Source organism: Dioscorea cayenensis, chromosome 18, assembly GCF_009730915.1.
Source record: "Dioscorea cayenensis subsp. rotundata cultivar TDr96_F1 chromosome 18, TDr96_F1_v2_PseudoChromosome.rev07_lg8_w22 25.fasta, whole genome shotgun sequence".
Taxonomy (NCBI): Eukaryota; Viridiplantae; Streptophyta; class Magnoliopsida; order Dioscoreales; family Dioscoreaceae; genus Dioscorea; species Dioscorea cayenensis.
Window position 1 is genome coordinate 8,205,025 of NC_052488.1, and position 72,089 is coordinate 8,277,113.

A 72,089-nucleotide genomic window follows, 5' to 3' on the forward strand; every position below is an offset into this window, starting at 1 on the left:
AGCAAGGAGACGTCATAAGAAGTGCCCCAATGCTAGTGGGGATGTGCATGCACGGAGTAATGGTGATGAACCCTTGTGTGGTAACAAACTTGATAACTCTTCCTCTACCTTGAAAAGATTATGTTCATCATGCTTTCAAGTTGTAGGTAAGAGGGCAACCTTCATCTATGAACCCCTGTGAGATAAGGTTAGGTACGTCAAGCATAGTGAAGTTAAACAAGCGCTTCTTGGGAGGCAACCCAATTCTTTACTATTTTTCTGGGTTTTAGTTTAGTACTTGCATGAATAAGAGCTTTAGTGTCGGTGTCTTAATTTTTACATGCTATTACTGTGTTTTTCTCGTGGATTGTTAATGTTTTAGTGTGCTTATTGTGATTGGCGAAGTTTCTTGGCTATTTAAGCGTGTTTTCATGATTCTCTGCTTAGGTTTTTATTGTTTTGCAATCTCTGTATTTGCCCAAGTTTTGCAGAAATTTTTCTACAAAGTCTGTATTTTCTTCTAAGTCATCCAGAGAAGACACATGACAATGTGGAATTTCCACACGGGCGTTTATTTCCATTTAGAGCTGATCATGAGAGGACACAGGGGCGTGTGAATGTCCCTATGAACGGCCTTGTGACGGTCACATGCGCGTAGGTAATTTTCACACGGGCATGTGAACCTCTACAGAGTTCTCAGACTCCATCCCGAAAAGACACATGGGTGTGTGAATGCCCCTGTGGATAACCCTGTGAACAACACACGGGTGTGGGTAATTTCCATACGCTCGTGTGAAACTCTACAGAGACTTCTCCTCCATCTCGAGAGCACACAAGGGCATGTGAGTGACCCTATGAGTACCCCTATGAAAATCCACATGCATGTGTGGAATTTCCACAAGGGCTTGTGGAACACTTAGCCATTTTCTCAGGAGGACAAAGAAGCCACAGGGGCGTGTGGGTACCCCTATGAGTCGGGCACACGGGCGTGCGGAATTTCCAGACACCCGTGTGGATGCATTCAAAGTTAGTCAGAGGCTATCCCAAGAGCACACAGGGGTATGTGTCTGGCCCTGTGAGCTCTCCTGTGGAGTTACACAGGCGTGGATAATTTCAGCAAGCCCGTGTGGATGCACTAACACCAAGAGGCACGGCTTTTCTTTAAAACCTACTTGCGCCTTTCATATTTTCACTCCCAAACACTCAGAGAACGCATCTCTTTACTCTCCCGACTCACCATTTTTTTTAAAGGGTTTTAGTTGAGTTTTTCGGTCACACTCAAGGTTTTTCACTTCCATTTCGTCGGTAAGCCCTCTTTCCCTGTTTCTTCATCAGTCCTGATTTATTTTTCTTAAACTGGTAAATGTTGCTTTGATTTCATGTTTAAATGGTTGGTACATGCTTTTAGAGTGATTTTAAAATGAATTCATGGTGTATATGGGAGTTTTTTCGTTGTGGTCGTGCGGTATTCACGCCCCATAGATCCACACGGCGTGTGGAATTTTCACGCGACCGTGTGGATTTATGCAGAATTAGGTTTTGGAGTTTATTTGATCTATTTCTCTTCAATTTTTGCAAATATGGCACCCAGGACAAAGAAAGCGGTCGGTAAGCGTCCACGTTAACCCTTGCCTGAGCCTGGACACATGGAGTTTGCGATTCCCGAGCATCAGGCTTGTTTTGAGAGATTGTCAAAGTTGATGTTTGGCCAATCTCAATTCCCAGATTTGAGCACTTTGAGAGAGATACAGTTTCGAGGCGAGATGGCGGACGAGGTGGAGGAGTTGCTTGTGGTGGGTAGTTGGCGACGTTTGTTGTCAATCAGAGAGTCGGTTATCCGTATGTTGACACTGGAGGTTCTTGTCTCATTCGAGTTTGACGGTTCATATAGCAGCTTCTCGAGCATTAACGCCATTCAGTTTTGTGGGTTTCGTCAGTACCATAGTATGAGCGTCACTTAGTTTTTTGTCAAACTTGGCTTGAATGACAAGGCTTACATCGACATTAAGGAGTATGAGCAGTTACCAACCGATTATCCGGGTAGTTTGGCTCATTAACGCGCTTACAGAGCACTATATGGCCAGCCAGGCTAGGGACAGTACGAACAGGGGATGTTCGAGACTACGTGCCTTTCTCGGTCTGATATCATTACCTTCACGCCGTTCTGAGCAGGTCGATGAACGGACGTGGTAACAACACGGTAGTCCTCAGTCGACAGGAGCTACTGTAATTGTATGCTATAGTACAAAGTCAGCTGATTCACTTGGGACATATCTTAGCAGAGTATTTGAGGCATCAGGAACAGTATGTGAGGGTAAGGGTGATGCGGCTGAGGAATCTCAGCTTGAGCATGAGCCGCAGCCGGAGCATATAGAGACCGATACACCCCCTACAACACAGGAGCCACCGCTAGTGCAGATCTTTTCTCCTTCTCGAGCCCATGATCGCTTTGAGAGGCTCAAGAGTGCTATGGGGCTACTTCAGAGGGATTTAGCTGAGGTTCACGAGACATAGGCCACGAACCATACTGAGGTAATGGCTCGTCTTGACATCTTACAGCAGATCATAGAGCGAGACATAACATATGCATTCGTGATGAGACCCCGGACTCCTCCAGCATCCCCAGCACTACCAACAACATCACCACTACCACCACCGCCAGTTGATCCATCAGCAGCAACAGTAGCAGAGCTGACCGAGCAGGACACCGATGCTTGAGGCGTCTTTTCTTTATGTGTTTTTATGTTCAGTATTTTATTTCTACCTTTATTTTGGACTTGTACTACTCAGAAAGGATTTTCCTTTTGAGTTTATCTTTTATTTTTCAGTTGTTTTGAGTTGTATTTCATTTTCATATCTTTATAAACTCGAGTTTATTTTGTTTTTGTTGAGCTTCACTGAACCCCCTTATGTATACTTGCAGATAGTCTTATGAGTCTGGAATTTGAGGAATAGTCATTGGCACGGTCAATGTGACATTCACATGACTGTGTGTGCTCCACAACCCATTGGAACTCAACTCTCTATGAAATTAGCTCCATCAAACGTACCATAAGGAGTTCAGGGGAGTATTGAATTTTTAACATTGAATGTTCTCATGCTCTAGTTTTTACTTGAATTTGTTTAGGAATTTTTGCCCGATTGACACTTGTTGCACTACTCACTCATTAAACCTTGTGGAAACTCAAGTTCGACATTTAAGGGGCAGTTTTAGTTTGTTTCTTGTTTTAATTTCTTTGAAAAAAAATGGAAATGAAAAAAAAAAAGAAAAAAAAATAATTATGGTTGTTTTGTTTCTGCATTAGGGTGGAAAGAGTTACCACCTATGAAGTATGAAGCTACTCTTATAAGTTGGATACTAGTTATGCCCTAGTAAGAGAAAGAGCTATCTCATGGGATGAGTGAAAGCTACTACCCCGGTAGAAAGAGCTACCACCTCGAATGTGTCAAAGCCACCTTAGTGGCCGTATAGGAAAGGGCTACCTTAGAGGATGTGTGAAGCTACTACCTTTTCTATTCCTCTTGTACATAAATAAGTCTCTCTTACTTATGAGCTTTCAAGAGTATGCGTTGGGATGACTTCAGTGAGTTTACACACACACACACACACACACATAATATTGGGTTATTGTCCTTTTTTATTCGAGTTTTTAGTTAGAGCATTGATTTTTCTTATTCGGTGTTGAAATTTTTCCCTACTTATAGAATGTATCTTTTACATGCTTTTGGTGAACTTAAGGCCAAGCACTTTCAAGTTTTCCTTCTTTGATGCTTTAATGCTTTATCTTTACTTGAGGACAAGCAAAAACTTACGTGTGGGGGAGTTTGATAAGTGCTTGTGTAAAAGTAATACGAAGTATTCTTTTCTTACATTGAGCATTACTTTTCTCAGACTTTATCTCTTATTCTTGTGTATATGTGTTTTTTTATGCATGCAGGGTTATGGAGATAATTGTGGAAGAAAGGAACCAAAAGCAGATCATGGATGCATTTGAGTGTGTGCCAACCTCCATTGTGCTCGAGCGGACATGCTAATTGGAGGGGCACAAAGGCAGTCACACTCATGTGTTCCAACTTGTTCAATGTTAGCAAGATTTTGGTCAATGTGGTTTAGGTGAAAATGCGACGCAATCTACCGCATGGATGTGTGCCCATCCATGTGGCCTTGATGAAAAGTGTGGATTCGGGAGTGTTTTGGCGAAGCACTGTAGTAGCACTGTAGCAAATTACTGTAGCAAAATCATTGTAACAATTACTGTTCACAGCTCGTAGGAAATCAACTTCTGGAAATTCACACGGGCGTATGGAAATTCTACAAGCCCGTGTGGATGCCCGATTCCAGCCTGTATAAAATCCGTGATTTCAGACATTTTAAAGAATCCTTTTCCAATTTTTTTCCCGTCTTCGGAGGCGCTCACGGCTAGAGTTTGGAGAGGCTTTGCCTAGGCCTTTGGAGTGGTTCTATGGCCTTCGACACCGCGTTCCTTCAGAAGATAGTTATTGGGGGAGCTTTCGTCGGTATCGATTCGACGAGATGTTCCCTAGGCTTGACTAATGAACCCTTAGAGAAGACGAGGCAACTCCACAAGGCCATCGATATAGACTATGAGGGGGTTTTTCTTATGGATTGCATGCTTTTACATTCGATTTCATTATTAATTGTATCTTGCTCCATGAAGAGTTAAACCCCTAGTTGGTGCTTGGAGCTGTAAACCCTAGGATGATTTTGTTTCTTTGACCTTTATTATGCTTCTTTAATTGATGTTTTAATTGAGTTTTATCCTTGAATGTTTATTGCATTGATTTTCCTTAGAGTGACACTAGGGTTAAGAATCTATCTTGGTAATCCTTGTGGATGAGTGACACACCATGAGGGTTAGACAAAGCAAGGTTGGAGAGGGTCGAGAGGGTGAGTCGAGAGGTAGTGGAGCATGCCCTTTCCCTTCTGATGTGATTTATCCTACCTCCACATTTCAAGAGTTCTTTGCGATCATGATAGTGTGAAGTACTAAGAGACGAACTCCGCTAAGGCGTAGTTGTGCAAGCAGTAGAGTGAAGCGTTGAAATAATCCTTAGTGCTAGGGCTTAATTGTTACTAGGGGTTTTTCGCCTGGACCAAAGGGTTTGATCTATATTAGGGAATAGGGTTTATCACTTGGGATTCCCAGAGCTTCATACAACCCCACACAGTGTGAGGTGTCGAGAGTATCACTTTTCGCCTGGGCATAGTATAAGGGTTAGTCACGGTTGACCTTAGTTTTGGGTCTGTGTGTCTTAGGATTTCCACCACTTATTGAACATCATTTAGGAGGCATAATAAGGAATCTTGCACTTGAAACAATAGTCCTAGGGTAAGCAATGTCTGGGTGCCCCATTTTCTATCGATTGCCTCTCCTTATTCGTATTGTGTCTCTTTCTTCTTTTCTGTATTTTCATTTGCATTGATATTGTTCATACAACTCTTGAATCATCTTCACCATAGTTAAATAGCAATTCTAGTGTTTTTGAGCACTACTCCCTGTGGATACGACTACCCACTCACCAGGGTAGTTTATTACTTCGGCAACCCATGCATTTGTGGTACACACATGGAAGGGGTGTGTCAGATTTCTCTATATATGGCACAAGTTTTGATAATTGTCTAGCTAATTTGTCTCAAGTGCTACAGAGATGTGAAGAGGTAAATCTTGTGCTAAATTTGGGAAAAGTGTCACTTCAGGGTGCATGAAGGAATTGTGCTTGTACATTTAGTATCCGAACGTGGAATTTAGGTGGACAAGGCTAAAGTGGAAATAATTGAGAAGGTGCCTCCACCAATGACAATCAAGGAACTGTGAAGTTTTCTAGGACACACTGGGTTTTATCGATGCTTCATTAAAGATTTTTCTAAAATTTCTAAACCCTTTACTAATCTACTAATTAAAGATGTCTCCTTTATTTTTGACCAAGATTGTTTAAATGCTTTTCATAGGTTAAAGAAAGCATGTGTGACTGCTCCAATTATTCAAAGACCAGATTGGACTCTACCTTTTAAAGTTATGTGTGATGCAAGTGACTACACAATAGGAGCAATTTTGGGACAAAGGAAAGACAAGAAAATGCATGCCATCTACTATGCGAGCAAGACTTTGGATTAGGCTCAGATTAATTATGCCACCACTAAAATGAGCTTCTAGCTATAGTTTTTGCCTTTGACAAATTCAGATCATATTTGGTGGGCCCCAAAGTAATTGTGCAAACTGATCATGCAGCAATCAAGCATTTACTAAGTAAGAAAGATAACAAACCACAAATTATCAGCTGGATACTCCTCCTTCAAGAGTTTCATCTCGAGATTAAAGACAAGAAAGGTATAAAAAACATAGTGGCAGATCACCTTTCAAGATTATATACAGAGATGAATGATAAAGCTAATAAAATACTGATTGATGATTCTTTTCCTGGTAAACAACTTCTATCTGTCTCCACATTAAAAGCTCCTTGCTATGCTGACTTCGTCAACTATCTTGCTTGTGGAATTCTTCCACCGGAACTCAATTTTCAACAAAAGAAAAAGTTTTTGCTGATGTCAAACACTTTGTTTCGGATGAACCCCAGCTATATCGACGTTGTGTTGATGGGTTGTATAGGGGTGTATCCCAGAAAATGAGATTGAGAATATTCTCTTCCACTACCATTCTTCCTCATATGGTGGGCATTGTAGTACTTCTACAACAGCCGCTAAAATAGTACAAGCTGGATTTTATTGGCCATCTATCTTCAAGGATACAAGAAGATATGTGCTAACTTGTGATCACTGTCAAAGGACCGATAACATCTCTTGACGATATGAAATGGCTTTGAACAACATTTTGGAGGTGGAAATCTTTGATGTATGGGGAATTGATTATATGAGACCATTCCCATCTTCATGTGGAAACAAATGCATCTTAGTAGCAATGGACTACGTTTCAAAGTGGGTTGAAGCATTACCATCTTCCTCAAGTGATGCTAAAACAGTGATAAAGCTCTTTACAAACATTATCTTTCCAAGATTTGGTGTTCCAAAGGCAGTTATTAGTGATGGTGGTTCACATTTCATTGAGCGACAGTTTGAAAATCTTCTAAAAAAATGGAGTGACCCACAAAATAGCCACATCATATCATCCTCAAACAAGTGGGCAAGTGGAAGTTTCAAATAGAGAAATCAAGAATATTTTGGAAAAGGCAATTCCTAAGTCAAGAAAAGATTGGGCATTGAAGCTTGATGATACTCTGTGGGTATACCGTACTTCTTATAAAACACTTATTGGAATGACACCCTTCCGATTGATTTATGGGAAACCTTGCCATCTACCCATTGAATTAGAGCACAAGGCTTATTGGGCAATCAAGACTTTAAATTTTGACTTGAAGAAAGCCAGAGAGCGAAGAAAGCTTCAATTACAAGAACTTGATGAGTTACAACCTAATGCCTACGAAAATGCTAAAATTTATAAAGAGCATACCAAGCAATGGCATGATAAACAAATTCTTCGACAAGAATTTCATGAAGGTGATTTAGTGTTACTTTTTAATTCTAGGTTGAAGCTCTTCCTAGGTAAGCTCAGATCATGATGGTCCGGTCTTTTCAAAGTGAGCAGGGTATATCCTTGTGGTGCAATTGAAATATGGAGCGAAGCAACATGTTCTTTCAAAGTGAATGGGTAAAGTTTAAAACACTACAACATCGATGAACTAATTGAGAAAAGGGTGACATATACCCTTTCCCAACCTCCTTCGGTCTCTACTTAACGCATAAAAAGGGGTAAAGCTTATGACCTTAAATAAGCGCTTCTTGGGAGACAACCCAAGTTTTCTCTCTTTGTTTTTCTTAGTTAGCAATTTTTAATTTTTAGCTCATGTCAATTTTATTTCATACCATTACTTGATCTAAATTTTTTAAACTTATTCTCACATGTTGTAGTCTTGATTTGAGTGAAAAATATCTATTTAGGTGAATATTAAACAATGAAGGGGTTTTTCTGAAAAATTGGGGATTTTCAAGGAAAAAAATATGGGCCACTCATGCTTTCAAATATGGCCATCTTGTTTTTTAGAATTTTTTTAGCAACCATAAAATTCTAGGGGTTACATGTGTAATACAGTTTAAGTGTGCTTCATGAGTCGTGACAAAAAAAAATCGGAGGGAGATAACTTTATTAGAAGGCGGATGACATCTTTGACACGCCAATCTCACGAGACTAACCATCCGCCCTTCCTTTTAAATTCTTTTTAATTTTTTTTAAATTTTATTATCTTGTTACTTTTTGTTTTCATCATTTCAAATTCTTATCTTATCTTTTTAAAACAAAAGATTTTCTTCTTTTCCCTTTTTAAATCAAACTTTACTTTATTTTTTTTCTTTTTTTTAAACAAACCGATTTCTTTTTTTAAATTTTTGATTTTATTTATTTATTTATTTAAAAAATCTTTTCTTTAATTTCTAAATTTTGTTTTTAAATCCGAATTTTTAGATATATACATATATATATATTATTCTTTTTCTTCTCTTCTACTTTTCACCACTTAGTCTCCATCAACACAACTTCTTCCTCCGACACTCTCTCAAGATGGCCTCTGAGCGTGCAAGGAAAGACGAGTCCACAATTCCCAAGGTTGTCCACGTGCTCCTCCTCGACGGCAAGGTAAGTCATCTAACCCACCTAATCCTCATGAAATAACTTTTAGAAATCTACAACAAGAAGATTGATATAACATGCTAGCAAAAAGAAAAATCGTGAATACTAGATATATCGATAATAATATACTCCCCACATTAGGGTTATTTGATGACATACATTGGATGATGAAACGAGTAGGATGGACACAACTTAGTAAGATGAAATATCCTACGTATGAGAGACTTACTTCAGAATTTCTAAGTTCCATTGCCGTTAATGTACTCTATGGCCCGTGATGCGAGGAAGGAGAAATCACCTTTCGTTTATTTAACAAAGAACATCACATAACCTTAGAAACCTTTAATGGAATTTATGGATTGCCTTGTGGTGGTGATAGAAGACTCCCTAGAGCCTTTCATGCACATGAATTTTGGAATTTTTTAACCAATGAATCATCCTATGAACCTTCACGAGGTAGGGCAACTAATCTATGTAATCCTTGTTTTTGGTATATTCACCGTATTATGGCACATACCGTTTTTGGTTATGGTGATAGTGATGGAGTGGTTCAACAGTCAGAGTTATTATTTTTATGGGCTATGATGAATAAGGTCCACCTTGACACGGGCTGGCATTTAGCTAGGCAATTTTCTCAGGTAAGGCGATCCACGTCTGGTGACATTGTTATTGGTGGCCTCATTACTCCTCTAGCCATTGCTTTTAATTATGACTTGTCTTCTTTAAAACAAGCTACAAGCAGTACACGAATCAACATGGAGTCTTGCATTGCGATGCGGATGATCATCAGAGAAGGCGATGTCTATTGCCTGATTCTTAAAGAATGACTCCCTCATCCTCTTCCTAACCCTGAGAAGAGTACTGTTCAAAGGTGTGAAAATTGTAATTTCCCCACTGATGATCAACCTGCCCCACTAACTACTGAGAAAGGTGCTGGAGCACTTCCATCTTTTCCATCTGACCCAACCTCTACCAACTCAGAGAGTGACAATTTCTCACGTGTATATCGCTCTCTCTCTCTCTCTCTGCCATCACATTTAAGCATCGCCAACAGGAAATTCTCTTTGCATAACTTCACTAATAGATGTGCGACATAAATGTCAAGATGAAAACTATGGAAACCACGTTACAAGCAATATACAACTGCCATCTTTCCTTAGGCCACCATCCTCCACCACCACACTGATCTTGTGAGTAAACTTTTTCCCCTCTCCTACATTGAGGACAATGTCTCTTTCAAGCACGGGAGAGTCATTTTTGCATTAGTAATATTTTATACATGTTGCATGATGGCATTTAAGTATTACATGTTTAGTATGCTTACCCTTTACATAGTTATCATATTAGTGCATGTAGATTCATTTAGGTGATGCCTAATAAAAATTTGGAAAAAAAATTTCGTTAATAACTTTCAGAATTCATTTAACTAGCTATTTGACATGACACATAAAGATGGTGCAAGACAGATTCACTATTCATTATCAATAACTTTTGGGCATACACTTTTCACTTACAATAATATTTGTGCTAATTCCATTGCTCATGATCATATGCATCTTAATCCGGTATATATCCTTGCAAATGAAATCCTTGAAATTCCATGACTTTTATTATATCTTACAAGTGGACAAATAAGGAAAAAGTGATATAGGCAAAATTTATGTCAATTGAAGTTTAGTGAAATAATAATATTTCGACAATGTTCTACTACTTTGTGTGGCCGAGTAGCCTGGGGTTCTTGCTTCTGATAAGAGTGTTTCTCTAGCAAAAATGACATAATTAAGCATGAACGCGTACATGTAGATCTATAATTTATAATTACAATCTACGTTAGTAAAAAAAAATGGTTAAGAAGGATGAAAAAAAGTGATGAATAAAAGACTTATTGATCTTTCATATGAATCTGCTTGGATATATGCCATTTTAAGTGCATTGCTCATTTGCATGTGGTGTGATTGCTACATTTTTAAGTTGTGATTGTGTATGTTCATTTGCATTGGTATAAATAGTTGTTCTATATACTCTTGGGAGTTTTGCTTGTGACTTTCTTATTGTTGTCCATGTTAAATCAGTTCTATCATTTGAGTTGTCTATAAAAAAAAATAAATATTAGAATAATGAATTCTCTTCGGATTTCATGGCTATTTTGCTTAAGGACAAGCAAAGATTCAAGCATAGGGAAGTTTGATAAGTAATAAATTATAGTATATTTTTATTAGATTTAGGCTTCATTTCTTAGTTGACCGAATTTTTCTTGCATCAAACTTCCAATATGGTTGTAGATTGCAGATGTTATATGTAATCTTGGGTCTCCTTATGGAATTGAAACAGTCTTTTTGTATGGTGGAACTTCCAAAGGACCACAGATTTCTTTTCTAAAGTATGAAGTTGTAAGGAATCTACACATTTCTAGTGATTTCTTTCACTCATGCATAGCTTTGTCTTAATTGTTTCATTAGAGGATACTTGCTGATAAGTAAAAAATTATAGTATATTTATATTAGAATTAGGCTTCATTTCTTAGTTGACCATGCATATTTCCCAATATTTCTAGCTCAATTTCACTCTTTAGTTCAAGTTACTGCTCTTCATCAGTTTACATGCAGATAAGTAAAGTTTGGCCTTTATTTGAAACGCGGGTGACCTGTGGTAGCTGCCACACCCATGGATGGTGATGTATAAATTTAAAAAACTAAAATCCAAGAAGAAGCACAACCTGCCCGTGCCAGCTAACATAGGCGTGGATCTTTGCTGCCATTGTAACCCTAATTTAGCCCTCCTCTGTATAAAGCCAAGACAAAGAATTTGAAAGGATCTTTTGGCTACAAGAACAAGGGAATGATTTCTCTAAGGATTGGCGACCATCTAAAGCATAAAGAAGACAAAGATTAAGGGAGAGATTTAGCAATCTACAAGAACATCATGCGCCGAGGATCAAGAGTTTCTTCTTTCTTATTCTTTGATTTGTTATATGTTTAGATCTATGATTGTGATGAACCTTTTAGCATGTAAATCAAACATGATCGAGTTGATCTTTAGTTCTAGGATCGGGATTAGCCCAATGGTTAGATAATTAATTGTGTATTGACTTCTATTTTCATATTAATGTTTATTTGCTTTTGATTCAATTATATGGTACTTAATGCTTGTGAATGAGTTGGCCCCACACCCAGTACAACTAATCACGGCCGCCAATCTAGGAGAAGTTAGAGTACCCAACTTCTTACTCAATGATTCAACTTGGGCCGCCAATGATGTGACTGCATCGATCTCATGAAGTCTAGCTACCTTTTTTCTGTCCAGTGTGCTCCACTGATAACTGTTCATAGCCATTTCTTCGATGAGATGTTGGGCTTCTTCAGAGATCTTGCTTTTAAGGTACCTTCTGCTGCAGCCACAAGCAACTGCTTTGTGCTTGGATTCAAACCATTATAGAAAGTCTGAATGATCATCCACTCGGAAAACCCATGTTGAGGAAATTTCCGCAGGAGCTCCTTGAATCTATCCCATGTCTCAAAAAGAGACTCCAATTCCGTTTGCACAAAAGAAGATATTTCATTCCTAAGCTTCACGGATTTTTCGGGAAGGAAATATCAGCCAAGAAAAGCCCTTACCATCTCCTCCCATGTGATGATCGATGCTCTAGGTAATGAGTGTAGCCATTGCTTTGCTCTTCCTTTCAAGGAAAATGGGAAGGGCCTCAACTTGATGGCATCATCCATAACGCCATTAATCTTGAACATGTCACACACTTCCAAGAAGTTCTCAATGTGATTGTTTGGATCCTCATCGGCCAAACCATTAAACTATGTTGACTGTTGTAACATCTGGATGAAGCCTGGCTTAAGCTCAAAATTCTGAGCAATAATCAGTGGCCACATAGTGCTAGATTGCGTGCTAAGAACTGCGGGTCTGGCAAAATCTGAGAGTGTCCTCTGCTGCTCATTCTATTCAGCCATATTATCAGACCCTTCACCTTCTATTTTAGCTTGATTAGACTGTTCTTGCACAGGTTCTTTTCCCCTTCTGTGAATTCTTATTCCAATGTCCGGATCACTTTCAACCAATATCAAAGGGTTTCCTCGGGTCATAACCTGGAGTTGCAACCAAAGAAAGAAAAACAAATCAGAACGACGGAAGAATAAGAAAGTGTGAAATAGAATAAGTGATGAATAGCTAAAATAGCAAAGTGCAAAATACTTCCAAAACGCTTATTCCCCGGCAACGGCACCAAAAACTTTGACGCACCCCTTGTGAGTGCGTACCGTAAGTGCACGGGTTGTCAAAGTAATAAAGTACCCTGGTGAGTGGGTAGTCGTATCCACAAAGAATAGTGCTTGGAAACACAAGAATTGCTATTTAAGTATAGTGAAGATGGTTAAAGAGTGGTGTGAACAATATCAATACAAATAAAAATAAAGGAAATAAGAAAGAGACGCAATGAAATGATATGAGAGACATTCGATAGAAGGTGGGGTACCCGGACATTGCTCTCCCTAGGACTATTGTTTCAAGTGCAGGACCTCTCACTATGTCTCCTAACTGATGTTTAATGAGTCATGAAAATCTTTAAACACACGGTCTCAAACCTAAGGTCAACCATGACTAACCCTATACTATGCCCCGATAGAAAGGAATACTCTCGACGCCTCACATTGTGTGGGGTTGCAAGAAGTTCTAGGGACTCCAAGTGATAAACCCTATTTCCTAGTATAGATCTAACCCTTTGGTCCAGGCGAAAGACCCCTAGTCATAATTAAGACCCAACACTAAGGATTACTTCAACGCTTCACTCTATTGCTTGCGTAACTAAGCCCCAGTTGAGTTTGTCTCTTAGAACTTCACTCTATCATGACCGCAAAGAACTCTTGGAACATGGAGGTAGGATAAATCATATCGGAAGGGAAAAGGGACGTTCCGCTACCCCTCGACTCACCCTCTCAACCCTCTCCAACCTTGCTTTGCCTAACCCTCATGGTGTGTCACTCATCCACAAAGATTACCAAGATAGATTCTCAACCCTAGTGTCATTCTAAGGGAAAATTGATTCAACAAGCATTTAAGGTTGGAACTCAATTGAAACATCAAATAAAGAAACATAGTAAAAGATCAAAGAATCAAAATCATCCTAGGGTTTACAAGTCTAAGCACCCACTAAGGGTTTAGCTCTCCATGGAGCAAGATATAATCAATAATGAAACCAAATATAAAAGCAAGCAATCCATAAGTAAAACCCCCTCGTAGTCCGTATCGATGGTCTTGTGGAGTTGCCTCATCTTCTCCAAAGGTCCCCTCATCAAGCCTATGGCACACCTCACCAAATCGATGCCAACAAAAGCTCCCCCAATAACTATCTTTAGAAGGAACGCGATGTCGAAGGCCATAGAACCACTCTAAAGACCTTGCCAAAGCCTCTCCAAACCCTAGCCGCAAGCACCTCCAAAGATGGGGAAAAGTTGAGAAAAAGATTGGAAAAGGGATCCCCAAAATGTCTGAAATCGTGGCTTAAATAGGGATGAAATCGGGCATCCACACGCTCGTGTGAATTTGCAGGAATTGAGTTTCTGCGAGCCGTGAACAATAACTGCTATAGTAATTCTGCTACAGTGATTTACTGTACTAAACTGCTACAGTACTTCGCCGAAATACTCCTGAATCCACACTTTTCATCGATGTCACATGAATGGGCACACATCCATGAGGTAGATCTCGTTGCGTCTTCAATAAAATCACATTTGACGAAGATCTTACTAGTATTGCATAAGTCAGAACACATGAGTATGACTGCCGTTATGCCCCTCCAATTTGTATGTTCGCTCGAGCACAATGGAGGTTGGCACACACTCACATGTCTTTGAGCACAACTTGTGTCTTCACTTTTGTTCAATCCAAGACTTCATAAAAAATTATGTCTATGATCTACTTTTAGTTCCTTTCTTCCACACTTGTCTCCACAACCCTTCATGCATAAAAGAACACAAATACACACGAATAAGCAATAAAATCTGAGAAAAGTAATACTCAATGTAAGAAAAGAATTCTTCGTATTACTAATACACAAGCACTTATCACTCACTATATTCTGAAAGGAAATAGTGAGTATCTTAGGGTATTCTACCTTCAAAGCAATTAGACTTAACCAAGAAAGAGTCAATATGAAGTCTTTTATCTTTCATTGTGGTGAACCTTAATCCTATAAGCCCTTGAAATCTAAATTATTCATCTAAGCCGTTGGTAGCCTTAACTTTGACAATTTTAGTTTTCATTAGTTATAATTTCCACAATTCACATACCTATTAATTCGTCTAAATAACCCTAATTGCAAGAAATTGGTAATTAGAAACAAAGTCCTCGTGGGAACGATATTTAATTTACTACTTGAACTATCCATGCACTTGCGGTACACATTACTTGTTGCCTCTACACTTTATATTTTTGGTATTGGCCCATGTCAGATTTTCCATTTTGTTTGGAATAAATATTATCTTTGGTTGTTTTTTTTAATGTATTTTTTATTATTTTTAATTTTCTTTCATGAGAGTAAATTTTTGTTTCATTTGTTTATATCCCTAAGGCTTACATGTAAAATTTGCCATTTCTAACAAAAATCAAATATCTCGTGATATGAAGGATGTGATATACGTCATGATCTTATATTTTTGTGAAATTTCATATTTTTAATTTCTATTTTTTTTTCCCATTTAATTCTTTTGTGCTCTTTTTTAAATACTTGACAGGACATAGTTATTGGTACCCCTGGTCGAATGAAGGATATAATTTAAATGGATATTTGCAATTTAGGGGATGTGTCTTTTGAAGTAAGTGGAATGGGGTGGTGTTTGAAATCAAGTAATCCCTCATAATTGGCATTTAACTTAATGCCAGCTATTGTACTATGGCTACTCAAATTTATGGCTTTTAGATTCTTGATGAGGCGGATCGCATGCTTCACATGGGATTTGAACCAAAAGTTCACTCCATACTAAGTCAAACATCCTATGGTTGGTGATTGCTGAGAATTATGTTTATTTCATAGTTCCCTCCTAAACTATGTTAACTTACTCAAGCCAATGATATAAATTTTGCTGACCATGATAATGCTTATGTTAATCATTTTTTAAGAAGAAATTGTTAGTAGATTAGTCTGGCATCAAACCTTATCTCACACCCTAGATGTGTTAGTGGAAAATAATTAGATAAATGGTGATATTGAGCATGAATTATACTATCTATTCTTGGTGCAGCCCATCAGATAGTAATGTTCAGTGCAACATGGCCTCTTGTTGTTCACCTATTCGCACAAGAGTTCATGGATCCGGATCCCGTGAAGGTGTGTTTTCATTTTATTAATATTATTGAGCTTATTGTATCCATATTTTTTAGCTTACTTTTGAACAATGAATTCAGGTGGTCATTGAGTCAAAGGACCTGGCAACAAATCATAATGTAATGCAGATTGTTGAGGTATGCTTTCATTCTCCCTCCAATTAGCTAGGTATGCTTTCTAATGTTCCTTTCTTATGTGTAGGTCTTGGCTGATCAATCTACGATTAGGATTTCATTGTTACTAACCAGAGCTCTCATCCAGACAATGTCATCAAGGGGACAAAGAAAGAACATGTTCAACAAATCATTAATGATATCAGGTATGAAGAAGTTGTGGTTGCAATGATGAAAAGATTCGAGCTTTGATGTTGTTGTTGTTGTTGTTGTTGTTGTTGTTGTTAATGGTGTAAGGAGTTCAAGGAGAAGACCAAGGTGGATAAGGTTGTGGTTTTATGGACAACAAACACTAAGGGTTATAGTGATGTTATGAGAAAGCCCAGGTTTTTGGAGAAGATACCACTACAGAAAAATGTTATCAAGCATAGGTGCTTGATAACTCTATGTGTATACTTTGTTATTTTGAGAGACTGATAATGTGTGTGTGTGTGTGTGTGCTTATAATATGTATATTTATAATTAAAAAATTTGTTCCTTAGTTTATTTTTTTAACTTTTATGGTGTGAGATTAATAAATTAAAATTTTAATGTTTTCTTTTTTGTTGTCTCAAATATATGTATATATATATATATATTTGTTTGTTTATTTTAGAAATAGATTTGATTAGCTATTAAAACATCTACTTAATTTATAAGGCTTATAGCAGGAGATTTTATCTTCCGCTATTAGATATTAAACAAATCTATAAGATTTATAACGGCAAAAATATTTTGTCACTATAGAATTTATAGAAGAAAATTTTTATGCCGCTATAAGGATATTAAGTAAATATATAGGTTTTATAACGATAGAAATATTCTTCCACTATAGAATCTATAGCGGCAAAATTTTTACCGCTACAGATTATAGTGTACTTTATACCTTAATAGATGGGATAGCAGCAAAAATGTACATTTGTTGCAAAAAATATATAGCGACCAAGGTTTTAGCGGCTAATTAGTTATTTGCCACTATAAAAATATTGAAGCTAATGGAACCTATAGTGGCTGATTTTTTGGTCGCTATAAGTCCTTTTTGTTGTAGTGCTTTTACCTAAATTGCATATTTTTGTACAAGATGCTTTTGATTCATTTCAAGGCAATATAAGGAAAATATCTCCCAATATAGGAAAAACAAGGCTAATAATAGCTATGAATTATTATCCGGCCTAAAGACTTTGTGCAACTCTATTAAATTGGTTAAATTTCTCTTATTTTTGGTTAAATCATGGCATCTTGGGCTTTTTGGGAAAAACAATTTTGAGGCTCTACAAGTTTGGTACTTTGAGTTTTTTGAAATTCACAACACATTAAATGAAAAATTCTATATAAATTAAAACAGCTTGTTTGGCCAAATTAGGCTCAAATTTGAGCCCAAGTAACTGTTGATTTGTAAGGAAAATTTAAATTTAAGGGATTTCAAGAAGATGAAAACATATATAAGAGATAATGGATCTAAAGAGGCACATATAGATCAAATTCTCATTATTTGGCTCTTTGAAAAGGCTTTGAGGAAAAGATAAAGTTTTGGAGAAGATCAAAGTAGCCAAAGAGTAAAGCTTGAAGATCATCATCCCTTTGAGTTTGCATCCTTTTTCTAAAATTTTATATTGAATTTCATTTTTACCCTTGCATTATGATGAATTCTAAATTCTTTAATGGGTGAATATTTGTTGTTAGGTTTTGATACTCTTGTGCTTCTAATCTTTCATGCAATCTCAGTATTAAACTTTTTATGAGTTTTTTATTTTTTTTATTTTTTTTATTTTTATTTTTTGAAATCAATTTGATTATAAATGGGTGATATTGGTGAATGAATCTTCTTGCGCTAAAACCCTTATTTTCCATTCATAACGAGAAAAGGTTGGAATTGATTTTATATATCAATTCTAAGTTGTGGTTTGTCCTGTTAGCATGCAAGATTAGGTTGTGTGGAGTAAAGAATCGAAGTCTTAGATTGTGGTTTGGGAATTCATAAAATGCTTGAAGTAAAGATTTTAGGGTTTTGATAAAGAATTTTTATTTCTATTTTTTATTCTATCATGAAAAATCTTGTTCAATTCAATATTCATATGTTAGGATTGGATTTTCTGAAGTAGGGCATCTATATCTCTAATGCACTTGGTGGGTGATCTTGGATAGTCAGAGTAGGTATATTAAAAATATAGCTAGGTTGAATTAACCAACTCATTCTTTGTTTCTGTAAACTATGATGCTAAAGTAATGATTCTAAAGTAAAAGTTGCTCTTCAAATCAATTACTTGGCATTGCAAGGCTAGGATGCCAAGAATAGGGATCTAAACACTTGTGGGGAGATTTATGGTATTAACTTGGTTGTCCGTAGTAGAGAACTAGGGATTGGGTTCTAGAACTTCTCTTTTCCACTGAATTTGAGTAGGATGCTTGGAGTAAGGACTCTTGATGAGAATTTATTCCTTTCAACACTTTTATAACTTGATTAGAATTCCATTTGATTCTCATCTCTCCAACTTTGGATGCTTGGGGTAGAGATCTTTAGTTTAGTTGAGACCTTTTTTGTAAATATAGCATACTCATTGATATTCAAATATTGAAAATCCAATTCCCTCAAAGCATAAGAGGAACTTCAACCCTTAAGCCTTCATCATATTAGGACTTTCATTCAGATTGGCCTAATAATTGCATTAATTTAGATTACAATTTGAATCACTTCATTCTTTTTATTTCTAATAAAATTCTAAATTAGGTTCTAAGTTTATATCTAAACTCTCCTAATATGATACAAACCACTATTATTAGATTCTCTAACTTAGTTTATGGATATATTCATTAAATATTTTCAAAACAAAGAAATTAATCATATTTACTTGTAATCCAAACTAAGTAGTTTAATGCAAAAATAAAATAAAATAAAATAAAATAAAATAAAAATAAAAATAAAAATAAAAAAATAAAAAAAAATTGGTTAATAAGCTTTCTTAAAACTGAAAGAACATATTAAGTCCATTGATTGACTAGAAACAAACAATCATTGTCTTTTTTAGATTCTCCAATTTTCACTTTTTTCTTCAAATCAACAATCAAAAAATTTAAGAAAAACATCAAAGCCCAATACTTAATTTAATAAATAGCTATTGCAAAATTTGAATACCTTGTAGATAATAAAACAATTGGATTTAAGTTCAACGGAAGGATTGAGGATTTTTGAAGATGATGAAACTTGCTCCCGTAGGCTAGTGAGGAAGAAACGTAGTGATGACAACTCTCTTAGTAAAAAGAAAATATGATTTTCTAATGATATATCATCGACTTGAAAATTAATTTGTAAAATGTTTGAATGATGTCTTCGTCCAAAAGAAATTAAAGAACTTCTACACAAAAACCACTAGATAGCCTAGTGGTAGTCACCTACAATGAATGGGTAAAGGCGCAATGTCGAACCCCTGCAACGAAGTATTGCCCAATCCTGTAACAATACTGTAAAAATACTGTTTCATAGTATTGTAGCAGTACTGTGAACAACTATTCCTGGCCCAAGTACTACTTATAGTACTATTTTAAATGGATTTGATGGGTCATCTATTCCTGGCCCAAATACTACTTATAGTACTCATTTGTTATTTCTACTATTTATCATGAAAATTTGAAAAATAAATTATCCACCAATAGGTAGTTGAAGTAGAATGATTCAAGAAACTTTTCAAAATAACCAATAATGAGAATATAAAACTATAAGGAGGAGAATAGATGCCAATCAAGAAAGTTTAGAAGAATTAGAAGAAATGGTTAAAGATTTGAGAGTATTTAAAGATAAAAAAAATATTAAAATATTTGAGCCACATACTCATGGCGAAGGAGACTTAAAGCTTTCATTTGAACGCCATATATTGTTTGATTTCATCACACGGAAAGATCTAAGGAGCATCAAACGATGGTAAATCCCTCTTCACACTTACACCCAACATCTGTCTAGGTTCACAATTGCTCTCCCGGCTATTACAATAGTGACCTGACAAGACTCAAACTAAACCAAGGACTAAGCCTATAGTCATTACATATAACTATTTACAATAGGAGAGATAGGCTCCATAGGCCTAGGTCTCCATCATATTGTTAAGATTTTGTTCGCCAATGTCATCCAATCCCTTTAGAGACCCATAATTTCTATTTGAGGTGACCATCAACTCTTCGGAAGATATACTTCCCCTATGTAGTCTTCAAAGCGATACTCTCTTGCACAAGCGTAAATATGCTTCATGTGATATTTAGTTACAGGCAATTAAGAGATAAGTCCCAAAATTGAGCAATAAAGTGTATACATGAGCATATCCACGTAGACCTTTATTACCTTTGTTTCCAGGATTAAATGACATCCCTGGTTGTCTATTATGATAGGGCCCATTCTTCTCCAATCATTTGAGATAGCACATGCCTTCCATAGTCTGAGTTAGGATAGAATATCTCCAAGGATGACTAAATTCTCCATTTCTTGAACAGTAAGCTTGGTTTGGAATGCCGTATGATGTCTTAGCAAAGTTATTTTAATATGATGTTGTGCTTCATCAAGATAGCCTTGATCATAACAGGGAAGGATTGAGTTGAGCTCCAAATTGATAAAGCCATCACATTCTGGTCCTAAGGCCTTGAAAAACTTGCGTAGCATGTGGCTAAATTGCCAGTAATCACTGAACATGAGTCTCTTTCTTTTTCTTCGAATGTGTAATTGAATAATTGTCGAGCACATCTTCTACAAATAGATGATTCACATAAAGTACATGTAACACTGTCTTAAAAACTAAAATTTATAACATTTATCACGCATGTTTTTCAAGGATTTAGGACCAGAATATGATGACTTTATCAATTTGGAGTTCAACTTAATCCCTCACTGTTATTGCCCCTAGTTTTGGAAGTGGTTTTCTTTAAGTTTTGTCAAGTATAGGAGAGTTCCTTTTTCATGTTTATATAAAGGATTCTCCCCCTCTCTTGTAATCATCGAAATTTGAGAATAACAATCCAGCTTTATGAAAACCTCTTTGCTTTTGTTTTCTTTCTTATTAACTCTTAGGGAGTGTTTGGTTCTCAGATTGGAAATATAAAGGAGTTGAATCAGAATAGAAATAAGGGAGAGAGTGAAGTAGAAATGAGAATAAAGAATGTGTTTGGTTGGTAAGATATGGGATGTTAATTATAAAATAATAATTTTTTAATTATAAAATATTTTGAGTATTGTTATTTCCATTGAACTAAATATTTCACCTTAATTATTATTTATTATTAAAATTATCTATTTTATTATTAATTGAATAAGATTATTATTTTAAATTGTTAGTTATTATTTCACATTTATTATTATTTATTATTAAAAAAATCTATTCAATTATTATTTAAATTAAAGTATTATTTTAATTATTAGTTATTATTATTATTTTCACATTAATTATTATTTATTATTAAATTTATATTTTAACTATTATGTTAATTATTAAATAAGAGGGGTAAATTTGAGATTTCACCCCAAGGAGTGAACAAACAATTCTCCCATTTTTGAGAGGATTGCTCACTCTTTACCCACACTTCTCTCATTCCCATTTATGGTTATTCAAACAAAGTGTATGAATTCAGAAAAGAGTGATTCTCACTTCAATCAAAGAATTTAACATCTTTTTTATATATAGTTTTTCCTTCTTAAGAAAACCGTCATAATTTAAAGTTGGGCTAGAAATCCTACACTCATTCCAAAAGCACTTCTAAGCCAAAAAATTAAAAACAACAATCCAAAGAAAGTCAAAATATATTAAAAAACAAAAAACCTCATCACGGTAAAAAATATATATATATTAAAAATAATAATAATAATTTAAAAAAATGTCATTTTGATCAATTCAATAGGTAATAGTACCTTTGTTGTTTTGGTATAAAATCTAAAGCAGAGTGACAATAGTAAAAGAAAATATTTAAACTGTCAATAACTTTTAAAATTATCATTACTGTTATTTCATATAAATAGATGTCATTAAATAAATTAAAATTGCGTGTGGTGCTAAAAAAGTTCGGAAGTGCTTAAATCCCATTTCCTAATTGGGTACAGTTTAAGCTACTAAAACCGCTGAGATAGTACCCATAAAATGAAAAGTTAAGCTTATTGGTAGACGATAAGACAACATTATTCTGCATTATTTTTTTATTTTCTTTTTGATATAATAATAGTCATTTTTGTTAATAAACTGTGTAGTGAAAAATTAATCATTTTTGTTAATAAGCTGTGTAGTAACCAACTGATCTGTCTAAAGACATACATCACTCCTTCAAGTTCTACCTTTGATGCTTTTCACAGCTTAATAAATATAAAAACAAATAAAATAAATTTAGAATAATTAAAATGGAAAAACTTGATCATTATACATCGTACATACAAAGAAAGAAGCTCCCACAAAAACTCAAGCATTATAAAAGAAATCAAATTAAATCGCAAAAGAAATAAATTATACAGTAGCATTGATCCATAAGCCCTCCTCTTCTGCTAGATGATTTGTCAATCTGAATATCAATCCTCAGTCATGGTCTTTCCCCAAAAAATTTTAATGCTGAACTTTAAGTACAGGAAATGCGATGACGTCCCGAATGCTGGCTGAATTTGTCAAAAGCATCACAATTCTATCAATTCCGAGACCCTGAGAAAAGAAAAAGAAGACACCCGAGATCATGCTCTGAAGTAAAATATACACATAAAGATGTAAATAATTTTTATCGTAAACATCATTCTCAAAAAATCCTCATGCTAAGCAAGGTGCACATTGTTGTACTATGGAACTCTTTCAGATTTGTCATCACATAATCAGCGAAAGGTTTTCTAGCTTCCAGTAAACATAAATCATCATTTTTCATCACTAGAACTCCATACCAAGACCAATGAAATGAATCAATAAAGCAATTCACCAGCAATATTTGCATGTTCTATTTTAAGCAACCTACAAAATGTTGACATAAAAATAGATTGGAATTGGATGTTCATCACATAATTGTAGCAACCGCACGATATCTGACTCAACAGGAGTGGATAATTGCAAGTTAACTAAAATGATCATGCGAGTGAGAGCAAAAAACATGATGATAAAAGGCAGGGCCGTTTTATTACCCACATAAATAATTAATAAATATAAGGCTGCTAAAAAGTAAAAGAATAATTAAAATATGATGATTATCCATGCCCGAAAATTGTAATCCCATAACAAATAAGAAAATAGCGGAGATTCAACTTGTCATATTATTTCACAGTGACATATCATAGCTTTCTCAACTCTTTTCTGTCTCCTTCGCCAGCTCTTATTTAAGAGTATAACAGTCCTAACTGAACACTACAAGCTTACGAGATTCTAACTCTCACACACTACTCTCAAGGCTCAACAGCCATCAATTGCATCACCACATGTTACTTCCAATACTTAATGAAAAACAAAATGAAACTAAATAGTTATTCTACCTCCTTTCAATTGTATCCAAGCTCAGGTCAAACATGCCCTTTCCTTGTTATGCTCAGGCTTGGCTTGTTGTAACTCAAGACTGCTAAATCTAACAGGCTTCAGTTCAAGTCAATGTAAGCTGGCGTGCCAGCTTTTAAAGGAAAATTAGTTTTCAGTGTTTTATTGTCTATAGGTTCACAGTCATACACCTGGATGCAACCTAACTTACTATTGCCTAATTTACTTTTTGTAATAATCCAATAAAATAATAATTTATAAGTACTTGAGTAACTTAACAATGAATTAAGGCATATATACATAAAAGATTTATACAAATTTTCAAATATAAAATTTAATTGAGGCTTATTGGGTTGAACTCAAAGAAGCTTGCCATTGTTTAAGCACCACTGATTTAATAATTGAACCTAGCATCTATGTTCAACTTCAACACATTTATTAATAAAATTAAGCTGTTTGACAGTCCTAATTGTCTCTCAGAAGTAGAAATAGGGTCAATATTAACACCTTTGTTTTGGTTCAATTGAAATATTTAGCATATTTTTAATACTTCTCCAATCAGTGAGCTCATAACAAAAAGGGAAAAACTATTAATTCATTTCAGCTTCTCCAAAAGAAGGAAAACAGGAAACAATGGTCATTAACTTTCAAGTATGACTTCAACAACTAAATATGAAGGTCTGACATTTGAAACTGTAAAATACAGATTTCTCAATTGCAAATGGGATCAGAAAAATTTTAGGGAAAACATCAAAGTCAGCTAATTGGGTTGTTAAAGAAAAATAGAAGATGTTGTAGCATTTGATGAGTCATAGGCAAATCAACTTTTAATCTCTTTCAACAACAAATAATTTGAAGCAATCAACAAGATTTAAGCTGAAGCATTTGATACCCATGCACAAGTCATCAAGAAAGTTAAAATCCCATACAGAAGCATCACAATGCCTTACACTGGTAGTCAACATTGTTAATTTGTACCAAGGAAATAAAGCTTTCTTTTGTAGCAAAAGTCTAAAAGGTTAAATATGAAAGTTGCATCAGTGTAATTAAAAGCGCAAAGCGCCCTTGAAGCGATGAGAATGTAAATCGCTTGAGGCAACCTAGGCGCTCACCAAAGTGACATGAAGCGCTATTTAAAAATAAAAAAATAAAAATAATGTAGAAAAATATATTGAAATTGCAAAATATTGAACTTAAATTAACATAATAATCATCTACTAAAATATTGAAGATCCAAAATACAAACATAAACTTAAAACCACAAAAGATAATCTAAACCTTCAAATTTAGTATGCAAGACCTAATTTAGAATCTTAATTCTACTCTAAGCACCATCTAACTCTATTTGGCCATCTTCCTCATCATCTAGGCTATCGTTTCCCACATCGCTAGATTTATAATCCTCAATTTCTTCATCCGTCTCATATGAATCAAATCGTTTCATAATTCTAACTCTAGAACTAGAGCTTGAACCATTGTATATTGATCCCATTCTTGATCTAGTGAATATATGCATAAATTGGTTTTGAAAGTAGAACTCCTTCCCAATTAAACTTTCTTATTTTTCACATAAAATCTCTCAAGTTTCCCTTAGTTTTCTTATGAAGTTTCTTATTTTTTTTTAATCTCGTTCTTTGTTTTATTCTCTCCAAAAAGTCTCTCCGTATTCCAAAAAATGGTCTTAATTTGTTTTGAAAAAATAAAAAACCTCTTTTCTTAATTGTTACACTTTCCAAGTATAATTGTTTATATTTCCTAAAAGCATTCATTACTCTATAATATAGTTTCCTAAAAAACATTTAAAAAATATATTAAAAAAAAAAAAGATAAAACTAACAAAGGCAACGCTTTTCTTGATTTTTTTTTGCCTTGTGCCTGGGCTGAAGCGCTCATTAGGCAGCGCTCCTTGGATGCCGCCTCGCCTAGAGGGTTGTGAGGTGCTCTAGCCTCGCCTCACCTTGCCTGAGCACTTAAGCAGGCGCTTTTGCACTTTTAACAGCAGTGAGTTGCATATACTCCAAGAAGATGGCATCTTTCAAAATTCCTCCATGGTGATTGAACAAGTTTTGGGCTTAACAGCTGTTCTATTTTCCTTAAAAGCTTAGCATTATTGCAGACATAGTTATAATTTTCTTTTGCCATCATCGTGCATTGCTTTAACGACATCCAAGCACAAAGCAAAAGCTCAAGGAAAAAAGGTAATTTTTTTTCTTTAATAAAGAAGGATTCTGGTAACCCCAACTGCTACAGCAACATGCGAATGTGGAGCAACCAATAAACTCTATTTGGAAAAGGGAGCCTACTGCCATAGCTACACTGCAGAAAATATATTTATCATGAACCAAACCTATGGTTTTTGCTATGCATGATGAGAACATACAAGACAATATGAGTGATGCAAATGCAGTGATGGGTCTCTAACATATTCCTCCTGTTAATATAAGATCCACAACAGGATCCACAACAAAATATCTTTGTTTGGTTTTCAGAGAAAAATAAGATTATATAGCATTATATTATGGAATTAGGCATCATACCATTCCAGAAGCAGGGGGCATCCCATACTCTAATGAAGTAATGAAGTCTTCATCTAAAGATACTTCATACGAGTAATCATCAACCTCTCCTTTGTCTTCAATAGACTTTGACCGAGAGTCAAGTGATGCACGCTTTTTATCGTGTTGTTTTATTTGCTCTTCAAATCGAGACCTCTGTTAACATCATGGGCAATCTCATAAGCAAAATGGCCTTTGCAAGAATGATAAAAAAGAATTGGTTCTAATTTTCACTGAAAATGAATTACTGCAAGGCATTTGCATGTCCTCATAAATCATATACAGCATCATTGACATACTGCAAATAAGAAATAAGGTGCACGCTTTTTATCGTGTTGTTTTATTTGCTCTTCAAATCGAGACCTCTGTTAACATCATGGGCAATCTCATAAGCAAAATGGCCTTTGCAAGAATGATAAAAAAGAATTGGTTCTAATTTTCACTGAAAATGAATTACTGCAAGGCATTTGCATGTCTCATAAGCAAAATGGCCTTTGCAAGAATGATAAAAAAGAATTGGTTCTAATTTTCACTGAAAATGAATTACTGCAAGGCATTTGCATGCCCTCATAAATCATATACAGCATCATTGACATACTGCAAAATGGCCTTTGCAAGAATGATAAAAAAGAATTGGTTCTAATTTTCACTGAAAATGAATTACTGCAAGGCATTTGCATGTCCTCATAAATCATATACAGCATCATTGACATACTGCAAATAAGAAATAAGGTGCACGCTTTTTATCGTGTTGTTTTATTTGCTCTTCAAATCGAGACCTCTGTTAACATCATGGGCAATCTCATAAGACATACTGCAAATAAGAAATAAGGTGCACAAACCAACAAGATTGGCATCATAAGCATAAGATTAGATTATAACTTACGGAAGAAGAAACATAATAAACATCGAAGAAAAGATGAATATCAGTCTCTGAGATTTCCTATAGTAAATAAGGAAGTAAAATGTGTGTGTGTGTGTGTGTGCTCTGAAGGTACTCATATTTCATATACATCAGCATAAAATAAATATTTATGTGGAAGTAGTCACTTCTGACATTGTTTTGTGTTATTCCTCCAAATTTAGGTGGCTCAATCATCAACTAGATTTGCATCAGATCAAGTCTTTTATAAAGGACCACAGAAAAGTAAAATTAGAATTATCTACCTGATCAACAGGATCTGTCAATTCAGAAAATGCATTACCAATTTCACGGCCACATATGAAAAGTTCAAACCTTTCTGTGAGGCCTGCATACCTGTTAATGAGATAATTAGCTAATCAAATATCATGAATATATGCATTTGTACACATGAAACAATATATTTTTTTTAATGTATAATTTTATAACAAACATGTTTTTTGTTTTCATTTTTAAAAACTCATTCCTCAAACATATCAAGACAAACACATTTTCTTAAACCAGAAACCCAAAAAAAAAAAACGAAAATGGAAAATGTTTTCCAAACAGACAGGCCCTAAGCTTTTCCACCAAATGTGTATAAATTTTTGTCAATGGTATCTTAGACATTATATACTCCCTTTGGCTTAGAAGATAAAAATGAGGCTCCATTAATTTTTATTCAGACAAAGAGCATTGAAATATACATCATCTGACTAAGGCTTGCTGCAATTAAATTTATTATTATAACAGAAAGTGTTGATAACATTCATGAATGATTGACACTTGGGGATTGCTAGACAACTTTAAAGTGTGCTCAAGGTCAAAAATTTGACTGCTAACACACAAATGCTCAGAGCAAATGGAGTGGATCCCTAGGCAGGTGCTTACCTCACAAAATGGGTCCTCCTTATGGATATATATATATATATATATGCAAATCATGCAAATTAAGGCTTTCTTCAAGGTTTAGTTATTACCAAGACGCAACAAGAAGTATGGTGCAGCCAGGATGAGTTAATTAATTAGATAATTATGTGTGTTTTGAAGTTATCTTCAAATTTTGTTTTGAACTGTTAAGGTTGAGTATATCATTTCAGATACAAGTGATACAAACAACTTTCAAGTCCTTAAATTTAGGAGTTTGGTTACATTAGAAGACATGCTAACAGGAGTTTAAGGGCCTATATTTTGTGTTCTGTTAATAGTTTCAAAGAGGAATAGTTTTATTGAATAGAACTTAACCAGCAGTTGTTTTTCTTCAAAGAGTGATTTGGCTGCTGAGAGACTAACAATCAAGGTAAGAGACGAACACTTGTTGATCGCAAGAAGCTATCCAAACCTTCTCTCAGATTTGTTCTTATCCAGGAGTTTTCAAAAATTCCTCTCATTACTGTTCTGCCTTGAATAATTTCGCAAGCTAAATTTATGAATTATCTATTTTGTGACTTGGTAATCAGATGGTTGAATCAAATTTAAAGATATAGGAATTTCTTAGGAGTGGTTTAACAACAATTCCTCTCATTATTTGTAACCTACGTCTTCTTGATAATCCTTTCTTCTTTCATATTCTACAAGAAGTCATCTATTGAATATTTCTCTTTCTCCTACCCATATCCTACTCTTCACTTTTGCTTTTCCTTGTCTTCCCTGCTTAGTATACTAAATGCTTTCAAGGCTGTTATGGTCCCATACAAACTAATACCCATTTGGCTGCATTGATCACCTTGATGGTCTTTAATGAATTCCAGTGCACAAAGGATCGCTTTGAGGGATGAAACATCCATATGCAATTTTTCACAAAAATTGCATGAGATCTATATGTTATTTTTCAAGCATCTCTATGATGTCCTTAATGGAATTCCATCATGCAGTCCATTCTTGAAAAGCATTTCTGAAGTGCGCGCGCATGTCTTTACATTATATATTGATAAAGTGTACAATCAAAAGATAAAGTAAAATGCATGACCCCTTCCGCTTGGCATTCCATTGCACTATACAATGCACCACATCTATCTCTAATTCATTGTCAAAGGCAAACCCTACCACTTCGCTTTTTTAACTAAGAGGAGATCTTGATCTTCAGCTTTCGCTTCCAATGTTTCTTGGCTATCCAATTTGCCAGACTACCAAAATAGTTTAAATAGCATGGCAGCATGAAATGGGATGACATTCCTCAATGCAGTACACTGACTTTTAAGACCAATCAAGAAATAAATATGAGCGCTCACATGGTCACTATATCAGGTGCTCTAGTGGATGATGGCATAATGAAACATTATTGAATTTATTTCCAAGTGGAAAATTTGACACAGTGCTATGAAACAAGAAAAAAACAGTGCAACCTCACAAGGCATCTATATAACTGATGAATTACATTCGAAGTTTCCAAGATTTATGAGGTAGACTTGCAGGACACTGCTCAAAGATAAGTGTAATTTTATCTAAATAAGTGGCTTAGAATAGGAGGAATTTAAGTGTTGACAAGCATATCGCCTTTATTAAGGAAATTGGAAAGATCCAAGCACACCAGTTCAAGTCTAAGATCAAATTTACTGAAAAATACTTAGATTAAAAGCCATACATTTTCCAGAACTTAAACAGAGTACTTCATCGAAATACATGAAAAAAGTACTAAAAATTTAAAACATAATAGTATAAGTAGATACTCATTTCAGTGAAATTTGGGAAGCTATACCTTCGATGTGGTTTGGCCAGAGGAGATATCTCAATTGGATAGTCAAGAACAAACGTGGGTTGTACTAGTGTTGGCTCAACAAGAGTCTCGAAAACCTGAGTCCACAATAATTCACACAATTAAAAATTGGAACTTTAAGTAAGCAGGTTAAAATTCTTTCTATATTTCCACTGAGATGCAGGATTTGGAAACAGTTTCTTTTAGCCCTTCATCCTTGTTTCATACGGAAAGTCAAACAGAAATGAAAATAATTAAACAGAAAAAGAAATTTTATAAATAAAAGAGAAATGTTAATAACAAATATGAATACTAAACAGAAATAGAAATATTAAAGAAAAATGGAAAGTAGCCTTAAGGTAGGATGGCAACAGAGAACAATTATGGATGCAACAAAATAAAACAGGATTGGACATGACAGAACAATTTTATTGTTCTTGGATGAGTTTTGTGAAGCACACACAAAACAAAGCATAAGATACCAAATGTCAATAATGCATCATGCTATCTTATACATTTCTCTAATCCTTTCATGTTTGAAAACCACGACACAAAATTTATTTTTCAAAAACTTAAATGCTTGTTATAGATATATAATCATCTATTAAATTAAACAATTTGATTAAATATTTTGCCAATCTAAAAAGATAATAAATTATAATTTTTAAAGTTAATTTTTTTGTGCCAAAGTGAAATTAAAACAACCAATAAACATATGCATATCATATTACTTCTGCATTATGTCAGTAAAAATATAGAATTGGTTGCATACTCTAAAAAAACCCAAAATTATAATAAGTATGCTTTTGCAAGTGTATATATGTATGAATACTAAACTTGTTCCGCATATATACCTTTACAAGTTAGATTGGTTTTAGAGGGGTATATACACAATTACAAATTTAAGAAAGATAAATATACAAAAATCATACATAAAAGGGGTGTGCGCGTGTGTGTGTAGAAGACTCTCTATCATAGGTGTAGATATGCAAATATTAATAAAACGATATTTTGTATAAACAACTCTGCAAGGAATAAAATAAAAATCATGGTCTGAGGTGTATATATGCACCTACAACTCATACAAGGTATACATGTATGAATCTAATGTGTTTTAAAAATTATATACAATGAAAGCTTTAAATGGGATATGTGATAACTACTATTTATAGAGAAAGAAAGAGCTACGAAAAAGAATGATAATAGCTTGTCCCACCAAAGGACAAATTTATCCTTTGTGTTAGCATGGTATAAATTTTGTATAGTTTTTGTCCGATATGCAGGGAGAAGATCAGTCATTTTGTTCTAATTCATATCCATCCAACAATAAACAAAAATCGTTATATTTTTCCACGTTATCCCGCAAACTAAACACAACTTAAAGTCAGAGACTAATGGGAAATAAGATTTATTTGAAGAACTTTGAAAGAAGAAAAAAGTTTCAAAGGACCCCTAAATAATTTATTCTTACATGGCATATATCAGGTTCAAAGTAACCCTTCAGTAATGTTAATTCATAAATAATTAAAAGTGAAACATAATACACGAATGAACATAGCATTAGCAATAGGTCAGATTTATGTGCAAAGTTTCTCACTATCTGTCTCCACCATAGATCCACCTTGAAGAACGGTCCTAGAAAAAAAATTACTACATTGATGACAGAAATCAAGGAACCAAAGCATCTGACAAGCTTAGTGAGGACTGCACTAACCAATCCACTCACATGATGGGTGAGTGCACAAGGACATAAGGCTGAACAATTAGATGCATGATGAAGCGGAGTGAAAAAGTAACATAATTAACCAACTACACAGCACATGCAGCCATTTCAGAGTAATGCATAGAGATCTGTGACTACTAGAGTAATTAAGATATCTGAAAATATAAGCATGGGCCTCTCATCCTATTAGCTTAAGCTTTGGGTTGAATCAGACCTGGACAATATATTTCATTTGTATTTAACATGGTATTAGATTTTATTTTGTTTGGTTTGTTTGCAATGTGTTTAGTTAAACTAGACTAACATGGATCAAGGAGGCGCATTAGATTAATTAATAGATGCGAATATATACATATAGATAAAGATATAAGCATGGCCTCTCATCCTATTAGTTTAAGCTTTTAATTTGAATTAAGCCCAGATAATAGATAATGTGTCATTTGCATCTGGCAATGACAACCAGTGATAATTGAGTAACTAAAATAAGTAACCAATTTTGTACAGGTAAAGGTTACCAACATAAGCATTTGGTTAACCTAGAATTACAACTAGTGGATTAATGTCTCAGTTACCTGCGTGAGCACTTACTAATGTAGTAGTAGTTTCCAATCTCCAACCAAAGTCTAACAACTCTATCACAAAGATCCTTCTCTCAAGAATTAGAAATAATGTCAAGAAGCCAATTAGAAACAGGCCAAAATTTAATAATGAAAATATCATAGAAATAAGTAAACATCACATGGAAGCCATTTATTCATGAATAGTACTGCCTTATAGTGGTTTTTATTTATAAGCCTAAGAGATTGTAACCATAGGCTATTTCCTCACATAAGAAACACTCTGATTGCAGTAAGATTGATCCAAGAATCGTACCTATTAACATAAAAAAAAATAAAAAAATAAAAAAATAATAAAAATAAAAATAAAATAAAAATAAAATAATAATAATAATAATAATAATAATAATAATAATAAGATAACGATCTCCCTAATTGGTGAACAGATATTTATCCTACCTTTTAGTTAGGCTATTTCTATGTTGTTTGAGTCATGCCAAATTCTGGATGATCATGCATCTCCAAATAAGATTCAGCTGAAACTTCAATACTGATGCTTTTCGTACTATGCATTGCATACCTTGCATATTGATCAAAGATACAAATAGGTACCTCACTGGTAGAGATTTACATCCTAGGGAGGCAAACTTAGAGGACAGGTTTGTACTAAATGTACTTGGAAAATCAACCCTATGAAATTGCCTTATATATCAAGTGTAATGAAGGGTGGCAAACCATTAGGAGAAACTATACCAGGGAAAGAAAATTATGTCTTAGATAGAATATGCACTTGATGCCTATTGAACATTTGAGCCATAGGACAGAGTAAGAGACAGAGAATTATATATGTGCATATATACATATATATATATATATATATATATAAGAGAAGAAGAACAACAATTTAAGAATAGGAGTTAAGCATAAAAAGGAGACTGCTCAACCCCATTATTGATATCCTCTGACTTGCTGATTCTCTCCACCACTTTCCTCATTCATCTGCACTCTCAAACCAACACCTCTGCTCTATCCTATCCAAATGATTATAAACTAAAGAAAAAATGATTTAGAGAGATGACAACTTGACAATTTCCTCCACGTCACAGGCCATAGACAAAACAAGAAAGAGAAAGAAGGTAGAGTTATCTCGGACTATCTTCATCTTCCATACTCTACAGCCTAGAATGCTGTAGGACTAATAAATTTTAATTAACTGTTAAAAGGACTATACAATGCAATATGTAGATGCCACAGCAAGTTTTACAATATGATAAGATCAGTGTTGTTAAGGCGCGCCTAGGCCCCAGGCGCAGTGCTAAACCTCCTTAGCACCTCTAAGGGTCTAAAGCAAGGCGCTTTTAGTTAGGGGAGGCTTTTTTGCGCCTTTTTTTGAAGCCCAAAGCGCAAAAAAGGCGCGCCTGATTGAAAAAACTGTTAGTTTTCTATTATATAAAAGATCCACAGTTTACTAGGTATTGGTAATTGAAAAGTTCTAAGTCTGAAAACAAAATCAATTACCAAAAGTTAATCAAACTTAATTATCAAAACCAATCATCAATAATTATTTAAAATCCAATTAATTAAGCTTAAAGAGAAAACTCACATTATCCACTGCCCCTTTTAGCAAATCTATTTGGCTTTGTGAAACAGTTCCAAACTATTAAACATACATAGTTAAACATGTCAATACTGAAAGATATATGTAACATAATATTTAAGTTTAGCAAGCATTTAATTAATTATATAATTATTTAATTAATTAATTAATTATATTATAAGCGATGGTCCTATTAAAAGAATAGAATTTAATGACTACACAATAAATATATCACTATTTTTTACGGATCCTCATAGATGGCTATGATTTTGAACAAGGAAAACAAGATGAAAACATGAATTTAGAGTTTGACATTAATGATGATGATCATTAGCTGCTTATGATTTTAGAAATATAATTTTGAGCTTAAGATAAGACAAATTTGTTAATATTAGAGTTTAAGGCTTTAAGATTTCTTTATGAGTGTGCGCCTCGTTTTTTTTGCACCTTGCGCCTCGGGCAATAGAAGGGTCCTAGCGCCTCGGGTGCGCCTTGCGCCCTTAACAACATTGGATAAGATAGGTAATGCTAGATACTTAAATCAGGTCTCACGAAATAATAAATAGAAGATATCATGTCATTATGCTGTTATGTTGCCACTACTTGGTGCATTAGTACTGCTGAAAATATCAAAAACATAAGCTTCAAATTAAAGAAAACGCAATAGGCCACAAAATTCCTATCATGCCATGTAAAGATTTTAGGGTTTACCTCATTGAGAACATGCCCCACAGATGGGCATGTTTGAACCAAAACATGATCATCAGCTTCTGTACTACTTCCTAATAGTTGCCTTGCAGCTTCCACAGCAGATTTAACATCATCTCCAAACTGATTGAAATCAATCCCAGTGGCATCTTTAACAAGATCATGCATGGTTTCCCTCCTCCAAGGTCTTTCCAAACAAATCTCTATTCCCTATCAATAATTTAACAGACTTAGTTGCAGCAAAATAGAAATCATAATTAAAGCATACACATTAAACATATCATAAATAAGCTAAAATGAAGTGCAAGTTAGATTGTGTGTTTCGTAAATTCCCAAACACAATAGCTGCTATGTGCTGCATAGGTACAACATACTTTGAACTGATGAATTTACAATATTTGTAGAAAGCATGGCAGCAATACATTCCCTACTTTCAGACTGCAGATAATATCATTGTTAAATCCCCTATGTAAATTCAGAAAATTGAAGTAAAACTCACAAGTACTCTCGAAAACCTTAAAATACTATATGACTATGATTATCAGAACCTTGAAGTTCTCTGCAGTGCCATCACTCGCAAGGGGATAAATTTTTCTTGTAATGCATTGATATAACTAATCAGAACCCTAAAGTTCTCACCAGTGCCATCATTCACAAGGAAATACATTTTCCTTGTAATGCATTGATATACCTAAACAACTGTTCTTAAAAATCTCACTTATCCAACCATAAGTCATCAACATGTTTACAAGCAAAATACTCAATCAGTTCAAAAGACAAATTGAAAAAGAATCCAACTCTCTAATGATCCAGAATTTAACTTCAACTCATTGTTTTTAAAATCGAATGAGGCGTGCGCCTTGAGGCACACCTCAAGGCGAGGCGCAAGGGAACAGCCTCAAGGCACACTCCTTGAAGTTGAAAAATGAGGCTTAAGCCTCACTGGCAAAAGGCGCACGCACTGAGGCGCACCGCCTCCGTGCGTGTGGGGCTTAAGCCTCAAAAATCCTGATTTTTGTAATATCATTTTAATTTCTAAAGCAAATAAAAATTATTTATATGTATATACTTTCATTAATAAAAACTTATATATATATGTAAAATTCAATAAAAAAAAACTCATCAACACCTATGATTTTGCATGTAGTACGTACCAATTTAATTTTTTAATCTAAAGATTATGTAAAAATGACAAAATTTATCAAGATAAACTGCAAATAAGATAAGATGAGTTACAAATAAGATAAAATTACATATAAGATAAGATGGGTTACAAATAAGATAAGTTATAATTTTATTAATTTTTGGAAAAAAAAATTATTTTATAAATAAAAATAATATATTTTAATAAGTCTCAAAAAAATATTTATTTTACAAATAAAAATAATATATTTGTTACTTTGTATTTGGTAGACAATATTGTTGTTGTTTTTTCCCAAAACAAAAAAAATTTTGAGGCTTACGCCTCAAAACGCCTCGAGGCTTACGCCTCGCCTCACGGTTGAGAAGCGCCTCGAAACCCGCCTTGGGTTTTTAAAAACCTTGCTTCAACTCATCTAAAATATGTAAAATGTTTAAAAATCATACCTAATAAATTGGTAAAAAGTGCATATATACCCCTCTAAAAGATCATAACTGCATACATATACCACCATAAAAATCATACTCCCCCGGTCCTTTTTACTTGTCCACTTCAACTAATTCACATGAATTAAAAAGGTAGGTTAAAGTTAGTAATGTAAAATTTATAAAAATTTTATTAATTTTCTATGATTACCCTTATTTACAATATGATTTATTAAAATGTGTAGTTGAATATGATTTATTGGAAGTTGTAGAAGTACATTAAATATAACGGGTAAATTTGGAAAAATAATATTTAATGCTTCACAAATTTTCTACATAGACAAATAAAAAGGACCAAAAAAAACCTCTATAATGGAACAAATAAAAAAGGACCGGAGGGAGTATTTGCTTATATATATCCCCACAAAATACCAAAATTTGCATGTATACCCTTATGGTCAAAAGTCAACTGAATTTTAATGAACTTTTGAGAGGACCTAATATACATATAAACTTCTCCAAAGAAAAGGAAGATGACCAACAATGAGGAAAGACAAAAGAAGAAATACTATAGAACTCCTGTAAATATATGTATGTACAAAAGAAAAAGAAAAAGAAAAAAAAATCGCATAGAACAGACAAATGATATAAAATGGAGGGAGTTTTCGAGGATGACCCTCCTCATCCTCTCAATTGAATTTTTCATCACTAAACCTTTTCTGTCCTTGATAAGCAAAAAAAAAAAAAAACTATTGTCTGTGTGGCAATTCATCCATCCCAAACATATAACATGGAAAAATAATCGTAGTGGCTCATCACGTATCACATATTTTATTGAAGTGGTAGAATGGTACTTCAGAATAAAGTTGATTTAGTAAATTTTTTATCTTTGTTTCTTTAAACTATCAATTTTATAGGAAGTGCCAACAGCTTGTGCTTAGGGTGATGCTTAACTCAGGTACTTTTCTTCTTTATTTCCTCACTCCTTCAATATGAAAGGAAGATCCTATTAACTATCAAGGCCTGAAAGGACACCTGGTAGTCTATTACATTGACATCCTAAATTGCTGAAAAATAGGTGGCAACTCCTCACGCAAGCCAATACCAATTTGTCACAAAGACGCTCGTTACCAAAAGGTACACTTCAGTTGAAGCTATTCTACTATAAAGCGTCAGATTAAGAACATAAAAAAGTAGAGATTACCTGATAATCAATCTTCAGCTTTCCATGTACCACAAGAGAACATTGTGTTATTATCTCCTCAGCCAAGTTCATCATACTTTGGTAGTCAGAGTATGCTTCATACATCTACATTAAAACTAGAGAAACCAAAGTCAAAACCTTCTCTAGCACTAGCATTTTTTCTAAGAAAGAGATTATATCCTAGCAATGAAGTTTTTATAACATCAACATCTGGTAGTTAAGTAATCTCAAAGGTTATAGTAATGACTAATGACCTCAATGGTAGTAAATTCAGGATTATGGCGAGTTGAGATCCCTTCATTGCGGAATATTCTTCCTATTTCAAAAACCCTTTCAAGGCCTCCAACCTACAATTAGAAGCATAATCATACATTAAGCAAAGCACCATAAGTAGATTTACTCAAGAAAATGGATGTTCATATAACAATATAGAATAAAACTGATCGTTAATAAATGTTATTGATCATCACAAAGCATAAGTTTATTACTAAGATCTCAATATTAATTATAAAAAAAAGTCAGATTGATAATTTCATATATGCATACCAATCAATAACCACCAAAACCATACTTACGACAATTGCACAGTTTGTGCCCACAAAGAAATTAAAAAATCATCAAGCAAATTATATCTTTTTCCCTATTAGATGAATTTCCTAATGAAGTTCAAGCATATTGACTTATAAAATTGGGAAGATCAAATGATGGCCAAGCTCCCCATAAAAGATCTCCCCATGCCTTGCTCAGAATCAATTATCAGAAATGTGCTTGTCATCACTATTTTTCTATCAAGGTAGTACATAACAAGTTCAAAAAGTATTTTTATAACATGGAACAATATAAGGTTTTGCACCTGAGCTTTGATCTCAACCAAGATTATTAATGGTCTGATGTTAAGAGGTATGTCTACCTAATTAAGTCATATGAGAGGCATAGAAGGATTGAAAGGAGTTAACAACATATTATTTTCAAAGATAGTATAAAAGTTAACATTAAAACTATCATGTCTAAAATATTCTATAAGTGACACAACAGGTGAGAAGATACAAGGGTTTTTTTAAAATTTTTGGCTTACATCCTATATTTTGTCATTCCCTAGTTAGGCCAACAGAAACAACAGTCTTAAGAATAACAAAAAAAGCAAATTTCAAAATTTTATAAAAGGTTGAGAACAAAGCTCAGGTGCAAAACTTGGGCTTTTTCAATACACATGATATGTAAGGGTTGTAAGACTGAAATTCAAAAGGATCAAACCAAATTGAACTGGGTTTTCTCTGTCCTCTTTTCTTGTTACTTTCAAGATGGAATAAAGAGTTTCCAGTTCGATGCTTCATTCTTTCATCCCTTTTTATTTTTTAAGGTCAATGGAAGATCCAAAAGGATGAAATGTAATTAATGACCAAAGCTTAATGACATAATATTTGATCAACTAGATTAGAATGACCTGCTATAGAATAATCAACATGTTTGTAACGCAAATTTTTCAGGGTACGTTTGCATAAGCCTCCCTGAAACCTTCTGCAATTTCCAACTTCTTTATAACTGCATGTGTCAGCCTTAAACCTTTGTCATTATATGAAAACAACCATGCCAACTTATCGCCCTAAAACATATCTAGTTGTAAAGTTCTAAATAGACATGTGAAAGGCTACTGTAACACTTTTTTTTTTTCCTCAAATTTTTGAAGCCTTGGATAAGAACCATCAAAATTATGACCGGACTTTTTTATTACTCTGGAATTAAATATGTTGCAATTCCTAAGATTGAAATCAAGCTTGTCACCTTCTTCACATGTTAATATTTATGTAAATGTAGAGTGGATACAAACAATAAGAGAACATCTGTGTCTTGATGCTCATTTGAATTAAACATAAAAAATAAAAAGTAAAACATAAAAGTCAAAGAGAAGCATTTCCTTGGTCAATGACTTTATCGAAGAGTACCAAGATATGCCAAAGCAACTCCATGACACAAAACCAAGGCAACCCTAAACCAAAAAGACTTACAATGGTGGAATGTCCTGGATAAAGCACAACTTAAAATTTGCCTGGCAGGTTTGATAAGGGAAACTGATTTTCTACCTGAAGAAGAAACACCAGAGGATAAGAAAGTCTGATCGTTTATCTTTTAGTCTCAAGGAAAATATGTCACAATTATTTCATACTTAAACATTTTATTTTGCTTTTAGGATCCTCTGCAAGAAATTACTAGTTCTCTACCCAACTTCCATTTCGTATTTTAGAATTCAAGTTCGAGTGTATCTTTTAAAAACCAGCCCCTAGATTAAGAGCTAAGAGTACCCAAGATTCTCAAGGTCCAATAAGACTTGCATGTACGCCTAATATAAACTTCACCACAGATTTTAACACAACGCCAACTTCTATTTGAATTCCATTCAACTTAAACAATTGATTATCTGCAGCGATGACTGCCTACATGGGTCCTTAAAACATGATTGTTTTGTAAGCTCTTTTCATTTTTTTCAAAATGGATCTTGACACGATGGTTAGGTTCTCCAACAAACATCTGATCATACTGGTCTTTTCTTTGGTCCAAAAATGCATGAGAATCAACAACATTACCAGACAACTATTGATATTATTAAAGAAGTCCAGCTCAATTTTGAATTTAAACAGAGAACTAAAAGTAGACAAAGGAACCTTAAAGAATACCCATAATCCGGAATTCAAATAAGCATGATATGGGACAGAAAATAAGACAAGACCAATGAGAGAATCCCAATTTTCAGTAAATATGACAAGAAACATGAACCATCCATCTACGAACAAAGGTTAACTACACAACAAAACATTAAACTGTCCATCAACAGAAACTATTTAAAGATCTGGAAAGCAATTTTAAAAATACGCTATACTTTTATATTCCTAAAGTAGAACATAATAAGGAAGATGCACAAAATGTATAACCAGCATTCTCTTAAGGTGCAGTTCAGTAGCAATTCTCAAGTACAGATCTCTCCCAAGTGAATTATGGTATGTGATAAATGGCCGAGCCTCTGCACCACCAGCTTCTCCCTGATTAACAAAGTTGATAGATTAATTATAGTCTCAAGTTTTCAAACAATTTAACTCATGCATAAAGTAGAACCAGCAAAAAATTGCACTGCATAGCCAATTAACAGTAACAAAAAGTGAAAATTTGGAACGCCAAACAACAAATTTAACCAAATAATTTTAGACTATACAATTGATATACCATGAAAAATTCAAGAGTAAGAGGGGATACAGATGGAGATAAGTCATGCAATGTAAAACAGCAGCATATATAGCATAAATTACATTAAACATGCAACACACACTTGAACCCTCTTACTCAATTACCTTAGCATCAATCAAGCACTCTCCACATGAAAAACATTGGAAACAACCAAAGCATAGAAAAATGTAAGAAGAAAAATAAATACAGCAGAATAAATAGGGTATGCCCGTTTACACATGCAACACACACTAGAACCCTCTTACCCCATCACTTAGCATCAACCAACCACTCTCCACACAAAAAACATCAAAAATAACCAGAACAGCATTCAAGCAAAGCAAGCAAAATTGTATAGGTACTAAAAATTAAAGAAACTACCCAAATCTGAAATTTTTAGCAACATTACAGACCTATAGTCCGATTTATATTTATTTCTTGTGCCTAGATCTGAAGGAACAGGAAAATAGACCTATCACAAGAGTTCGTCCAACTAGGGCAAGTCAAAGTCACCAACTTGTTGCTCATCTTATATTTATTTATTGCCTCGTAGTATATCAACAAATCACCCTAACGAGCTCTAACTGATCTGTAAACGATATTTCCGATCCAACTAATTAAGTGATTGAACTAGCTTGAACACCATAAATTCGGATTTACATACACAAGTGGAACAAAAACTTTTATCAAATAGTTGAACTTTGTTTTCAGCAAGGACAGTAAAATGTGCATAATGTATGAGAAAGTGAGCCATTAGAGTATGGTAAGCAAAAACACCTGCAAAACTGGAGTTTCAACCTCAATAAATCCTAGAGATTCCATTGTCTTGCGAATCTCAGAGACAATCTGCATTATTAATCAAGTTAATAGGCAGATGTTTTTAGATCATAAGAATATAAATAAATATAATACAAGGATGAAAGATATTCCCATAGGAACTATGATATTAGAACTGAAAAAAGAAATGGCAAACTATGCTGACATTTAATCATGAATTGAGCAAAAATGACAACATGAATGAATGAATATTTATTAGACACAAGCATACAAATGAACTGCTACAATAGCATTTATTATAAACAATGCATGGCCAATAATCAAATAAATAAGTAAAGAACCTTAAAGTAACTTCAAGAATAAAGAAAAAAAATTCCAACTGAAGGGAAGATGATCCAATGCAAAATAAATAAAGAAGAACTACAAGCAAATAAGGTGTAAAGATTGGATAAAAATGGAAAAATGGCAAAATGCAAAATAAACAATATAATCTTGTGAGCCTCTCATCTTTAGTTAAGATCAGAATGACCAAATTATCTGCAAAGGAATTTAAGGAAGGTTCATAATTAAGCAGTACAGGGGCCAATTGCCCAGCATAAATGTAATGAAATGATTGATCTGACAGTAATACAAACTTAATGGTGCCACAAAACACAATATCATTAGTTTCACACCTTAGCTCTCACACGAAATACATCAACAACATCAGGATTGGCAATCATGTCAACGTACCTGAGCATGATAAAGTATAAGTCAGCAAGTGCCCAAAAAAAGAAGCTACCCAAAAAACCATGGATAGAAGCAACGAATAGAGGTAAATATACACAAGATACTTCAGGAAATATCCTATCTAGCAAAAAACACAAGTTTCAGTATGAAACACTAGATAAAATTTAATCATTAAATATGTCAGAGATTATAACGACTAAATTAATACCCACTAATGTGCTTGCCACCATGCTGCAAAAGGGAAAATAGAAAAAAAGGTTATGCTTCAACTAAGAGAAGGCTGCAGCAGTTATTAGCCTCAACAAGAACTTACACCATCAAATAGATAATGATTTCTTGGAGATTGACGCCTACAAAATCACTTTCAAAGAACAGCAAAAGCTACATAGGTGAATACAACATGAAAAAGTTTTAAAAGGCCAACCAAGTCATATGGCTTCCTTAGTGAAGTAGCACTCTTGCAGAAATATATGTGGCTTCATCTGTTGAATGAGAAAATGATAAACCAATAAAACCCTTATCCAAGTGGAGGCAATGTACATGATTAAAGACTAACAATAAGACTGTGGAAACGGTAAAGAATTGTTGAATGTCAGATTGTCCTTAATGGAGAAGGCAAGATTACCTTAATGCAATACTACACCAATGACAGTTGGAAGTTAAAAAAAAAATGTTATGTACAGATATACCCCTCTCACAGGGCAATCTAATCAACGTACAAAAAGTTGCATCTGTTAATAGTCAGCAATATTGGCATTGGACAGTTACAGACAAAAGATTAAAAACCTAATATGAATGCTCAGAACTTTAAGAAATCATCCACAAATGCACATCACAGTTTGAAAGGTTAGATGATTACTGCATATATAAAGCACAAAATAAATGGTAAAACATTTTGGGGAACACTTAAGCTTTGGTAGAATGTGAAGGAACCTCTGTCGATAGCGCTTATCCACATCAGTTAAACCATGATACTTATCAGGCAGCGGGAGAAGAGATTTTGTCAGAATCTTGAAAAATTTTACGTAAACGGAAAGCTCCCCTGGAAAATAAAGTAACAAATGTCAATCTCAATTATTCACTGGAAAAACCAGTCTATTAACCATGGCTGGTAAAAAATACAAAACAATATTTTATAACATTGATAAAAGCTTTTCCTTTAAGCAGCATTACTATGTAGAATTACCACATTTAAAATGGGTTGACTTCGAAAAACTTGATTTGACATATTGACTATCTTAAACGATGTATATTAATAGAAAAAATAAAGCAAACAATTATTACAACAGGATAAGATCATTTAAAGAGAGGTCGATGGTATTGTCACATCAATCATTCCATAGGAGAATATGTACTAAAAGTAGAAGTAAATATATATAGAACTAAAAAATATGTAAAAGAAACAAGATAATACTTGCCCAATGCATACCTTTTTCTGTCTTCTTTATCGAACCGCTTGCACCTACTATATCTCCTATGTCAATAAATTTCTTCAATTGATCAAACTGGTCCTCAGCAAGAACTTCCTTCTCACAATAAAGCTATAATTGAAGCAGAAGGATGTTACAGGACAATACACTGTGCAAGCAACTACAACTTTATGCAAACAACAATTATAAGCCTTAGTTCAAACCAAATCCATGAGATGAAGATTTTGAAGGAAAGTTAAATATGCACTCATAATGAAATATATACATAAGGTAACACAAACAGAAAGATACAAACGCAGAGCACCAAAAATAAAGAATAAATGTATTAAAGAAAATGAAGTGATGCATTAAGATCAAATTTAAATGTCTTCGACTACAATTATATAAAAATAAATCAGCTAATTATAAAGAAACAACATTAAGATCATCACATTTCATATATATTCACTTTTAATTACCATACTTTCTTAAGGCAAAAAAAATAAAAATAAAAAAAATAAGCACTAACACAAAAAATCTTTGGGAAAGTAGTCAAGTGGAGGAACAAGCAGACCTGGATTGTCCCTGACTCATCCCTTAAAGTCAAGAATGCAAGTTTACCAAATGCTCTACGCGCAATAATTCTTCCTGCAATTGATACCAATTGATCTTTGCATTCTTCTCCATCCTTTAAATGGCAATAGATATCTTGAAGCTGTTTCGCAGAATGACTTCGTTCCCACTTATATGCATATGGCTCATAACCCTTGGTCCTTAGTTCTTCCACCTGCAAAGCAATTGCACTTCACTACCGCAACAGAAAAATCACAGAACTCTCTACTTTCATATTTCAAGAAGGAGATCGAGAAAGTTACCTTCTTGAGACGGATGGCGCGAACAGAGTCTTTGTCGGAGGTGGAGGCGGCACTACGGCGGCGGCGATCTGTCGGAGTTGTTGTATGGACGTCGGAGGGACCGGTGGTGGCAGCCGCTGCAGAGGAGGAAGAGGAACAGAAGCGAACCCCAATCCTGGCGCGGCGAATGGTGGCAGACCTGACAGCCAAGCCGAAGAGTTGATAAGAAGCCCTCCATGCCCTCAAGGTATCCATGGTGTTGTGCTGCGTATAGAGATGAAGTTCAGGAGGTTAAAGGATGAGAGAGAGGAAGGGGATGGCGTGATATAGGAGTGCAAACAAGCACGTATTGAGCTCCGCCACCTACTGGTTTCAGCTGGGGTGGCAAACTCGAGCTCGGCTCGTGCGGCGGCGATTTACCGCAGGAGCAGGAAGCGGTGATGCCGGTGCTCCGCCGAGCGAGAAAAGCCGGCCACGTACGCGAGAGACAGAGAGAGAGAGAGAGAGAGAGGAAAAGATAATTTCGGGGTTTTTGTTTAGAATGGGACTGAATATTTAACAAAAATATAATGTTATTAAGAAATAAATTTTTGAAAGTTTTTATTAGAACAAATTGAAATTGCTCAAAACTTCCCTCTAACTTTCCCAATTTGTGTACTAGTCCTTTGATATTTTCCATATTTCAAAAACTTGTTTTCTACTAGATAGGTTGTGACTGTAGCAACAGTGATTTTACTGTTATAAAACCTTGAGCTTCCTCATGATTTTATGAGTGGGTTTGGTAAATGTCTTGTCTGTAATAGTTATTAGTTTGAGTCTTATTCTGAATTCAACTTCGTGATGATATTGATTAAAACTGAATTCAAACTAAATAAAATGTTTCATGACGTGGAATCATAATTTAATTCTAATTGGCACTTTGAGTTGTGATCTAACTCAAACCTTTAAGTTGAGTTAATCCTTTGATGGTAAAGATTATATATAGACAGCACCATGAGTCCCCAATTTATCGTTCTGGCAAATACCTAGCTCCATCAGTGGGAGAGGACGCGATAGATTGAAAGAGTCCCTGGTTACTTTTAAGCGTGGACTCAAGACTCTCATCATCTTTAACAATTTGCTATGGGTGGAGGTAAGTGATCTCGCTTCCGCATATAATATACGACATAGATGTTGTAATTAAATTTGATGAAAATCTAACAGATGGCATCCGAGCCAGGTTTTATACCTCTACCTAGCATGATTAAATTCAAAACATGCATGTGTTTTTTAGAAATAACATGCATCAATTAGGGTTTGTATGAATTAAATCCCATAATGTTTATGCATGTTTTGTAATGAAATAAATTATGATAATTTAGGGTTTGAAAAATTGAATATTAGGCCCAAAACTGAACCTAATATAAACAAGATAACACCCTTGTCAGACTGCAGATGGGCCGTGTACGCGCGAGCGCTGGGCTGGGCCATGCACGCTAGCTGGCCGCACGCCTAGTAGCATGCCCGCGCGAGCAGGCTTGGCGACGCGCGTGGCGGCGGTCTGGCCACCCAGTGCCGGCTGGCAGCCGACAATCCGGCCGGCAATGGCTACCCATGTGGAAAAGTTAGGGTTTTTATTTTTATTTTTCCCCTAACATTAGATTTAATTATTTTATTTTATTGATTCATTAATTTGAATAATAATTTGAATAAAATAGTTTATTGGGTGTTTTGCAAAAATTACATTATTTTATTATATTTTTGCATGTAAAACCCTGTTTAGTTATTTATTTAAATTTCAGGCTTTGTTTGTATGAATTATTCATACATTAAGTGCATTAATTATAATTTGTATAATTAATAATTAACATTGAATTTGTTCATGTATATGGTTAGTATGTCATGTGATCGAATGAAATTTTTGTTAAATTATGGAATAGCCACAATGTTCATGATTTTAATTTAAAAAAAAATTATAAATTACACATTATGAGTGTGATGGATCACATCTAGGTTAATTGGCATAAATTGTAATTAATTATGATTAGTATAATAATTTTGCCCCACAGGTATTTTATTATATTTCTTATAATTAATTAGGATAAAATAATGAATATTTTTTTTTACTTAAGTCGCCCACAGGTATTAAGTAATTTTAATTATTTATTAGTTTTATCAGGTGGCAAGTTGTGATTAATTATGTTTGATATAATGATTTTGCCCCACAGGGATTTTGTTTTATTTATGTAATTAATCAGGATGAAATAATGGTTAATTTTTATTTCTTAAGTTGCCCACGGGTATTAAGAAATTTTAATTATCCATTAGTTTTATCGATAGTTATGAATCTATTTGTATTTATATCTCTGTCCACAGGCAGATTGTGATAACAAATTAGTTCATGTGTTTCCTTTTCGATATGGCTTGCATTGGTAAGCATACCAACTTGTTTTATTGCCTTGAATATTAAAATTAATATGTATGTTATTTTATTTATTGTAGCTATGCAATCAGATATTTTTGATAAAAAATGTCATGTTCCTATGTTAAGGGGTGATAATTATAAAGATTGGAAGGAGTTGATTCTCCTCCAGTTGGGATGCATGGATTTTGACTATGCTATAAGGAAGGATGAACCACCTGTGCCGACAGACAATAGCACTCCGGGTGCAATTGCCTTGTATGAACGGTGGGAGCAATCTAATCGCTTGAGCATGATGTACATTAAGACACGTATATCTGCTAGTATCCGTGGTTCAATCCCAGATTGTGCAAATGTAAGAGATTTGCTAAAGGCAATTGATGGTCAATTTGAATCTTCAGATAAGGCTCTTGCTAGCACTCTCATGACCAAATTATTATCCATGAAGCTCACAAGTGTTAAAGGTGTGCGAGAGCATATCATGAGGATAAGAGACTTAGCGGCTCAACTTAAGGCTTTAGAGCAGATCGATTTTTCAGATGCTTACCTTGTACACTTTATCTTGCACTCTCTTCCATATCAGTATAACCATTTCAAAATCTCATATAACACACATAAAGATAAATGGTCTATTAATGAGCTATGACCATGTGTGTTCAAGAGGAGGAAAGGTTGTTATTAGAAAAGAGTGAAAGTGTACATATGGCTACTCAAGGTAAGAAGAGAGGATGAACCAACCTGAAAAAGGATAAAGACCAATTACCTGTTCAGATCAAGAAGGTGTCCAAGTGCTTCTTTTGTAAGAAGAAAGGGCACATGAAGAAGGATTGTCCGAAACTCAAGATTCATTTTGAGAAGAAAGGTACTAAAATTTCTTTCGTTTGTTATGAATCTAATATGGTTGATGTTTGTTATAACACTTGGTGGATTGATTTTGGTACCACAATCCATATTTCTAATACCTTGTAGGGCTTCTTAACTTGAAGGATACCGACGAAGAGTGAACAGTTTATTTATTCAGGGAATAAGATTCATGTAGAGGTAGTCGGGACATGCAGATTAGTTTTAGATTCAGGATTTGTTTTAGATTTGGAAAAACCTTTTTATATTCCTAGTTTTTCTAGAAATTTAATTTCAGTTTCACAACTTGTACCATTAGGATATTCCTTTAAGTTTTATGAAACATATTTTCGTTTGTTTTATAATTCTTCTCTTATTGGGAATGGTGCATTGTGTGATGGTCTTTTTCAAATTTCTTTACAAAGTAATGTTTCTTATAATGTGTTGCATGATCAAGTAAATGTTGGTATTAAATGTAGTGTTTTGAATGATAAATCTTCTATGTTATGGCACCGGAGATTGGGATATATCTCCATAAAGAGAATTGAGAAGTTGGTAAATGATAGAATTCTTGACTCTCTTGATTTTACCGACTTTCAAACTTGTGTGTATTGCATAAAGGGGAAGCAAACCAACAAATCTAAGAAAGGTGCTAGGAAGAGTTCATGCTTATTAGAGATCATACTTACAGACATTTGTAGTCCAGAGATGGACTCGTATGGTCAGAGATACTTCATCTCTTTCATTGATGATTATTCACGCTTTATGTATCTCTACTTGCTTGACAATAAGAGTGAAGCATTAGATGCTTTCAAGATCTTTAAAGCTGAAGTGGAGAAACAATGTGGTAAGCAAATAAAGATCATGATATCAGATAGAGGTAGAGAATATTATGGTAGGTACACAGAGGATGGACAAGCACCAGGTCCATTTACGAGGTTTCTAGAAGAGCATGGTATTGTGGCCCAATATACTATACCTGCCTCACCAAATCAAAATGGTGTAGATGAAAGACGAAACCGCACTTTAATGGATATGGTTAGGAGTATTCTTAGCAACTCCAAACTTCCTCAATCTATGTGGACTGAGGCTCTTAAAATAGCAGCGTATATATTAAACCGTGTTCCGACCAAGGCAGTTTCTAAAACTCCATTTCAATTGTTCAAAGGTTGGAAACCGAGTTTGCATCATATGCGTGTTTGGGGTTGTCCTGCTGAAATAAGAGTGTTTAATCCACATGAGAGAAAGTTGGACCCAAGGACTATTAGCGGTTATTTTATTGGTTATGCCGAAAAGTCCAAGGGTTATATGTTTTATTGTCCATCATATAGCACTAGAATTGTGGAATCAAGAAATGCCAAATTTCTTGAGAATGACTTGATTAATGGGAGTGATCAACATCTAGACTTTAGCCTTGAAGAAGATCATGAAGAAACTCCGGACACTAATCAAAGATTGATTGTTTCACATGATAACCATCAAGATTTGGAAGACATTGAAATGGCAATCATTGAGGAACCACATCCTGCTGATCCAGTTGATCAAGTCTTACAACATCAATCTGAAGTTATTGAGGAACAACTTCATCAAGAAGATAACGATGTGACATTAAGAAGATCACCTAGAATTAAGAAATCGGCAATATCTAGTGATTATGTTGTGTATTTACAAGAATCTGACTATGATTTTAGAGCCGCGGATAACCCTAAAACGTTTTCACAAGCCATTAGTTGTAGTAATTCTAAGTTATGGTGTGATGCTATGAAGGATGAGATGGAGTCCATAACACATAATAGTGTTTGGGATCTAGTCAAGTTGCCTAAAAGGGTGAAAGCCATCGGGTGTAAGTGGGTCTACAAAACTAAAAAGGACTCGCTGGGCAACATTGGGCGTTACAAGGCTAGATTGGTTGCTAAAGGATTTACTCAGAAAGAGGGCATCGACTATAATGAGACTTTTTCTCCAGTTTCGAAAAAGGACTCGTTTCATATTATAATGGCATTGGTTGCTCATTTTGACTTGGAATTACATCAGATGGATGTGAAAATGGCTTTCCTTAATGGAGATATAGATGAAGAGGTGTTTATGAAACAACCTGAAGGATTCTTCTCTAGTGGAGGTGAAAGCTTGGTTTGCAAGCTTAAGAAATCTATATACTGACTGAAACAAGCATCCCGACAGTGGTATTTGAAGTTCCACGATGTTGTCTCATCATTCGGTTTTGTTGAGAACATTAAGGATCAATGCATATACTATAAAGACAGTGGGAGTAAGTTTTGCTTTTTAGTCCTATATGTTGATGATATTTTGCTTGCAACCAATAATAAGGGTATGCTGCATGAGGTGAAGCGATTTCTCTCTAAGAATTTTAATATGAAAGATATGGGTGAGGCATCTTATGTCATTGGCATTAAGATACATCAAGACAGATCCCGTGGTGTTTTGGGTTTATCTCAGGAAGCCTATATTAATAAAATTCTTGAGAGATTCCGGATGAAAAATTGTACACCTAGTGTTGCACCTATTGTGAGAGGTGGCAAGTTTAACTTAGACCAGTGTCCTAAAAATAACTTGGAAAAGGAACAGATGGAAAACATCCCATATGCTTCAGCCGTTGGAAGTCTTATGTATGCTCAGGTCTGTACAAGACCGGACATTGCATATGCTAAGGTGGTATATGCTTGACTAAATAGTACTATTTTACCAAAGTTTTGAATTTATAGTCATTCTAGATCTCTGACTGCCATATCTTGTAATAATGTATCTCCTCTGAATGGATTGGTTCCTAATATGATTTGTCTAATTTGTCATGTTACATTATATGGGTCATATGCCATTTGTACCATATATTGATATTCTTCTAAATAATTTATTTTCCAACTATTTAATAAATCTCTTGCCGTGGTTCCTAAAAGATTTTCAATGAAGTTTCTTGTTCCTATTGAATCTAATCTATGGGGTATTCTTTCTAATGCATTTATGGCATCTGATTCCCATCTATCTATTAATTATGGCCATTTTTTAAGGATGAACTATGCTTAATACTAACATACTTCCTTCATTATTTTCTTTAGCCATTGTTTTTATAACTTCTAAGGGATCTGGTTTTCCTTTATATGTTTTCTAATTTTGTTCATAATAATTAGTTGAAGTGAAATTATGTTGAGATGGAAATTGTAAAGGTTGTGTTGTTCTACTAGTTCTTTCAATTGTTGTTGGAGTTACTATTGTTCTAGTGTTTGAACTTTCTGCTCTTTGATTATCTTGGTTATTACTTGCTGTTGATTCTGCATTCATCATTATTTCTTCTATATTAATTTCTTCTAATTGTTTAATCATTTCTTGATATTCTTCATCTTCTTCATCATTGTTGATTTCTTCCATTATATATGTTTCTTCTTTATCTTCAAAAGTATTGATTTCTTCTATTATATAATTTTCTTCTTATTTTAATTTTGTTGGATAGTTATATTTATCATATCTGCATTCTATTAGAAATTTTATATCATCTATATCTTCTGGTAATTCTTCAAAATATACTGGCCAGTCATAACCTGGATATATTTTTTCAATTATTTCTTCCATTTGATAGTTAGGATTTATAGGTTATTATTATACTTATTATTTATATTAAGATTATTTTTTCTATTGCTTTCTTAATGATTTGATTCATTGATATTTTAATATTTGTTTATTTGTTTGATACTTTTTTATTTCATTTTTGATTGATTAATTTGATTTTATTGTTTATAGATAATTATTGCTTTGTTGATTTTCATTTGATCTGATTGTTTTTTTTTTAATTTTCTTTTTAGATAATTTGTTGATTTAGTTGATTTAATATTTTTTTGTTTAATTTAAATATTTAATTATTTTGTTGTCTTTGTTTTTTGCAGTTGAAAATAAAATTTTGATTATGTACTTAGCTAAAATAAAATTTACTTGCTACTTCTACTTTGCAGAAATTAAATTGAACTACTATTTTTGCAGTGAAATAAACTTTAAACACATAAGAGAGAATAAGGAAATACTTATGCAATGACAAGATCCACAACATGTAATATGATAGAAGATTAACCTTGGCAAATAACCTTACTTGATCCATATTTATTGAAAGTAAAAAACTTGTTTTTGATTTTTTGTTAGTTTTTTTATTTTTATTTTTTATTTTTTGTTAGTTTTTTAATTTTTATATATTTTTTTAAAAAACTATCTTCTTTTCACCATGGACATTCTCTTTGGCTCCTTTAACTTTACCGTCTTAGAGTGTACTAACCTTTCCCTATCTGCAGTACTAGGCCACCCTTGTAGAGTCTTTAATTTCCAAAGCCTGAGTGTTCCACTTTGCATAATTACTAAGAAGAGTATTTTTTTGCAAACATCATGATTATCTTCTTATATGTGAGAGTTAACCCTTTCCAACTTTCAGAGTTCAAACTTACCTCCACACTCTTTTTCCCCTTAACGGACCTCCTGTCCTCCGGCGGGTACTTGTTTGTTGTTTTCAGTTTGTCTCTTACTCCTCATAGTAGATAGATCAACTCTTTTTCACATAAAATATTCATTTTAAGTTCCAAAATTTTTCAATTTTTTCTTTGCTTTTAGATTTAGGGTTTATGGACCAAATAAAAGTCATAAAACCAAGATAAAACTTACTATTTATATGTTGGGGACCCCGTTAAGGGTTTACCTCTGCATGATAAATATTACCTTGTAGTCGTTGTTGTGGAAAGAAACTATAGCTCTGATACAACTAGAATCTCACAAAGTCATCGCCGGGAGATGATGAAGAGACCATTGGGGATGCCTTTCAACTTACTTGGGGGTCATCCAAGTGAAGTAAAGGTTAGGGCAGAAGCTATTGAGATTAGAGAGTGATAGAAGGAGAGTAATGCATAAAACAAGAGAGAGATATATTCACAAAAGGATTTTATTTATTGCATGAAGGCTAGAGGAGAGTTATTAGGTATAGAACAAAGGATGCTCAAAGGATGCCCTCTCCTTACAAACTAAGAGGCCTTATATAGGCTCCAAGACTTAACCCTTAAGCAACTAAACTCGTGGTTAGGTAACTTAACCATGGTGACAATAGTTGACATGGCACCTAACTTTTCTGTCGAACAGAAGGTTAAGGAGTTAAATTTTGGATAAGTTGATCATGTTACCCTCTCAATTATCTTTGATTCTCAATCTTTCAAAGTGAAAAGTTATTAGCAACTATCACATCACCATTTTTTTAGAAACCTAATCTCTTTCATCTTTCTCATTTGTCTATAGACGTTTGCGAGGGTTGGAGTTATTGAGGTCAGAGATGAGAGAAAAGATACAGAAGTAGCACACACTGCCCTGTCGTGGTAGTTTTCATCCAAATCTGGCTGGGTTTGGCTAGGCTAATGAGAAGCAAGGCAAAGAAAGTCAATCAAATAGATGAAAGGAGAGGCATCTCCATAACTTAAAGTTGCTATGTATGAAGGTTAGTGGCATCCGAGGCCGAGTTGTGGAAAATATTGTACATTGTTTGAAAAAGTGGATTATATTTGTGATTGGAGCTTGTAATTCCAATTTGTACACTTGTAATCTCCATGTGTAGAATTGTGTAGTTTGTTTGTGCCCTAATTTGAGATGAAATCAATAAAATTGAATGGATTTGTGATTGTTAGTGTATCTTTAGCTTTGAATATCTAGCAATGTTGCTATTATCTTCTAGAGAGCTATGAAAAATTTTGCAAATCATTAGGGGAGGTAAATTATGTTTGTGATGTAAACTTGTTCAATTTGTAGACATCAATCATTTTCTATTCAAATTCTATGTTAACAATTTTGCTATCCCTACAACTACTTCCTTTTATTGTATGTTCTATTGGTGTCTTTTAAGCATTGTCCATATATACCGGGCTATGTGCAATTTACGAAAACCCTATTGATTTGCTATATATCACTTGTTCATTTATCATATTGGTTTGCTATCGCCCTGTTGAAAATAAATGATATAATTACACTTGCTAGTTGTTTACTTCTCAACGCATAACAACTAAGATTTGGTTGACACAAATTCAGATTACAAATGATCTTCTTCTATGTTAAACACATATTTGGTTGGTTCTCTCTAAAACATGTGCTTGGAACATTATAATTTGGGGGTCTCTTCATTTTTAGCATTACAGTACTATTTTTTTTAGCATTTAATGTTTACATTTTATCTTTTGCTATTTAGTTAAGTGAAAAACACATACTTCCATTATGAGATTTTATTTATGGCAAAGTATACTGCTTAAACTTTGTTGTATAGTGAAGATGTAGTGATTTTGCTATTTAATATTTTATAAATTTGTTAATATTATAGCCAATATATCATTTGAAATAATATGTTTTGTTTATGTGATTAAGATGATTATGGCCAACTAGTTTGGGAATACTATAAATGAACATTACTACTTAGCACCACTTGTGGTTATCATTCGCCAGTTGAGGGATAAGATGACTAGAAGGCAATAAGAGATGAATACTCCAATGAATGCCTTTTAGTCATCTTATGGACATTGAGCCCACAATCCTAGAACACAATATATTGGATGTATTGATGCAAGTGTTTGATGAGTAGACTAAAGTATTTAATCTTGGGTTTAGTCATCTACATTTCAAGTGTAAAGATATTTCATTAATATTTGGGTATGGTGTGATGGCCACCATAGACTTCAAAAGAAAGAATTAACGTTGCACATTTGAGGAGAAAATACTTAGCCAAAGAAGTAGACCTAACCATGGACAGTTCTATGAAGCCTTTAATGAGCAGAGTGCTTAAGAAATAATGTCTACTTATTAGTTGAATTTTTTACACTGTATCAAAATAGTAGTATGAAGCTGTAATGGGACCATACGAGCTGTTCGCATCTATTTCCTCTGATTGGGAAAGCATATGGTGCCAGACTATGTCATCGATGTGTTTGTATTCATGTTACATGCTTCTTTAAAAAAAATACCCCTTGAGTTCAAGAGGCCTACTGTTAGTGTTCTTGTCCCTTGCACTCTATCATGATCTGGTTATGTGCCTAATAACCAGACCGATCGAGTCACTTAGACGCGGCGGGTGCCACACTCAACTAAGGCAGTCTAGTGTCTAAGCAACGTGTGAGGATGCATTACCGTGCGGACTAGGCAGCACATTTGGGCACATCGGTATGGACACTTGATTGAGAGCAGATGTGACGTTTAGCACAATCATGAGCCAAGACTTAGCAAAGCCCAATCAAGACTTATCGAGGGGTAATCTGTGACTGAGGGTTGCACTTGCTAAGCTAAGGCCACTTGACATGGGTGGGGTTGATGTGCATGTGATCGAGGCTGATGTACGCTATGGATGTAACATAGCAGAGGGTTGGATGGGTGAAGGCACAGTGATTCCAAGCGGCACTATAGCATGGAATATAGATAATGAACAAGGGTTTCTACTATAAACAACATGGCATTTTTGTGTTTTAATGGATATGACTGCTGACTTCTTGTGAGCTCTTGGATTTGGATCCTAGCCATCCCTTGTGTTTAAATGGACTATAAAAGAGCCTCCCTTGCCTCCTTGTAACACTTAGTGAAAATCTTGGTCATGAGTCTTGGCCTTCGTTGTATGATAAACTTCTCATTCAATAAAGAGTTTAATTTTCTCTCTTATAGTTAATCTCTTTTACTTGCTTTCTTGCTTTTTTGGTGCTTACTTGATTGCTTATTTTACTTGTTTGCTGTGCATCTTGGCGACTATTTCTACCTAGCTAGCCTTCAGAGGCTATGTAAGTATAGGGTAATGGCCTAGAGCCGCAATGATAGTCAAAGGGTGACAGTGAGCCCGTGACACCTATCACTATCACTAAAGCAACGGTGCTTGCTCTGTCTCATTAGGATCATTCTTCTTATGGGCTGGGTAGAATAAAAGCTCCTACTTTCGATGATTGCCCTAGAGTAGAGTAGTTCTCTTGTCGATTGTATAGAACAAGGACTACCATCTTCTCATCCTTGACAAAGAGAAAAAGGAATACTTTTACTATTCCTCTGTCAGAAGCCTTGTGTATAACCAGGCAAGAAATTTTGTATTAACCCCTACACATGAACACACCTTTCCTTGGCAACTTAGGGCTAATTTGGGGTATGCTCTATTTTCTACAACATGTACTATTTGGTGATTATTTGCAGATGAAGCTCAGTATTAATGACACTACCTTCTATCCACTAACTCATGTATGAGAATGTCCACAATAATAGATGGATAACATGGTTACTAAGTTTACATGATGGGATTTATGGAACAAATTATACATAGCGAGGGACTCCTTCTTCCCCACACCTAGTTTCACACATGGGACTAGAGTATGCTACACTCATCTTAGCAAAATGCATTAGGCAAAATTTACAAAGGAAAGAAAATACCGCACTCATACCGAGAAAAGATCTAACAACCTATAACATACTAGAATATGAGTCCAATGCAACACTGCCCATAGATGCCTTTGAGCCACCATAAGAACTAAACCTTTGTAGAAGAATGTAAGCACTAATACATATCTCGCCATAGAGCCCCCTGTTCTACAAACAAGGAAAGGGTATAGTTTGTTAGTGATCACCCAAATCTGAAATACCTAAAAGCCGTGTAGGCATAGTTGTTCTTTAAGAGAGGAGTGCTCCTGGATAAAACTTAGATGTAGTTTCAAGGGGGCCTCTGGTTTTGCTTTGGCGCGCTAGCTAGAGGGGAAGAAGTCTCTTAATGCCTTTTTAATTATGTATTGTCTTTTTTATTTATTGCACTAAGTTCTCCTTTAAGACACAAATACATTGTTTAGGATCCTCTTTCTTGTTTAATATTTTGTGTTAATATTCATATATGGCAATCGGTGTTTAATTTTACAATTCAACTCCAGTTCAATTTTTTATTGACAATCATTAGTTATCATTAATCATATGTAACTCGTGTTCCATGAAAAAAAATTTCATACAGTTGGCACAGTTAGTCTACAATCATTTCATTACATATGACCCTATTATGGTTGACTTTGTGACAACAACTACAATGTAAGTCATGAACACCAAAGTCTTGTGATTCAATTCTTCTATCACCAATGGATTCCAGGCCTTTACTTTGAGATAGGTGGTCGAATACGGAGATGCAAAGAGTTATCCATTGGTTTGTTGTGATCTGGTAGAAGAAATACTGCGCTCTCATACATTGCCCTATACAATGCAATAGTGTTGTAGTCATCCACAAAATGATGAATGATATGTGTCCAAATTCACTATGTTTCATTGATACATTTTACTCATTTTCATGAGAATTTCATAACTTCGATGCCCTTTTATGCCTTTTTATGTTTTATTTGCTTTAGGACTTCATAAAATCAATTATTGGGATGTGAAGCATTTTTGGCCTATTTTGGAGGACAACACATCTACATTTGAAGTTTACATATGTTCCTAAGCACTGGGCTAAAAGGAGGCGGTGTTTAGAGAGAAATTACTATAGCAATGAACAGTAGCTAGCATGTAGCCCGCACGGAGCCCGCATGCGGCCCATACGTAGCATTGAGAAATCCACCATGTTAGGTTACACATAGGCTCTGTTTGTTTGCCTGGATTCCACTGACATTGGATTTGTAAATCCCGGAAATTCTCAAATCCTTTGTTTGTTTTCTTGGATTTCAAAAGTGATTCACTTTCCAAATCCCACATATGAGGGATTTCATTTGTCTTCCAAAATGGATGTATAACCAACTCCAACACTTTGAAATCCCGCACATGGGCAATCACGTGGAGGCTTCACTAGTCATCTGATAGGGTGAGAGGATCTCATCCTCACCACTTTCCCTTCCTTTCATCCCTCACCATCTGGTTTAGCTGCAAAAAAATTCTTCTTCTTCTCATTTCTTGCAATCCGACAGGTCCAGCTTCCGTTAGATCTGAGTTGGATCTATTGCCATCAGACAAATCCGGATCTCATCTCGTGCCATCCGACAGATTCAGCCATTCAAGAGATCCAAGTCTCTTTTCTCATGTATGTTAAGGGTTTTATACATCATTTCATTTTCTTCATAATCTAAACCTTTGCATGGCATCATGTTTTCTCTTTCTTCTGTGGGAATTAATCAATCATGCCTAGCTTAAGTTTGGTGTTGATAATACACCCTTGCATTGATGTTTTACCAAGTTTCCCAAGTCCCACTTCTTGTTCGTAGACACATATAATATAATATAAATGCTCCAAGTTTTAAGAGTGCCAATTAATAAATAGCCAATAAAGTTTGTTTTGATAGGTTGGAATAGTGCTTTTTAATGATGAACAAGTGTTTTTTTTTCCTATGAGTTTCTCAAGTTATTAATACATCAAATTATTTCTTTCTTTGAAGTGTTCTATTTGATTTCATTTTCTTCATAATCTAAACCTTTGCAGGGCATCATGTTTTCTCTTTCTTCTGTGGGAATTAATCAACCATGCCTAGCTTAAGTTTGGTGTTGATAATACACCCTTGCATTGATGTTTTACCAAGTTTCCTAAGTCCCACTTCTTGTTCGTAGACACATATAATATAATATAAATGCTCCAAGTTTTAAGAGTGCCAATTAATAAGTAGCTAATAAAGTTTGTTTTGATAGGTTGGAATAATGCTTTTTAATGATGAACAAGTGTTTTTTTTCCTATGAGTTTCACAAGTTATTAATACATCAAATTCTTTCTTTCAATATATATAAATATATATTGATGATTAGCATAACTTTGTTTAGAAGCTTTGTTAATTAATTAGCTTTGTCTATTCACTGATTATTTAGTTTAATTCCAACACTAAAACTTTGTTAATTAATTAGCTTTGTCTATTCACTGATTATTTAGTTTAATCCCAACACCATGCTATATCTCATGCTAAAGTTTGTTTTGCAATCCTGATATCCCATCCTTTTCAATTATATATTATTTCACATCTTGACTATGTTTTTTGTCATGGTTTTTTTCTTAAAATTTATTTTCATCATTTCTTTTATGTTTTCCTGTTTTCTATCAATTATTAATATATTATGTGTTCCATATAATGTGATTGTGGAAGCATCTCCATGTGATTGTGGAAGCATCTCCAACAATATTTGTTTGATTAGATGCATGAAGTATTTATGTAGGATTACTTATTCTAGCAAACTATTGTTACATTCTGTATTTCTTTTCCCTTGATGATTATATGATAAGGTGTAGTTCTAGTTAACATAATGTCTTATGTCCGATTTATATGTTGAAAGCTAATTAATCGCCTATCATTTTGTATTAGATGGATCATTTCGATGAAGATGATGAACTATACCTCCTTCAAGTAACAATTTTAGCTGTGGCATATACTGTGTTATTAATGATACACAACAAGAGACGTAGAATTTGTAGAGAACCATCACATGAAAGGTTCGAAATAAGGGAAAAGTATTTGTCTAGGTTGATTGATGGAGACGATGCCACCAGCATCAATATGGTCCGCATGAAAAAATCTACTTTTTTTAATTTATGCAACATATTACGTGGAAAAGGGCTTCTTAAAGATACAATACATTTGAGCGTGGAGGAGCAATTGTTAATGTTCTTGCACACCATAGGCCACAATCAACGCAATCGAGTTATTGCACATAATTTCCTAAGATCTGGTGAGACAGTTAGCAGATACTTCAATCACGTGTTATTTGCTATCGATGAATTACAACATGAGAATATACGACCACCAAGTAGTCAAACTCCAACATACATAACAGCAAGACGCACACTATATCCTTATTTCAAGGTAATATTGTATAAGATTTGAAATAATTGTATTTATTAATGATTAATTCTAATCTAAAACATTGAACACTAGGACTGTGTCGGGGCCTTAGATGGAACACATATACATGCTTCTGTCCCCGCATCCGAAGTAGCTGCATTTCGAGGAAGAAAACCTTACCCCACACAGAACGTACTTGTAGCTGTAAATTTTGACCTACGTTTTACTTTTGTTCTTGCTGGTTGGGAAGGATCAGCGCATGATTCCTTAGTTCTTCGTGATGTACTAGAATGACCTAATGGGCTAAAACTACCAGAAGGTATCCACCTTATTTGTTTTATACACCCACTTTTATGACAATGACACTTATTAAAGTTATTTTATGTCTTATATTAGGGAAATATTACTTGGTTGATGCCGGTTATGCCACAAGACCTGGATTTATACCTCCTTACAGAGGAGTTAGGTATCACCTAAAAGGAGTTCGGCTCCCTGACTCCCCATGAATCCTAAGGAACTCTTTTAAAAGCTGCGACATTCATCCCGCACGCACTTCTATTGAGCGCACGCTTTGGTTCTTTTGAAGGGCCGCTTTAAAGGTCCTTGCATCTAGGCCTTTTTTCCATTGAAAAACACAAGTAGAGCTTGTATTGGCATGTTGCACCTTACATAATTATATCCTTAGTGGTGGTGAGGATGACTTTATACCTACTGAGGAAGATTGGGTACCTCAACGATTGTCACAAAACACTCTTAGGGAACAAAGAGAAGAAGCGCAAGAGTGGGCCACTTGTCGTGATTAAATTGCAAATGAAATGTGGGCGAACAAGTAGATTTTTACTTTGTACAACTTTGTACTTTTGTTTGACAACTTTGTTATATGTTTTTACTTTGTACAACTTTGTTCTATGTTATGCATTGCTTTTTACTTTGAGGAACTTTGTACTTCTATTTGACAATAGTATTTAATGTTAGCATGTAATCTATTGGTACATGTTTTGTTATTATCAGTATATTTTCCTTCTAATATCTTGTAATTTATATCTTGGATTAATTATCTACGTACTAATCTATTAATGTAGAATGGAGAGATATAATGATACTGAAGGCAACCGAGGAGCATCAAAGACCACATCAAGGTCATCGGGTAACAAGAGATGGACATCAACTGAAAGTCGTTTCTTTATAAGATTTATGGCAAGTCAAGTTTAGCAAGGTTTAAAAGTAGATAAAAGCTTTAAGCCACAAGCGATTCATGGTGCTATTCGAGCCATGAAAGATACTTTTGGGGTGATAGTCACAGAGGCTAATGTAAGCAATCATCTTAGGACAATACGGAGAAGATGGGCAAAGATAAAAAAGTTGAAAGAGATGAGTGGCATGGGTTGGGATGATAACTTGAAAATGATTGTGATGGGTGAGGTAGAGTATATAGAATATATCAAGGTATTTCCTATTCGAAACACTGTGATTTGATTCATGTGTAATGATTAAATTTCAATTAATCGTTTGAATTTTTTTTTTGTTTTGTTGAAATGTAGATCCACAGCCAGGACGAGCCATATTTAAACAAGCCTATTGAGGACTACGACCTCATCGAGACAATATGTGGAAATGATCAAGCTAGTGGCCAATATTCCATGATGTCCGGAAGTCGACTAGCACACAAATGGAGTACAACTCGGATCAAGAAGTATCTCCTCATGCACGCTGCCTTGATGATATGTCCTTTGGAGAGACAAATGGTTATAGTAATGCCTCACCATTCATCCAACCCAATACTTCGAACCTATGTCAGAACTAGTCCAACACAAAAAGAAGAAACAAAAAGGCAAGCGCAAAGCACACATTAGTGATGATTCACCAACAATTTGGCCAGTACTATTAGAGATGGGTTTGCATCTGTTAAATCCAGCCGATCTGTGAGTTTTGCACGAGATCTTCAAGATAAATGTATGAATTTGAAACAGTATGGGTATTCCATTGAACAAGCTCTAATGGCATATGAGTATTTGATGGCCGATGATGTACAAGCTCGAACCTTTTTTGGAATGCGTGAGGAATTTCGTCAAGTGTGGGCAAGTAAATTCTTTTCCACCATCGGTCGTGACCTTTGAGGTGTGGGAATGGTAAGAAATTCTTTGATACGGTAGTTATCAATCTTATTGATGTTATTTGACATATTTAGGCTTCCATTAGCTGTAGAGATTACATCTTTGATGGCATGATCCTTGTTTATGAATTGATGTTAGCTTACATGACAAAAATAAATTACTAATATTTGTTTTTTTGGTTATCTCCATGGCCAGGTTTGCCCTCAATAGAGCACTGTGGAGGTACTGTCTCTTGTAGCAGAGTTGTGATTTTCGTATTTTAATTTTACTTATGTTCAACCTTTAAATCCAAACATTTGGATGTATGTAAACTTGTATTGGTTTGTATCCAGTATGTTGAACAACAGTCATGAATATTGTGATGTATGTGGTGAAGAATGATTTGCTTAAATGCGCCATGTTTCTTTTTTCTTTTTCAACAAATGTGCTTAAAATGTTTAATGATGTATTTGTGTTTGTTTGGCTTGGTTTTGGTCAATGGATGATTATGTTTGGCTAAGGAATAATAAAAATTGTTTGTAATAATTATGATATTTATATATGCTAATACATTTGGAGTCACCCTAGTGACGCATTTGCTTTGTAAGTGAAAGACGAAATAAATAAATAAATAAAACCACATCAAAGGTATGATATCAAAAAAATTATAATAATAAAATAACTATATTAAGCACATTATAAATAATAAAAAAATAAATTTATTTTTATTTATTTATTTAGCATATATAAAATAGATAATAAATAAAATAGATAATAAAGAAAATAATAAATTTGTAACATGCCTAATAAATAACTATGGGGTAATCTTACCAAGGGTTTTCACATCTTCAAAATACATCAAACCAAACACAAGTTTTTCAAATCCAGATTTATAAAGCCTTCCAACCAAACACAGAACGAATGGTTATGCACATATATTTATTATAATCGAAAAGTTTCATAATGATCTATTTATTCATATTTGATTGTGCTATGATGTGGTGTCACAGGGTTGGCTAGGTGTTACCCATATCCTTTGGTATCCTCCCATTGTCAATCCAGACGAACCTAGAGAGTCACGCTTAAGAGAATTAAGAATCACTCTTGTTTTGAGTGTAGGGTAAATTTATCAATCTATAATTTGACTTCATATGATGAGGTGAAATTATAAATAATCTAGGGTTTTGTCTTAAGTTTAAATTTTTATTAAAATTCAATGGTGTTGAATAATTAATCAAAATTATAAGGGCTTGAAGACAAAAGTTATTTTAGTTGCTTTAGGACTCTTATTTATATCAGTAATTTATAATAGGATAATATTTATCATGTTTTATGAAGTTTATATAAATATGACTCCACTTTAACCCTAGTTGAAGGATTCTATTTTCATGTGAGATTAATTCCACAATCTCTCTCTCTCTCTCTCTCTCTCTCTCACTCTCTAACCCTAGCGGCTATTTTAGAGAAGAAGATAAGACTGTTTTTGAATTCCGGTGTGTGATTTAGAAGCGTGAGACCTAGTTCAATACTAGAAGATCTAGAGGTAATTTTTAAATCTTGTTTTTCATTAGTTTAATTAAATTAAGGTGTTCATCAAATTATCTAGTTGATGTCGTGAAATTTTCCCACTTTTGCATGCATTTGATTGTTTTGTATAATTTTTCAATGCTTTCTAACATACACAATCTTCATTTGTACAAGGCCTAAGGAGATGGTGAGCTGATCAACTGTAATCCTCAGTATGTGTCAAAGAGACCATCTAAAAGGACTTTAATGATTATCATGACCAGTGCTTAAATGGGTTGAATGAAGGATTTCTTAGAAATTTGAATGGCTTTATCCCTCACAATAGTTTCAAGGAGCCCAAGATACAAAGGTTCATAAGATCACATGACCGTCGCACTAATATAGCATGAGGGAAAGAGATAGATAGTGTATATCCATTTTTATAGATTTAATAAAAACTAGTCATTTATAGTTAGCGAGTAATTCATCTCCATCTTGAGGAGGGCTTGAGTAAATGAGGGGCTTGTAGATATTTTGATTAGATCCAAGGTCATGTTCAATCAGCTTCATGGTCGCATGCACAAACAGATCATATTTGACCGGCTGTAAAGTTATAATATAAATCGATTGCATTTTGATTAGCTTCATAGTTATGTCTATAGACCAACCATATTTTGATTAGCTTCATTATCCCATCTATTCCCTAATTTAGAAATATCTCAAAATTGTATAAAACAATCAGAAACATGAGGAAACAAAAACTAAAATTATGATATCAACTAATTGATTTGATGAACACTCTAATTTAATTAAAAAGCTATAGAAAATTACCTGTAGATATTCCAAACCATTTCCTTACACGTGCCAAATTTGTCACTTGGATTGTCATAGATCTTCTAGCATCGAACTAAAGTATCACGCCTCTAGATCACACATTGGAATTAAAAAACAATGCCCTATTCCTCTCCAAGTAGCGGCTAGGGTTAGAGACGGCAAAAGAAATCAGGGATTTATATCACCAAAGAATAGAATTCTTTTAGGTCATCTAGGGTAAGATAGGAGTCATATTTATAGAAACTTCTTATAACTTGATAAATATTATCTTATTATGATGTCCTATTAGAAATATGAAACTTCATAAACATGATAAGCAATATCCTAGTATGAAGTCCTATTAGAAATATAAGTCATAAAGCAAGTAAAACCACTTTAACTTCAAGTACTTATAATTTTGACTAATTATTCGATCCATCAACCTTTAGTCAAAATTTAAACTTAAGACAAAACCCTAGACTAATTTACACTTTCACTCATCTCATGAAATAAAATTATAAATTGACAATTTTACCTCTGCACTTAAAATGTGACTGATTCTTAATACTTTTAAGGATACCAAAGGATGTGGGTAACACCTAGCCAGCCTCATGGCCCCATGTTGTAGCCCAATTGAATATAAATGAGTAGATCATTATGAACCATTCCGATTATGATTACCATATGTGTATAAACCTTTCATTCTTGTATTCCAACCAAGTGAGAGCCATGGTAATCATCAAACTCACTAAACTTGATCATATGTAAATAATCATAGTAAAGTAAGAATACTAAAATGACCTTCGTGTCCCACACAATTAGTTTGACTGTCTTGGCCAAGGTCTTCTAATCTCACCTACTCATGATCACATAGGATACTAACTTGTTTACTTCTAAGAGAATAAAGTCCTTTTTGGTGATCATTCACAACTGCTACTTGCCCGATAAAGCCGTACTTCAAGGTCAACCCTATAAAAGGGTAAACTAAGCCTAACAACTCTAGTAACAAACTAGATATCACAAGCACATCGTGATCATGATACCTCAAGTCTAAAATCCACCTATATGATCATAACCAGTAATCCCAATAATTGATGGTCAAAAAGTAAAACTCATGTGATTGGATTGTTGTGAGTTACGGCCGATGCACCAATCCCATCGATGTATTTATGACATATGCTCCTACTATCTCATAGTGTTCAACTAGCACTCTTTCTCAAAGTATATGCCATATAAATTCTTATAAATCTTTAACGCACAATTAGAGATACTCAAATTTGCAAGCTATTTAAGCATATAAGTACTCCCTCCTTATCCCAAAAAGAGTAAAAGGTTTAACTTAATACACAAGGACTATAATGTTGAAAACTAATTAAAATGTTATCACAAGATTTATATGAACATCAAAATAAATGCCTATTATTAATAATAAGAATGTATAATACAAATAAAATGCCCAAATACAAATATCCTTGTTGGTGTTCGAGGGCATAATCTTAATAGACTAACCATATTCTTATTAGCCTTTAGGTCACATCATAGATCAACATTTTGCTTAGCCTAAGGTCCAATAAGAAGAAAATTCATATCTATAGATTGATCAAATTCTAGTCTATTAAAAATTTGATAATAGAAAAGGTTATATCCACAATTCGGTCTTTTACATGGGTACTATATTTTGATCAATTCAGAGTTCAGAAAAGGTAGAGCAACTAAGATTGATTTGAGATTAAAAAATAAAAAACCAACCAAAGTAAGGAATTGACCTCATTCTTGCTAGAGACAAGTTGGAAGGAATAAATTGATGAAATTAAAAGGAAATCACTATTAGAGTCAATACAAGAGAAATATGTTTTATGGTTATTTTTTTTTATGATGAATATACCATAATTCCAAAGAAGTGTATTAGTTGGCTTAGCTTTTGTGACCAATACCAACAACGATCGTAAAAGCTATGATTATGTTTTATGAGGACCTTTAAAAGTCTTCATAATAAAGTCATTATTAACAATGGGCTAAATTTTTTTTATTGAAAATAGAAAAGTATTTGCAATCCTATTACAACCTCTTACAAAAGATATCATGTAAGATATATGAGTAGATCAACTTGCGTATTATCGGAAACACATCCATTTTTTGTTGTTAAAAATACATAAGTGTTGAAAGTATGGAAGAGAATGACACAGGTGGAGGGAAGTATGTAGAGCATCTTGAGAGTTCATTTGCCCTCTGTGATACTTGTCATTGCCTATATAATCACCATATATGTCCTTGTCACTCACTCCAACGGTAACTTCTTCAATAAAGATGTTCCTAAGTTAGCCTTTTTCAATGGCCACCATATGAGGTATCACTGATGAGTTTCTCTTTCTTAGATCTTGTCTTAAGTTTTTTTTTTGGGAGTGGTTTTATTAGGTGTTTTTTTTTTTAAGGTAACATTTGGTCAACTAGCATTTGTTTCTATGTTGGTTGCTTCATTTTGCATAGTCTTTCTTTGTATTTTAAGGTTGAAAATTGTTATTATGGTGCCTTTTCTATGGATTCTTAGAGCATGCTTTTATAGGTTTATGCTAATTATACCAATGTTTTCAAATTCAATATACTTGGGACCAATTTGATACATTTTATATCTTTGACAATAACTGCATAGGACATTGAATTTCTAAGTGCAGTTCTAAGCTTTTTATGTAACCATAGGGAACCATATGAGGCTGAAAGGTAACTTCTTGTGGCAAGATTTCCACAAAAGTTTGGGAGAAGATTGTGTTATTCTTTGTTTTGTTTATAAGTAATTTGATGGACACCAATGGAATGTTTTTGTTGCTTCTTTATTTATTTAGTAAATTTAGTGATCTAGTTTTAATATAATATATGTTTTTCCATAGTTTGGATGTGTGCTTATTAACAATAAATATAGATCATCTCTAGTAGGGAAAAAGCACAACCTTAACATCAAGAAATCTCTAGCCTTTTATATGATTGGATATCTTATGCAATAGTAAATCCCTTAGTATGAAACTAGCAACTAGATTAAGTGATAATATAAATGAGAAAAATAAACCTGCAATGTTGACATTTTCTTGGTTTCAAGCTTTTTAATAAGTGTATATGTTTTAAACATATTGCTAGGTTACTCATTTCATGGATAAAAGGTTGATTAATCCTTTAACTAGGGGAAATGATGAATATATAAATGCGGTTACTAGCTTTGTAGATTTTGTATTTGCAAAGTCAACTAGAGATTGAAAAAACTTGTGCATTGTGCCAGGTGTGTAAAGACCGATCACAGATCAAAAGTAGAGGCATTTCATCATACAATATGCAAGGCTTTTCAAAGTCTATGTTCAATAGATTTTTCAAAGAGAATCATTTGCTATACATACTTCTACATCTAGAAGTAATGAAGAGGAAGAAGATTTACATCATAATATGCATAACTTATTGAATGATGCTTTAAGATTGGATGCAAATATGGAGAAAAATGACATATTAGTCCTAATGCTAGTGTAGGATGGTTTGGTTCCAATAGTTTTTATTCTTTGGTTAAAGAAGATGAGGAAAGCTTATGCCCAACTTGCACAACCTTTGCAAAGTTATCTTTTATGTTACATTTATACCATATAAAGTGTTTGAACAGGTGGACCTTTAAATCATTTACTTTGTTTTTGAAATTATTAAAAGATGCATTACTAGAGGGAAAAACATGACCAAAGTCCTTTCATGAATTTAGAAAAATCATTTTATAATTAGGGTTAGGTTATGAAGAGGTTCCTTCTTGTCCTAATAATTGCATGTTGTTCTAGAAAGATAAGGAACATGAAGAAGTTTGAAATTTTAAACTTCTAGGTGGAAAGAAACCACAAATGTTGTAAAAAATGATTTATCATGGGTCTGAATCTAACAAAATTAATCTTGCTCTATTAACAAAAATAAATTGTATATAATGGTGAGAACAGTCAAATCCACAAGTATTAGTAAAGTTTATTATGAGATTAATAAAACAAAATAAAGAAAGGGGCTTGAAATTAAAGCAATATATATAGTAAATAAACAAAGATGAAGTTAATGAAATTCAATAATTTGAGTATTTAGCTAAAGGTATTGTTTCAGTATTTATTTGTTGAATTGATCATTAATGTAAAGATAAACCCTTTTATTTCTTAATAAATTAATTATGTTTGTTAACAATCTCCAACAACATGTTCTTCTTTACTATGATTACCAAAACAAGCTCATTGATTACTTCTCTTATTAATAAGCACCCCTAGACAAGCTCATAGGGTTTAATTTACTAAAGGCCAATGTAGTTAGAATCATAGTTCGTATCTTTTCATAGCCAATGGTTAGAATCATATAGGAGAATTGGAATTGATCAAGAATCATTAACGAATCATGTGAATAGATGCCTAATCAATAGAATTGATATGAATTGGGAAGATCAACACTCATTTCTTGGATTACTAATTAGTGGGAGTTTTGAATTTTTTTAAAAAAGATAAAGAAAAATTGGCAAATGCATGAAACCAAAGTACATGATGATGCAAATACCAATTTTTTTTTTAAAAAAATCAAAGCAAATATAGAAGAATAAAATAAAGAAAAGAAAAGGAGGAAGAAGAAGAGAGAAATTATGTTGCCTTTAGTTCAACAATCACTGAAAGTATGTATCATCTATTCTGTATTTTTAATTTTCTTGTTTTTCTATTTCCATATATTTCCTTCACCACTACTTTCCCTTTCTCACTACTCTTCTCGATTTCTTGCCATTCTTTCTTACAAATAACAATACATGTATGCATTTATATAGGGGTTGAACTTTGATTATTTTAATTTTTTAATATTAAATAATCTAAATAAGTGATTTTTCATTAATCTTTAAACTTGTTATCTTAAAAAAGAATTTAAAGATTAATTAAAATTAATTCTTTCTTTGTATAACAAACTAATCCCACTCTCAAATTGGTGACAATAGAATGCATTTCAAATGTAATTATTGTGGACTTGAAAAGTGGTGAGGTATATTTTGGATGAAGCGTCACTTACCTGATACTCATGATAATGTTGCTCCTTGCAAACAATGCCCGGATAATGTGAGAGAAAATCCAAGCTTTTAAAGGAAATGGAAAACATGAAAATTTTAGATTGAAAAAATGCTTTCAAGAACAACTTGGAGATGATGTTCATAGTGTAGGAGGGAAAGGAAAAAAAGCAACTCTGGATGCTTTTGTCATTAAAGAAAAGGGAATCAAGCAACAAACCATTAATGCAATGGTTCAAAACAAAGAGAACTTGTTGTTTAGAGCATTTGTACATTTTTGTATGGACATGCCTCGCCTTTTACTTTTGTAAAAAAATCCACTATTTTTTAAATGATGGAGATGGTTGGTGAATATGGGAGAGGCCTAAAACTTCCTACCTATCACAAGGCTAGAGTTACATATTTAAAAAAAGAAAGTTGATCATGTGAACTCAATGCTAGAAAAGTATAAAAAAAAAAAGTGGAAAAAGACAAGATGTACTTTGATGTCAAATAAATAGAGTGATCGGAAAATAGGTCTCTCACTAATTTTTTATTTAATAGCATTAGTGGAATTGTTTTCCTTATAGCTGTTGATACCTTGAATGTAGTAAAAGTTGCTCAAAAGTTGTTTGAGTTGCTTGATTCAATTATAGAGGAAATTCATGAGGAAAATGTTATCCAATAGGTGTAGTGCTTTAGCTTACATAGCTATTGGTGATTTATTAATGTAGAATAGGGCAAAATTATTTTCGTCTCATTGTGCTAAACATTGCATTGATTTGATTTTGCATGCCATGAGTGAATTGTAAACTTTTAGAGATGTGATAAAAAAAACAAAGGAAGAATGCGTTTATAACTATTGAGATGTTTGTGCCCTTTGTTTGGATTATGCCCTCGAATGCTAACGAGGATACTTGTATTAGGGCATTTCATTTATATTATACATCATTATTTATTTTGATGTTCATATAAATCTTGTGATGGAATTATAATTAGTTTTGAATATCATAGTCTATGTGTATTAAGTTAAACCTTCTACTCTTTGTGGGATAAAGAGAAAATCACTAGAACGGTTTGGTACCTATACACTTAAAAAGGCCGCAAATTGGTGAATCTTTAATTGAGCATTAAAGGTTCATAAGGATTTGTATGACATATACTTTGACAAATAGTGCTAGTTGAACACTATGGAATAGTGGGAGAATATGTCATAAATGCATCACTGGGATTGGTATATTCGAACATAACTCACAATAATCCATTCACATGCGTTTTACTCTTTGACAGTCAACGATTGGGATTGTTGGTTTTGATCATATGAGTGGACCTTAAACCTGAGGTATCATGATCACAATGTACTTATGACGTCTAGTCTATTACTAGAGTTGTTAGACTCAGTTTAAATTTTGGTAAGGCCAACCTCGAAGTGTGACTATTTCGGGCAAGTAGTAGTTGTGAGTGATTACCAAGAAGGAATTCATTCTCTCGGAAGTAAATGAGTTAGTATCCTATGTGATTATAAATATGTGAGATTAAAAGACCTTGGCAAAAGGCAGTCAAACTAATCATGTGGGACACGAAGGGTAGTTTAGGTATCTTACCCTATAATAATTGTTTGAATATGATTGAGTTCAGTGAGTTTGACAATTACCATGGCTCTCACTCAGTTGGGATACAAGAACGTAAGGTTTATACACATATGGTAATCATAATCAGAAAAATTCGTAATGATCTACTCATTCGTGTTCAATTGGGTTACGATGTGGGACAACGGGACTGGCTAGGTGTCGCCCACGTCCTTTGGTAAATGATCTACTCATCCGTGTTCAATCGAAACGAACCTAGGAAGTCACACTTAAAGGGATAAAGGATCAATCTCATTTCGAGTGCTTAAGATTATCAATTTACAATTTTACTTGATAGGATGAGTGAAATTGTAAACTGGTCTAGGGTTTTTGTGTTAAGTTTAAATTTTGATTTAAATTCGATGGAGGCAAATAGATAATCAAAATTATAAGAACCCAAAGACAAAAGTGGTTTTTGATGTGTTCTCTACAAGTGCACGGGTCGCACATAAGTAATACAGTGGTACCCCACGAAGAATAGGGTTGTTGAACCTTAGGGACTGGACTTAAAGTACTAATTTATCTTTTGATGTTTAGTTAAACAAAGATTGTAATAAGGTTGAATTAAAAACTAATAATGCAGGAGAGAATGGTGGTAGTGGCAGGGGGATTAGGATTATATTTTCAACAATGAAAGAGCAATGCCCCAGGATGATTCCTATGAGTTATAGCATGCTGACTTGATTCTAAGGCCTACCAGGTACATTTAAGGTTCTCGTGTGTGCTCAAGAGCAATGTTGCAACTATGGTTCTCAAATACACTAAGGGTCTGCTAAGATAACTAAATTACCAAAGCATCCGTGTAGATCAAACACATCAAGTTATGCAAACACATCGTTAAACACAAGAAAACAAAAGTACTCTGTAAACATTAAAATCAAGTAGTCAAAACATATAAAACAACATAGTTCACAATCTGAGGCACCATGGATGGTTAGCCCTTCATGGATTGGTATAACAAGGAAAACAAAGATGAAGAACTAGAGAAAGAAGACATGACTCCCTTCTCCTCAAGATAATCCTCCTCACCGAGCTCCGTATGCTGAACCCCACTTCTCTTATGCTTCTAACTCTTCCTTGATCCCCTTCGAAGGTGTGGTAAAGCTTGATCTTCTGCCTCTTCAAAGTCCTCCCGGTGGAGAGTAGAATCCTTGAACAAAGATGATGGAAAACCCTAGTAACTTAAGTTAAAAAGGGTTGTCTTCGAGCTCGACACGGCCTAAGCACGATCGTGCTTAAACTGTGTTTCCATGGAACAGTTTTGACTGAATTGGCCAAGTGCTCGCCTGGAATTTCTAGTGAGAGAAAGTGCAGTCATGATTGGAGCATGCTTGCTTGAGCATGATCGTGCTAGGAGCCTCCGACACGTGCTTTTCCTGCTGAGTAGAAAATAACTCCAGCTTGAGATTTTCAAGGAGAGGGACACGAGCATGCTTCGACTGTGTTTATCCTGGTGACACTCCCCTGAAGGTTTTTTCACTTGATTCGCATAAGGCTGGGATATTCAAGGGGACAGACCACGACTGTGCTCTGCCCATGCTGAGCTTGAACATTTAGACTTTTCTTCAATTTTCACTCGATTGGTAACCAGATTCACTCCTAATTGCTTTGAGCTCCTCAATTCCTGCATCATTAACAAATATACCCAGAATAGCACCTAATGTATACAAAGATGTGTTAAAAGGCAAGGAAAAGCATGAATTGAGGGTAAGAAAACATGATATGAATTGCACTCATCAGTTTTAGTTACATTATGACTCATATTTCTAATAGAACTTCTATGGTAATGTTTATCATATTATGAAGGTTCATATTTTGAATAAGACTTCATAATTAAATAATGTTTATCATATTACGAAGGTTCATATTTCAAATAGAACTCATAATTGAATAATGTTTATCATGTTTTATGAAGTCTATATAAATATGACTCCTCTCTAACCATAGAATC

General features: G+C 34.2%; 1 protein-coding gene and 1 non-coding gene across 2 annotated transcripts; one reads left to right on the plus strand and one right to left on the minus strand.

The window, feature by feature from the left end:
• Nucleotides 1-12,101: 12,101 nt before the first annotated feature.
• On the plus strand, nucleotides 12,102-12,208 carry LOC120283231. Its single transcript, XR_005543225.1, has one exon. It is a non-coding gene; the product is annotated as a small nucleolar RNA R71 (small nucleolar RNA).
• A 10,240-nt stretch (nucleotides 12,209-22,448) lies between these two features.
• Nucleotides 22,449-44,601, minus strand: LOC120281953 (lysine--tRNA ligase, chloroplastic/mitochondrial). Its single transcript, XM_039288647.1, has 15 exons — nucleotides 44,440-44,601; nucleotides 44,094-44,336; nucleotides 43,793-44,005; nucleotides 43,239-43,350; nucleotides 42,743-42,851; nucleotides 41,755-41,812; nucleotides 41,081-41,149; nucleotides 40,015-40,122; nucleotides 37,342-37,434; nucleotides 37,088-37,192; nucleotides 34,321-34,527; nucleotides 29,736-29,830; nucleotides 27,304-27,394; nucleotides 26,119-26,292; nucleotides 22,449-22,774 (listed from the first exon to the last, which is right to left on the minus strand). The coding sequence occupies exons 2-15, from the start codon at nucleotides 44,325-44,327 to the stop codon at nucleotides 22,682-22,684; spliced, it is 1,761 nt and encodes a 586-aa protein (XP_039144581.1). The 5' UTR covers nucleotides 44,328-44,336; nucleotides 44,440-44,601; the 3' UTR covers nucleotides 22,449-22,681.
• Between the last annotated feature and the right edge of the window lie 27,488 nt (nucleotides 44,602-72,089).

Bases quoted from the DNA above. Each gene is read 5' to 3' on its own strand.
- LOC120281953 (XM_039288647.1), bottom strand. From the start codon at position 44,327: ATGGATACCTTGAGGGCATGGAGGGCTTCTTATCAACTCTTCGGCTTG. The intron at 43,351-43,792 runs GTCTGCTTGTTC...CTTCAATTATAG, and splicing joins ATGAGTCAGGGACAATCCAG to CTTTATTGTGAGAAGGAAGT. The intron at 26,293-27,303 runs GTAGATAATTCT...TGATGTTAACAG, and splicing joins TGACAGATCCTGTTGATCAG to AGGTCTCGATTTGAAGAGCA.